At 37.6% G+C, this 72,089-nt stretch overlaps 1 long non-coding RNA gene across 1 annotated transcript; it reads right to left on the reverse strand.

Annotated features, from left to right (window-relative positions):
* Positions 1-19,581: 19,581 nt before the first annotated feature.
* LOC148315562 (uncharacterized) lies at positions 19,582-21,265 on the reverse strand. The gene is made up of 3 exons (XR_015840815.1): positions 20,985-21,265; positions 20,293-20,351; positions 19,582-19,769 (listed from the first exon to the last, which is right to left on the reverse strand). It is a non-coding gene; the product is annotated as an uncharacterized LOC148315562 (long non-coding RNA).
* Between the last annotated feature and the right edge of the window lie 50,824 nt (positions 21,266-72,089).

Consider the following 72,089-nt stretch of genomic DNA (forward strand, 5'->3'; position numbering starts at 1 on the left):
AAAAGTTTGTTTTTTTAGTGCTGTAAATGCATTTTCAGCTCGCGCTGTACACATTTGCTATGTGAGGCATTATCTCATAAGGGAAATACTGGACAATCAAATTAATGACTTTCCAGGCTTCAGGATGCCTTTCTACACTATATAAAGGTGGAAATTTACATTGGAAACGTTTGGTTTAGCTGTTATAAAAGTTTGTTTTTTTAGTGCTGAAAATGCATTTTCAGCTCGCACTGTACACATTTGCTATGTGAGGCATTATCTCATAAGGGAAATACTGGACAATCAAATTAATGACTTCCCAGGCTTCAGGATGCCTTTTTACACTCTATAAATGTGGAAATTTACATTGGAAACGTTTGGTTTAGCTGTTAATGAAGTTTCGTTTTTTTAGTGCTGAAAATTCATTGTCTGCTGGCGCTGTACACTTTTTCTAAGTGTTGCAATATCTCATGAAGGAAATACTGGACAATCAAATTAATGACTTTCCAGGCTTCAGGATGCCTTTCTACACTATATAAAGGTGGAAATTTACATTTGAAACGTTTGGTTTAGCTGTTATAAAAGTTTGGTTTTTTAGTGCTGTAAATGCATTTTCAGCTCGCGCTGTACACATTTGCTATGAGAGGCATTATCTCATAAGGGAAATATTGGACAATCAAATTAATGACTGCCCAGGCTTCAGGATGTCTTTTTACACTATATAAAGGTGGAAATTTACATTGGAAACGTTTGGTTTAGCTGTTATAAAAGTTTGGTTTTTTAGTGCTTAAAATGCATTTTCAGCTCGCACTGTACACATTTGCTATGTGAGGCATTATCTCATAAGGGAAATACTGGACAATCAAATTAATGACTTCCCAGGCTTCAGGATGCCTTTTTACACTCTATAAAGGTGGAAATTTACATTGGAAACGTTTGGTTTAGCTGTTATAAAAGTTTGTTTTTTTCGTGCTGTAAATGCATTTTCAGCTCGCGCTGTACACATTTGCAATGAGAGGCATTATCTCATAAGGGAAATATTGGACAATCAAATTAATGACTGCCCAGGCTTCAGGATGTATTTTTACACTATATAAAGGTGGAAATTTACATTGGAAACGTTTAGTTTAGCTTTTAATGAACTTTCGTTTTTTTAGTGCTGAAAATTCATTGTCTGCTGGCGCTGTACACTTTTTCTAAGTGTTGCAATATCTCATGAAGGAAATACTGGACAATCAAATTAATGACTTTCCAGGCCTCAGGATGTCTTTTTACACTATATAAAGGTGGAAATTTACATTGGAAACGTTTGGTTTAGCTGTTATAAAAGTTTGGTTTTTTAGTGCTGTAAATGCATTTTCAGCTCGCGCTGTACACATTTGCTATGAGAGGCATTATCTCATAAGGGAAATATTGGACAATCAAATTAATGGCTGCCTAGGCTTCAGGATGTCTTTTTACACTATATAAAGGTGGAAATTTACATTGGAAACTTTTAGTTTAGCTGTTAATGAAGTTTCGTTTTTTTAGTGCTGAAAATTCATTGTCTGCTGGCGCTGTACACTTTTTCTAAGTGTTGCAATATCTCATGAAGGAAATACTGGACAATCAAATTAATGACTTTCCAGGCCTCAGGATGTCTTTTTACACTATATAAAGGTGGAAATATACATTGGAAACTTTTAGTTTAGCTGTTAATGAAGTTTCGTTTTTTTAGTGCTGAAAATTCATTGTCTGCTGGCGCTATACACTTTTTCTAAGTGTTGCAATATCTCATGAAGGAAATACTGGACAATCAAATTAATGACTGCCCAGGCTTCAGGATGTCTTTTTACACTATATAAAGGTGGAAATATACATTGGAAACTTTTAGTTTAGCTGTTAATGAAGTTTCGTTTTTTTAGTGCTGAAAATTCATTGTCTGCTGGCGCTGTACACTTTTTCTAAGTGTTGCAATATCTCATGAAGGAAATACTGGACAATCAAATTAATGACTTTCCAGGCTTCAGGATGCCTTTCTACACTATATAAAGGTGGAAATGTACATTGGAAACGTTTGGTTTAGCTGTTATAAAAGTTTGGTTTTTTAGTGCTGTAAATGCATTTTCAGCTCGCGCTGTACACATTTGCTATGAGAGGCATTATCTCATAAGGGAAATATTGGACAATCAAATTAATGACTGCCCAGGCTTCAGGATGTCTTTTTACACTTATAAGGGTGGAAATTTACATTGGAAACGTTTGGTTTAGCTGTTATAAAAGTTTGGTTTTTTAGTGCTGAAAATGCATTTTCAGCTCGCACTGTACACATTTGCTATGTGAGGCATTATCTCATAAGGGAAATACTGGACAATCAAATTAATGACTTTCCAGGCTTCAGGATGCCTTTCTACACTATATGAAGGTGGAAATGTACATTGGAAACGTTTGGTTTAGCTGTTATAAAAGTTTGGTTTTTTAGTGCTGTAAATGCATTTTCAGCTCGCGCTGTACACATTTACTATGAGAGGCATTATCTCATAAGGGAAATATTGGACAATCAAATTAATGACTGCCCAGGCTTCAGGATGTCTTTTTACACTATATAAAGGTGGAAATATACATTGGAAACGTTTAGTTTAGCTGTTAATGAAGTTTCGTTTTTTTAGTGCTGAAAATTCATTGTCTGCTGGCGCTGTACACTTTTTCTAAGTGTTGCAATATCTCATGAAGGAAATACTGGACAATCAAATTAATGACTTTCCAGGCTTCAGGATGCCTTTCTACACTATATAAAGGTAGAAATTTACATTGGAAACGTTTGGTTTAGCTGTTATAAAAGTTTGGTTTTTTAGTGCAGTAAATGCATTTTCAGCTCGCGCTGTACACATTTGCTATGAGAGGCATTATCTCATAAGGGAAATATTGGACAATCAAATTAATGACTGCCCAGGCTTCAGGATGTCTTTTTACACTATATAAAGGTGGAAATTTACATTGGAAACGTTTAGTTTAGCTGTTATTAAAGTTTGTTTTTTTAGTGCTGTAAATGCATTTTCAGCTCGCGCTGTACACATTTGCTATGTGAGGCATTCTCTCATAAGGGAAATACTGGACAATCAAATTAATGACTGCCCAGGCTTCAGGATGTCTTTTTACACTATATAAAGGTGGAAATTTACATTGGAAACGTTTGGTTTAGCTGTTATAAAAGTTTGGTTTTTTAGTGCTGAAAATGCATTTTCAGCTCGCACTGTACACATTTGCTATGTGAGGAATTATCTCATAAGGGAAATACTGGACAATCAAATTAATGACTTCCCAGGCTTCAGGATGCCTTTTTACACTCTATAAATGTGGAAATTTACATTGGAAACGTTTGGTTTAGCTGTTAATGAAGTTTCGTTTTTTTAGTGCTGAAAATTCATTGTCTGCTGGCGCTGTACACTTTTTCTAAGTGTTGCAATATCTCATGAAGGAAATACTGGACAATCAAATTAATGACTTTCCAGGCTTCAGGATGCCTTTCTACACTATATAAAGGTGGAAATTTACATTTGAAACGTTTGGTTTAGCTGTTATAAAAGTTTGGTTTTTTAGTGCTGTAAATGCATTTTCAGCTCGCACTGTACACATTTGCTATGAGAGGCATTATCTCATAAGGGAAATATTGGACAATCAAATTAATGACTGCCCAGGCTTCAGGATGTCTTTTTACACTATATAAAGGTGGAAATTTACATTGGAAACGTTTGGTTTAGCTGTTATAAAAGTTTGGTTTTTTAGTGCTTAAAATGCATTTTCAGCTCGCACTGTACACATTTGCTATGTGAGGCATTATCTCATAAGGGAAATACTGGACAATCAAATTAATGACTTCCCAGGCTTCAGGATGCCTTTTTACACTCTATAAAGGTGGAAATTTACATTGGAAACGTTTGGTTTAGCTGTTATAAAAGTTTGTTTTTTTCGTGCTGTAAATGCATTTTCAGCTCGCGCTGTACACATTTGCAATGAGAGGCATTATCTCATAAGGGAAATATTGGACAATCAAATTAATGACTGCCCAGGCTTCAGGATGTCTTTTTACACTATATAAAGGTGGAAATTTACATTGGAAACGTTTAGTTTAGCTTTTAATGAACTTTCGTTTTTTTAGTGCTGAAAATTCATTGTCTGCTGGCGCTGTACACTTTTTCTAAGTGTTGCAATATCTCATGAAGGAAATACTGGACAATCAAATTAATGACTTTCCAGGCCTCAGGATGTCTTTTTACACTATATAAAGGTGGAAATTTACATTGGAAACGTTTGGTTTAGCTGTTATAAAAGTTTGGTTTTTTAGTGCTGTAAATGCATTTTCAGCTCGCGCTGTACACATTTGCTATGAGAGGCATTATCTCATAAGGGAAATATTGGACAATCAAATTAATGGCTGCCTAGGCTTCAGGATGTCTTTTTACACTATATAAAGGTGGAAATTTACATTGGAAACTTTTAGTTTAGCTGTTAATGAAGTTTCGTTTTTTTAGTGCTGAAAATTCATTGTCTGCTGGCGCTGTACACTTTTTCTAAGTGTTGCAATATCTCATGAAGGAAATACTGGACAATCAAATTAATGACTTTTCAGGCTTCAGGATGCCTTTCTACACTATATAAAGGTGGAAATGTACATTGGAAACGTTTGGTTTAGCTGTTATAAAAGTTTGGTTTTTTAGTGCTGTAAATGCATTTTCAGCTCGCGCTGTACACATTTGCTATGAGAGGCATTATCTCATAAGGGAAATATTGGACAATCAAATTAATGACTGCCCAGGCTTCAGGATGTCTTTTTACACTATATAAGGGTGGAAATTTACATTGGAAACGTTTAGTTTAGCTGTTAATGAAGTTTCGTTTTTTTAGTGCTGAAAATTCATTGTCTGCTGGCGCTGTACACTTTTTCTAAGTGTTGCAATATCTCATGAAGGAAATACTGGACAATCAAATTAATGACTTTCCAGGCTTCAGGATGCCTTTCTACACTATATAAAGGTGGAAATGTACATTGGAAACGTTTGGTTTAGCTGTTATAAAAGTTTGGTTTTTTAGTGCTGTAAATGCATTTTCAGCTCGCGCTGTACACATTTGCTATGAGAGGCATTATCTCATAAGGGAAATATTGGACAATCAAATTAATGACTGCCCAGGCTTCAGGATGTCATTTTACACTATATAAAGGTGGAAATATACATTGGAAACGTTTAGTTTAGCTGTTAATGAAGTTTCGTTTTTTTAGTGCTGAAAATTCATTGTCTGCTGGCGCTGTACACTTTTTCTAAGTGTTGCAATATCTCATGAAGGAAATACTGGACAATCAAATTTATGACTTTCCAGGCTTCAGGATGCCTTTCTACACTATATAAAGGTGGAAATTTACATTGGAAACGTTTGGTTTAGCTGTTATAAAAGTTTGTTTTTTTAGTGCTGTAAATACATTTTCAGCTCGCGCTGTACACATTTGCTATGAGAGGCATTATCTCATAAGGGAAATATTGGACAATCAAATTAATGACTGCCCAGGCTTCAGGATGTCTTTTTACACTATATAAAGGTGGAAATTTACATTGGAAACGTTTGGTTTAGCTGTTATAAAAGTTTGGTTTTTTAGTGCTTAAAATGCATTTTCAGCTCGCACTGTACACATTTGCTATGTGAGGCATTATCTCATAAGGGAAATACTGGACAATCAAATTAATGACTTCCCAGGCTTCAGGATGCCTTTTTACACTCTATAAAGGTGGAAATTTACATTGGAAACGTTTGGTTTAGCTGTTATAAAAGTTTGTTTTTTTCGTGCTGTAAATGCATTTTCAGCTCGCGCTGTACACATTTGCAATGAGAGGCATTATCTCATAAGGGAAATATTGGACAATCAAATTAATGACTGCCCAGGCTTCAGGATGTCTTTTTACACTATATAAAGGTGGAAATTTACATTGGAAACGTTTAGTTTAGCTGTTAATGAAGTTTCGTTTTTTTTAGTGCTGAAAATTCATTGTCTGCTGGCGCTGTACACTTTTTCTAAGTGTTGCAATATCTCATGAAGGAAATACTGGACAATCAAATTAATGACTTTCCAGGCTTCAGGATGCCTTTCTACACTATATAAAGGTGGAAATTTACATTGGAAACGTTTGGTTTAGCTGTTCTAAAAGTTTGGTTTTTTAGTGCTGTAAATGCATTTTCAGCTCGCGCTGTACACATTTGCTATGAGAGGCATTATCTCATAAGGGAAATATTGGACAATCAAATTAATGACTGCCCAGGCTTCAGGATGTCTTTTTACACTATATAAAGGTGGAAATTTACATTGGAAACGTTTGGTTTAGCTGTTATAAAAGTTTGGTTTTTTAGTGCTGTAAATGCATTTTCAGCTCGCGCTGTACACATTTGCTATGTGAGGCATTATCTCATAAGGGAAATACTGGACAATCAAATTAATGACTGCCCAGGCTTCAGGATGTCTTTTTACACTATATAAAGGTGGAAATTTACATTGGAAACGTTTGGTTTAGCTGTTATAAAAGTTTGTTTTTTTAGTGCTGAAAATGCATTTTCAGCTCGCACTGTACACATTTGCTATGTGAGGCATTATCTCATAAGGGAAATACTGGACAATCAAATTAATGACTTCGCAGGCTTCAGGATGCCTTTTTACACTCTATAAATGTGGAAATTTACATTGGAAACGTTTGGTTTAGCTGTTAATGAAGTTTCGTTTTTTTAGTGCTGAAAATTCATTGTCTGCTGGCGCTGTACACTTTTTCTAAGTGTTGCAATATCTCATGAAGGAAATACTGGACAATCAAATTAATGACTTTCCAGGCTTCAGGATGCCTTTCTACACTATATAAAGGTGGAAATTTACATTGGAAACGTTTGGTTTAGCTGTTATAAAAGTTTGGTTTTTTAGTGCTGTAAATGCATTTTCAGCTCGCGCTGTACACATTTGCTATGAGAGGCATTATCTCATAAGGGAAATATTGGACAATCAAATTAATGACTGCCCAGGCTTCAGGATGTCTTTTTACTCTATATAAAGGTGGAAATTTACATTGGAAACGTTTAGTTTAGCTGTTAATGAAGTTTCGTTTTTTTAGTGCTGAAAATTCATTGTCTGCTGGCGCTGTACACTTTTTCTAAGTGTTGCAATATCTCATGAAGGAAATACTGGACAATCAAATCAATGACTTTCCAGGCTTCAGGATGCCTTTCTACACTAGATAAAGGTGGAAATTTACATTGGAAACGTTTGGTTTAGCAGTTATAAAAGTTTGGTTTTTTAGTGCTGTAAATGCATTTTCAGCTCGCACTGTACACATTTGCTATGTGAGGCATTATCTCATAAGGGAAATACTGGACAATCAAATTAATGACTTCCCAGGCTTCAGGATGCCTTTTTACACTCTATAAATGTGGAAATTTACATTGGAAACGTTTGGTTTAGCTGTTAATGAAGTTTCGTTTTTTTAGTGCTGAAAATTCATTGTCTGCTGGCGCTGTACACTTTTTCTAAGTGTTGCAATATCTCATGAAGGAAATACTGGACAATCAAATTAATGACTTTCCAGGCTTCAGGATGCCTTTCTACACTATATAAAGGTGGAAATGTACATTGGAAACGTTTGGTTTAGCTGTTATAAAAGTTTGGTTTTTTAGTGCTGTAAATGCATTTTCAGCTCGCGCTGTACACATTTGCTATGAGAGGCATTATCTCATAAGGGAAATATTGGACAATCAAATTAATGGCTGCCTAGGCTTCAGGATGTCTTTTTACACTATATAAAGGTGGAAATTTACATTGGAAACTTTTAGTTTAGCTGTTAATGAAGTTTCGTTTTTTTAGTGCTGAAAATTCATTGTCTGCTGGCGCTGTACACTTTTTCTAAGTGTTGCAATATCTCATGAAGGAAATACTGGACAATCAAATTAATGACTTTCCAGGCTTCAGGATGCCTTTCTACACTATATAAAGGTGGAAATGTACATTGGAAACGTTTGGTTTAGCTGTTATAAAAGTTTGTTTTTTTAGTGCTGTAAATGCATTTTCAGCTCGCGCTGTACACATTTGCTATGAGAGGCATTATCTCATAAGGGAAATATTGGACAATCAAATTAATGGCTGCCTAGGCTTCAGGATGTCTTTTTACACTATATAAAGGTGGAAATTTACATTGGAAACTTTTAGTTTAGCTGTTAATGAAGTTTCGTTTTTTTAGTGCTGAAAATTCATTGTCTGCTGGCGCTGTACACTTTTTCTAAGTGTTGCAATATCTCATGAAGGAAATACTGGACAATCAAATTAATGACTTTCCAGGCTTCAGGATGCCTTTCTACACTATATAAAGGTGGAAATGTACATTGGAAACGTTTGGTTTAGCTGTTATAAAAGTTTGGTTTTTTAGTGCTGTAAATGCATTTTCAGCTCGCGCTGTACACATTTGCTATGAGAGGCATTATCTCATAAGGGAAATATTGGACAATCAAATTAATGACTGCCCAGGCTTCAGGATGTCTTTTTACACTATATAAAGGTGGAAATATACATTGGAAACGTTTAGTTTAGCTGTTAATGAAGTTTCGTTTTTTTAGTGCTGAAAATTCATTGTCTGCTGGCGCTGTACACTTTTTCTAAGTGTTGCAATATCTCATGAAGGAAATACTGGACAATCAAATTTATGACTTTCCAGGCTTCAGGATGCCTTTCTACACTATATAAAGGTGGAAATTTACATTGGAAACGTTTGGTTTAGCTGTTATAAAAGTTTGTTTTTTTAGTGCTGTAAATACATTTTCAGCTCGCGCTGTACACATTTGCTATGAGAGGCACTATCTCATAAGGGAAATATTGGACAATCAAATTAATGACTGCCCAGGCTTCAGGATGTCTTTTTACACTATATAAAGGTGGAAATTTACATTGGAAACGTTTGGTTTAGCTGTTATAAAAGTTTGGTTTTTTAGTGCTTAAAATGCATTTTCAGCTCGCACTGTACACATTTGCTATGTGAGGCATTATCTCATAAGGGAAATACTGGACAATCAAATTAATGACTTCCCAGGCTTCAGGATGCCTTTTTACACTCTATAAAGGTGGAAATTTACATTGGAAACGTTTGGTTTAGCTGTTATAAAAGTTTGTTTTTTTCGTGCTGTAAATGCATTTTCAGCTCGCGCTGTACACATTTGCAATGAGAGGCATTATCTCATAAGGGAAATATTGGACAATCAAATTAATGACTGCCCAGGCTTCAGGATGTCTTTTTACACTATATAAAGGTGGAAATTTACATTGGAAACGTTTAGTTTAGCTGTTAATGAAGTTTCGTTTTTTTTAGTGCTGAAAATTCATTGTCTGCTGGCGCTGTACACTTTTTCTAAGTGTTGCAATATCTCATGAAGGAAATACTGGACAATCAAATTAATGACTTTCCAGGCTTCAGGATGCCTTTCTACACTATATAAAGGTGGAAATTTACATTGGAAACGTTTGGTTTAGCTGTTATAAAAGTTTGGTTTTTTAGTGCTGTAAATGCATTTTCAGCTCGCGCTGTACACATTTGCTATGAGAGGCATTATCTCATAAGGGAAATATTGGACAATCAAATTAATGACTGCCCAGGCTTCAGGATGTCTTTTTACACTATATAAAGGTGGAAATTTACATTGGAAACGTTTGGTTTAGCTGTTATAAAAGTTTGGTTTTTTAGTGCTGTAAATGCATTTTCAGCTCGCGCTGTACACATTTGCTATGTGAGGCATTATCTCATAAGGGAAATACTGGACAATCAAATTAATGACTGCCCAGGCTTCAGGATGTCTTTTTACACTATATAAAGGTGGAAATTTACATTGGAAACGTTTGGTTTAGCTGTTATAAAAGTTTGTTTTTTTAGTGCTGAAAATGCATTTTCAGCTCGCACTGTACACATTTGCTATGTGAGGCATTATCTCATAAGGGAAATACTGGACAATCAAATTAATGACTTCGCAGGCTTCAGGATGCCTTTTTACACTCTATAAATGTGGAAATTTACATTGGAAACGTTTGGTTTAGCTGTTAATGAAGTTTCGTTTTTTTAGTGCTGAAAATTCATTGTCTGCTGGCGCTGTACACTTTTTCTAAGTGTTGCAATATCTCATGAAGGAAATACTGGACAATCAAATTAATGACTTTCCAGGCTTCAGGATGCCTTTCTACACTATATAAAGGTGGAAATGTACATTGGAAACGTTTGGTTTAGCTGTTATAAAAGTTTGTTTTTTTAGTGCTGTAAATGCATTTTCAGCTCGCGCTGTACACATTTGCTATGAGAGGCATTATCTCATAAGGGAAATATTGGACAATCAAATTAATGACTGCCCAGGCTTCAGGATGTCTTTTTACATTATATAAAGGTGGAAATTTACATTGGAAACGTTTGGTTTAGCTGTTATAAAAGTTTGTTTTTTTTAGTGCTGAAAATGCATTTTCAGCTCGCACTGTACACATTTGCTATGTGAGGCATTATCTCATAAGGGAAATACTGGACAATCAAATTAATGACTGCCCAGGCTTCAGGATGTCTTTTTACACTATATAAAGGTGGAAATTTACATTGGAAACGTTTGGTTTAGCTGTTATAAAAGTTTGGTTTTTTAGTGCTGAAAATGCATTTTCAGCTCGCACTGTACACATTTGCTATGTGAGGCATTATCTCATAAGGGAAATACTGGACAATCAAATTAATGACTTCCCAGGCTTCAGGATGCCTTTTTACACTCTATAAATGTGGAAATTTACATTGGAAACGTTTGGTTTAGCTGTTAATGAAGTTTCGTTTTTTTAGTGCTGAAAATTCATTGTCTGCTGGCGCTGTACACTTTTTCTAAGTGTTGCAATATCTCATGAAGGAAATACTGGACAATCAAATTAATGACTTTCCAGGCTTCATGATGCCTTTCTACACTATATAAAGGTGGGAATTTACATTGGAAACGTTTGGTTTAGCTGTTATAAAAGTTTGGTTTTTTAGTGCTGTAAATGCATTTTCAGCTCGCGCTGTACACATTTGCTATGAGAGGCATTATCTCATAAGGGAAATATTGGACAATCAAATTAATGACTGCCCAGGCTTCAGGATGTCTTTTTACACTATATAAAGGTCGAAATTTACATTGGAAACGTTTAGTTTAGCTGTTATAAAAGTTTGTTTTTTTAGTGCTGTAAATGCATTTTCAGCTCGCGCTGTACACATTTGCTATGTGAGGCATTATCTCATAAGGGAAATACTGGACAATCAAATTAATGACTGCCCAGGCTTCAGGATGTCTTTTTACACTATATAAAGGTGGAAATTTACATTGGAAACGTTTGGTTTAGCTGTTATAAAACTTTGGTTTTTTAGTGCTGAAAATGCATTTTCAGCTCGCACTGTACACATTTGCTATGTGAGGCATTATCTCATAAGGGAAATACTGGACAATCAAATTAATGACTTCCCAGGCTTCAGGATGCCTTTTTACACTCTATAAATGTGGAAATTTACATTGGAAACGTTTGGTTTAGCTGTTAATGAAGTTTCGTTTTTTTAGTGCTGAAAATTCATTGTCTGCTGGCGCTGTACACTTTTTCTAAGTGTTGCAATATCTCATGAAGGAAATACTGGACAATCAAATTAATGACTTTCCAGGCTTCAGGATGCCTTTCTACACTATATAAAGGTGGAAATTTACATTTGAAACGTTTGGTTTAGCTGTTATAAAAGTTTGTTTTTTTAGTGCTGTAAATGCATTTTCAGCTCGCGCTGTACACATTTGCTATGAGAGGCATTATCTCATAAGGGAAATATTGGACAATCAAATTAATGACTGCCCAGGCTTCAGGATGTCTTTTTACACTATATAAAGGTGGAAATTTACATTGGAAACGTTTGGTTTAGCTGTTATAAAAGTTTGGTTTTTTAGTGCTTAAAATGCATTTTCAGCTCGCACTGTACACATTTGCTATGTGAGGCATTATCTCATAAGGGAAATATTGGACAATCAAATTAATGACTGCCCAGGCTTCAGGATGTCTTTTTACACTATATAAAGGTGGAAATTTACATTGGAAACGTTTGGTTTAGCTGTTATAAAAGTTTGGTTTTTTAGTGCTGAAAATGCATTTTCAGCTCGCACTGTACACATTTGCTATGTGAGGCATTATCTCATAAGGGAAATACTGGACAATCAAATTAATGACTTCCCAGGCTTCAGGATGCCTTTTTACACTCTATAAATGTGGAAATTTACATTGGAAACGTTTGGTTTAGCTGTTAATGAAGTTTCGTTTTTTTAGTGCTGAAAATTCATTGTCTGCTGGCGCTGTACACTTTTTCTAAGTGTTGCAATATCTCATGAAGGAAATACTGGACAATCAAATTAATGACTTTCCAGGCTTCAGGATGCCTTTCTACACTATATAAAGGTGGAAATTTACATTGGAAACGTTTGGTTTAGCTGTTAATGAAGTTTCGTTTTTTTTAGTGCTGAAAATTCATTGTCTGCTGGCGCTGTACACTTTTTCTAAGTGTTGCAATATCTCATGAAGGAAATACTGGACAATCAAATTAATGACTTTCCAGGCTTCAGGATGCCTTTCTACACTATATAAAGGTGGAAATTTACATTGGAAACGTTTGGTTTAGCTGTTATAAAAGTTTGGTTTTTTAGTGCTGTAAATGCATTTTCAGCTCGCGCTGTACACATTTGCTATGAGAGGCATTATCTCATAAGGGAAATATTGGACAATCAAATTAATGACTGCCCAGGCTTCAGGATGTCTTTTTACACTATATAAAGGTGGAAATTTACATTGGAAACGTTTGGTTTAGCTGTTATAAAAGTTTGTTTTTTTAGTGCTGTAAATGCATTTTCAGCTCGCGCTGTACACATTTGCTATGAGAGGCATTATCTCATAAGGGAAATATTGGACAATCAAATTAATGGCTGCCCAGGCTTCAGGATGTATTTTTACACTATATAAAGGTGGAAATTTACATTGGAAACGTTTAGTTTAGCTGTTAATGAAGTTTCGTTTTTTTAGTGCTGAAAATTCATTGTCTGCTGGCGCTGTACACTTTTTCTAAGTGTTGCAATATCTCATGAAGGAAATACTGGACAATCAAATTAATGACTTTCCAGGCTTCAGGATGCCTTTCTACACTATATAAAGGTGGAAATTTACATTGGAAACGTTTGGTTTAGCTGTTATAAAAGTTTGGTTTTTTAGTGCTGTAAATGCATTTTCAGCTCGCGCTGTACACATTTGCTATGAGAGGCATTATCTCATAAGGGAAATATTGGACAATCAAATTAATGACTGCCCAGGCTTCAGGATGTCTTTTTACACTATATAAAGGTGGAAATTTACATTGGAAACGATTGGTTTAGCTGTTATAAAAGTTTGTTTTTTTAGTGCTGTAAATGCATTTTCAGCTCGCACTGTACACATTTGCTATGAGAGGCATTATCTCATAAGGGAAATATTGGACAATCAAATTAATGGCTGCCCAGGCTTCAGGATGTCTTTTTACACTATATAAAGGTGGAAATTTACATTGGAAACGTTTACTTTAGCTGTTAATGAAGTTTCGTTTATTTAGTGCTGAAAATTCATTGTCTGCTGGCGCTGTACACTTTTTCAAAGTGTTGCAATATCTCATGAAGGAAATACTGGACAATCAAATTAATGACTTTCCAGGCTTCAGGATGCCTTTCTACACTATATAAAGGTGGACATTTACATTGGAAACGTTTGGTTTAGCTGTTATAAAAGTTTTTTTTTTTAGTGCTGTAAATGCATTTTCAGCTCGCACTGTACACATTTGCTATGTGAGGCATTATCTCATAAGGGAAATACTGGACAATCAAATTAATGACTTCCCAGGCTTCAGGATGCCTTTTTACACTCTATAAATGTGGAAATTTACATTGGAAACGTTTGGTTTAGCTGTTAATGAAGTTTCGTTTTTTTAGTGCTGAAAATTCATTGTCTGCTGGCGCTGTACACTTTTTCTAAGTGTTGCAATATCTCATGAAGGAAATACTGGACAATCAAATTAATGACTTTCCAGGCTTCAGGATGCCTTTCTACACTATATAAAGGTGGAAATTTACATTTGAAACGTTTGGTTTAGCTGTTATAAAAGTTTGTTTTTTTAGTGCTGTAAATGCATTTTCAGCTCGCGCTGTACACATTTGCTATGAGAGGCATTATCTCATAAGGGAAATATTGGACAATCAAATTAATGACTGCCCAGGCTTCAGGATGTCTTTTTACACTATATAAAGGTGGAAATTTACATTGGAAACGTTTGGTTTAGCTGTTATAAAAGTTTGGTTTTTTAGTGCTGTAAATGCATTTTCAGCTCGCGCTGTACACATTTGCTATGTGAGGCATTATCTCATAAGGGAAATACTGGACAATCAAATTAATGACTGCCCAGGCTTCAGGATGTCTTTTTACACTATATAAAGGTGGAAATTTACATTGGAAACGTTTGGTTTAGCTGTTATAAAAGTTTGTTTTTTTAGTGCTGAAAATGCATTTTCAGCTCGCACTGTACACATTTGCTATGTGAGGCATTATCTCATAAGGGAAATACTGGACAATCAAATTAATGACTTCGCAGGCTTCAGGATGCCTTTTTACACTCTATAAATGTGGAAATTTACATTGGAAACGTTTGGTTTAGCTGTTAATGAAGTTTCGTTTTTTTAGTGCTGAAAATTCATTGTCTGCTGGCGCTGTACACTTTTTCTAAGTGTTGCAATATCTCATGAAGGAAATACTGGACAATCAAATTAATGACTTTCCAGGCTTCCGGATGCCTTTCTACACTATATAAAGGTGGAAATTTACATTGGAAACGTTTGGTTTAGCTGTTATAAAAGTTTGGTTTTTTAGTGCTGTAAATGCATTTTCAGCTCGCGCTGTACACATTTGCTATGAGAGGCATTATCTCATAAGGGAAATATTGGACAATCAAATTAATGACTGCCCAGGCTTCAGGATGTCTTTTTACACTATATAAAGGTGGAAATTTACATTGGAAACGTTTGGTTTAGCTGTTATAAAAGTTTGGTTTTTTAGTGCTGTAAATGCATTTTCAGCTCGCGCTGTACACATTTGCTATGAGAGGCATTATCTCATAAGGGAAATATTGGACAATCAAATTAATGACTGCCCAGGCTTCAGGATGTCTTTTTACACTATATAAAGGTGGAAATTTACATTGGAAACGTTTAGTTTAGCTGTTAATGAAGTTTCGTTTTTTTAGTGCTGAAAATTCATTGTCTGCTGGCCTGTACACTTTTTCTAAGTGTTGCAATATCTCATGAAGGAAATACTGGACAATCAAATTAATGACTTTCCAGGCTTCAGGATGCCTTTCTACACTATATAAAGGTAGAAATTTACATTGGAAACGTTTGGTTTAGCTGTTATAAAAGTTTGGTTTTTTAGTGCTGTAAATGCATTTTCAGCTCGCGCTGTACACATTTGCTATGAGAGGCATTATCTCATAAGGGAAATATTGGACAATCAAATTAATGACTGCCCAGGCTTCAGGATGTCTTTTTACACTATATAAAGGTGGAAATTTACATTGGAAACGTTTGGTTTAGCTGTTATAAAAGTTTGGTTTTTTAGTGCTGTAAATGCATTTTCAGCTCGCGCTGTACACATTTGCTATGAGAGGCATTATCTCATAAGGGAAATATTGGACAATCAAATTAATGGCTGCCCAGGCTTCAGGATGTCTTTTTACACTATATAAAGGTGGAAATTTACATTGGAAACGTTTAGTTTAGCTGTTAATGAAGTTTCGGTTTTTTAGTGCTGAAAATTCATTGTCTCCTGGCGCTGTACACTTTTTCTAAGTGTTGCAATATCTCATGAAGGAAATACTGGACAATCAAATTAATGACTTTCCAGGCTTCAGGATGCCTTTCTACACTATATAAAGGTGGAAATTTACATTGGAAACGTTTGGTTTAGCTGTTATAAAAGTTTGGTTTTTTAGTGCTGTAAATGCATTTTCAGCTCGCGCTGTACACATTTGCTATGAGAGGCATTATCTCAAAAGGGAAATATTGGACAATCAAATTAATGACTGCCCAGGCTTCAGGATGTCTTTTTACACTATATAAAGGTGGAATTTACATTGGAAACGTTTGGTTTAGCTGTTATAAAAGTTTGGTTTTTTAGTGCTGAAAATGCATTTTCAGCTCGCACTGTACACATTTGCTATGTGAGGCATTATCTCATGAAGGAAATACTGGACAATCAAATTAATGACTTTCCAGGCTTCAGGATGCCTTTTTACACTATATAAAGGTGGAAATTTACATTGGAAACGTTTGGTTTAGCTGTTATAAAAGTTTGGTTTTTTAGTGCTGTAAATGCATTTTCAGCTCGCGCTGTACACATTTGCAATGAGAGGCATTATCTCATAAAGGAAATATTGGACAATCGAATTAATGACTGCCCAGGCTTCAGGATGTCTTTTTACACTATATAAAGGTGGAAATTTACATTGGAAACGTTTGGTTTAGCTGTTATAAAAGTTTGGTTTTTTAGTGCTGAAAATGCATTTTCAGCTCGCACTGTACACATTTGCTATGTGAGGCATTATCTCATAAGGGAAATACTGGACAATCAAATTAATGACTTCCCAGGCTTTCAGGATGCCTTTTTACACTCTATAAATGTGGAAATTTACATTGGAAACGTTTGGTTTAGCTGTTAATGAAGTTTCGTTTTTTTAGTGCTGAAAATTCATTGTCTGCTGGCGCTGTACACCTTTTCTAAGTGTTGCAATATCTCATGAAGGAAATACTGGACAATCAAATTAATGACTTTCCAGGCTTCAAGATGCCTTTCTACACTATATAAAGGTGGAAATTTACATTGGAAACGTTTGGTTTAGCTGTTATAAAAGTTTGGGTTTTTAGTCCTGTAAATGCATTTTCAGCTCGCGCTGTACACATTTGCTATGAGAGGCATTATCTCATAAGCGAAATATTGGACAATCAAATTAATGACTGCCCAGGCTTCAGGATGTCTTTTTACACTATATAAAGGTGGAAATTTACATTGGAAACGTTTAGTTTAGCTGTTATAAAAGTTTGTTTTTTTAGTGCTGTAAATGCATTTTCAGCTCGCGCTGTACACATTTGCTATGTGAGGCATTATCTCATAAGGGAAATACTGGACAATCAAATTAATGACTGCCCAGGCTTCAGGATGTCTTTTTACACTATATAAAGGTGGGAATTTACATTGGAAACGTTTGGTTTAGCTGTTATAAAAGTTTGGTTTTTTAGTGCTGAAAATGCATTTTCAGCTCGCACTGTACACATTTGCTATGTGAGGCATTATCTCATAAGGGAAATACTGGACAATCAAATTAATGACTTCCCAGGCTTCAGGATGCCTTTTTACACTCTATAAATGTGGAAATTTACATTGGAAACGTTTGGTTTAGCTGTTAATGAAGTTTCGTTTTTTTAGTGCTGAAAATTCATTGTCTGCTGGCGCTGTACACTTTTTCTAAGTGTTGCAATATCTCATGAAGGAAATACTGGACAATCAAATTAATGACTTTCCAGGCTTCAGGATGCCTTTCTACACTATATAAAGGTGGAAATTTACATTGGAAACGTTTGGTTTAGCTGTTATAAAAGTTTGGTTTTTTAGTGCTGTAAATGCATTTTCAGCTCGCGCTGTACACATTTGCTATGAGAGGCATTATCTCATAAGGGAAATATTGGACAATCAAATTAATGACTGCCCAGGCTTCAGGATGTCTTTTTACACTATATAAAGGTGGAAATTTACATTGGAAACGTTTAGTTTAGCTGTTAATGAAGTTTGGTTTTTTTAGTGCTGAAAATTCATTGTCTGCTGGCGCTGTACACTTTTTCTAAGTGTTGCAATATCTCATGAAGGAAATACTGGACAATCAAATTAATGACTTTCCAGGCTTCAGGATGCCTTTCTACACTATATAAAGGTGGAAATGTATGGCAAGCCGTTTGAGCATTTATTCCATATCCTTGATATCACACATTTGTGTATTTCACTAGTGCGGTCTTTTCCAGCACTAGTAATACATTCAGCCACACTAGTGATGCCTTTGTCGTACATGTTGCACAGAAACTCTAACAAGTGACTCATTTTTAGCAACTAGTGAGTCTTTTGTTCAACTAGTGCTGGTAGAAGTCTAACTTGTGACACCTAGATGCGCACTAGTAGTGCCAAATTCCCAGCTAGTCATCTTTTTTATGCTCTAGTGGCCCACTGGACCAAACTAGTAATGTTAAAAGTATTACAAGCTAACAGGTAAGTCACAAAAGCGTCAACATGTTAACTAGTTAAACATGGATTATTCTAACATGTTAACTAGTGACTTATGATCGCATGCACTAGACAACTAGTTGGAAATTAAATACCCACTGGTTAACTAGTGAAAGATAAACATCAACTAGTTCACTAGTGAAAGTCCCTTGAAGTCTTGATATTTAACTAGTGAGTCTAAAAAAAAATTACTTGTAAACTAGTGATGCCTCAAATATCCACTAGTTACACTAGTGAAAGATTTTGACTGAACTAGTTCCACTAGTGAGTTCCAAAATGTTCACTAGTAGCACTAGTGGATGCCAACCTGCTCACTAGTTAACTGGTGAAATTGTCTTTTTGGATTAACTAGTAAACTACTGATGTCCAAATTTTCACTCGTAGAACTAGTGAAACACAAATTGCTCACTAGTTGCACTAGTTACGCTAAATGCTAATGAGGAGGCGGGAAAGTACCATGAGTGTATGCCTCCTATTGGTTCTCTGATAGGAGCTCCACCCAGCAAAAAATTAACCCTGTAAAGCCTGATCCCGAGTGTCCACAGTTTCTTTTACTGCCTATTGCTTGGTATATATGCAGAATAAAACATTTTTTCTCAGGGAATGGCTCTCTGGGGGATGTATATTTATTATTTACATGGACATAAGGGGTAATAGTACTGCTAAAAATTTACTCCTATCCACTTTTAGTATACAAAATAAAAGGAATGCAGTATAATGCAGAAGTCCTGCAATTAATTCTGCCTTCACGAGGCTGTGATTTTTCAGTTGTTGAATCTGTTCAAAGTTGATGCGTATTTGTTAAAGATGCTGTAATCTGTATTGTAAATGCGGATTTGGGAGAACAGCACAATAAAATAATATTACAATACTTGATGACATCACCCCCTGCTCGTCTCTAATGATTGTTTGTTGTGGAAAAACAACGGAAGTAAATAAAATACAAAAACACAATCTTCTTACCGTGTAATATCAAATAAATGAATGTGTGTGCATTTTGAGGTTTCTACAATCTTTATTGAAGCCACTGATTGTGTTTTGTTTTTTAAGACAGAAGATGTGACCGAGCAGGTTCGATGTTGGAGGAAATATTAGTTGTGGTTTCACCACTTAATTTCAGACAATGCATATCCAGAATACAGTGGAAAAACATTTTATTGTAAACATAATAAGTTACATGAAATATATAATGAATTTAACAATGAATAAACGGGATGTTTTTATCAAGATTTCGGGAAGAAGTTGTGTCTCTCCTCCTCCTGGTGTTATTTAGGGAAGCTGATCACCCTTTAGCTTCTATGAACAGCATCGTGCTGCAGAAGATGCGCCGTCAGAAGGGTCCGAATGGAGCTGCTCATCTGCCGTGGGGTCTCCAAGCAGTCAGGACCTATAGTTTGTCCAGTAACATATAGCGCAACCTTATTTATAATACACAGTTATAAAGGAATACAAATACTGCGTGTAATGAAGGCAAGGAAATAATTCAAATATACAAACGCAGCTAGCAAACGATAATGAACGATTATGTTCCAACGTTAATTGAACTCTTGTTCCTACTCTATTAGCTTGTGAGCAATGAACAAACTACACCGTCAAAATGTGAGCGTCAAATGCGCGGAAATCTTCATCTTTTGCGGTTCGCTATAAAACTAGCAGCGGCAAATTTCAGAAAGTCCTGCCGGCATGAAGCTGCTATCGGCGGCAACTGTGAGCGTTGAACTGCCGCCATCCGCCATCAAAACCGGACACAGACATCTCCGAAATCGTTGAAGCAAGTTTTTAAGCAGGGCTTATCTTGATAAATTGACCACACATTTGACGTTTACACCACTACTTTGTCGCCTAAAATAATCGTAAAATCAAATTTGGTATCACATTAAGAGTAATATTTACAAAAAACATTGCAATACCTCTGAAGGTTTTCTCTTCGGCTTAAGTCGCTGGTTGGCACATCATGTATCGTGATTGGCTGTCCGAAAAACAAACGTCATGTCGGATGAATCCTGGGTAATGTAGGATCGTGACAAGGCGTCCGTTGAATAAATATTGAAAAGGCTTGCCGAGGCACGCCATTTGAGTATTTATTCTATGGCCCTGAGCATGCATTTCACACTAGTGCCCCACAGCATTTATGGGCTTACATGTTCACTAGTAAGATACAAAAATGAGCTTACTAGTGAACTAGTGGGCATTTTTATCTTACATGTTCACTAGTAAGATACAAAAATGAGCTTACTAGTGAACTAGTGGGCATTTTTATCTTACATGTTAACTAGTAAGATACAAAAATGAGCTTACTAGTGAACTAGTGGGCATTTTTATCTTACATGTTAACTAGTAAGATACAAAAATGAGCTTACTAGTGAACTAATGGGCATTTTTTAGGTCATGGGGATCAGTAGGAAAGAATGCAATGGTTTTCTATTGGCGGCCCATTTCAAAATAATATAATCTAACCAGTCACTGCTCATGATTTTGGTATACGGTAGTCTGAAATTAGTCACATATGATAACTGTATTTTATATTATGGAATATTTAAAAACTTAATATTTACTACACAGAAAGTATTGTACATGTTTTCTCTTTTATATAACTACATACCTATTTTTACACCAGCCTCTATGTGGAGAGGGAGAGAGAGTAAGATTAATCATAAGTATGAAATGTTTTTATACAATCACTCTTTTCATAACAGGTATTACGGGCTGGGCTCTTAAGGGTTAAAGCGTCAAGCGATCTCATCAAGATATTGACCAATCAAAGTACTTGTCCCGCCTGCTTCATTTGAATGCAGTTCACTAGTGAACATGTTGGTGTATGAGTGATTTTAGAGACAACAATGGTCACATATTTCATTTTACATGTCATCTAGTAAGGTCCAAATGTCCACTAGTGACACTAGTTTAGCTTTTTCCTGGCCTTACTCGTTGACTTGTCAGATTCTCAAATTGCTCAAAAGTTCACAAGTAAGGCATAAAATGTCCACTAGTCACACTGGTTGAGATCTTGCCAACCCTACTAGCTGACTAGTGAGGTTCAAAATGTGAACTAGTTTACAAGTAAATACAAAGATAGCCACTAGTTACACTAGTTGGTCTAATTTTTACCCCACTTGTTAACTTGTGAAACACATGTTTTCATTCTAGTGAACTAGTTGAGTCCACAATGAGTCACTAGTTAACGAGTGACACTGATGTTTATTTGACTAGATAACAAGTAGAAGGAATTTTGTCTCACTTGTCAGACACAGAAAAGAACTTGTGCAAGATTTGACTGAACATGTTTGAATTTTCTCCTACATGTTGGCCTTTTATTTTTACTTGTTAAATGTTTTGCATCATGAGTGAGGCACTGTGCACAACTCGCACAACAAATATCTAACATGTGGGGATTTTTGGAGTACTAGCTAATGTTTTTTGCATACTAGCTGGCATTTATATCATACTAGTTAACCAAAATTGCTTACTAGTTGATATGTGGGCACAACTTGTGAACTTGTATAGTGTTGTAATTGGGAAACAAATCAACTACTCAAATTTGATGATTTCACTAGTTTACTTGTTGTGCGCACATGTCACCTGGTGCGCAATTTTGTCAAACATGCTCAGTCAAAGTCTGTACAAGTTCAGAATTGAGCCTGACAAGTGAGACAAATGTCATCCACTTGTGAACTAGTGATGTGAAAATAATTGCCACTAGTTTGCTAGTGACTCACTTTGAACCCAAATACTTTACTAGTTAGAATACATGTGGTTTACTAGTTAACAAGAGAGGTCAAAATGAGCACAACTAGTGTAACTAGTGGATATCTCAGCATGTACTTGTTCACTAGTTAATATTTTGAGCCTCTCTAGTTAACTTGTAAGGCCAAAATAGATTGCAAGTATTTAAGTAGTTTGGCTTTATGCATTCACTAGTCAACATGTACCCCACAAGAGGCAGCTGCTAGTAAACTAGCTTCAGTTCCCCAGGACCACTTGTCAACTAGTGTAAAACATGCACTAATAAAGTGGGTGGGACAATGACAAAAGCTGAATTCTGATTAGTGCATTTAACTGTAGAGCCAATAGGAATCCTGGATGCACACATCTGCCCCACCTTCTCATTAGTTTTTTGTGTAACTAGTTGACTAGTGAGCAGTTTGGCATCCACTCGTTCAACTAGTAAACATTTTGGACCTCACTAGTTGAACTAGTTCAGTCAAAATTTCTCACTAGTGCAACTAGTGGAAATTTGGAGTATCACTAGTTGACAAGTAACATTTTTTAAAGTTACTAGTTAAATATCAAGGCTTAAAGGGCTTTCACAAGTGAACTAGTAAGTATTTTTGCCGTTACTAGTTAACTAGTGTGTATTTTCGCTCTCACTAGTGAACTAGTGTAGGAAATCATATGTCACTAGTTAACATGTTGGAATAATCCACATTTTACTAGTTACATGTTGCTGAAAATGAGTCACTTGTCAGAGTTTCTGTGCAACTAGTACGACAGAGGGCATCACTAGTGTAGCTGAATGTATAACTAGTGCTGGAAAAGACTGCACTAGTGAAATACACAAATGTGTGATATCAAGGATATGGAATAAATGCTCAAACGGCTTGCCATAGAAATGTACATTGGAAACGTTTGGTTTAGCTGTTATAAAAGTTTGTTTTTTTAGTGCTGTAAATGCATTTTCAGCTCGCGCTGTACACATTTGCTATGAGAGGCATTATCTCATAAGGGAAATATTGGACAATCAAATTAATGACTGCCCAGGCTCCAGGATGTCTTTTTACACTATATAAAGGTGGAAATTTACATTGGAAACGTTTGGTTTAGTTGTTATAAAAGTTTGGTTTTTTTCGTGCTGAAAATGCATTTTCAGCTCGCACTGTACACATTTGCTATGTGAGGCATTATCTCATAAGGGAAATACTGGACAATCAAATTAATGACTGCCCAGGCTTCAGGATGTCTTTTTACACTATATAAAGGTGGAAATTTACATTGGAAACGTTTGGTTTAGCTGTTATAAAAGTTTGGTTTTTTAGTGCTGAAAATGCATTTTCAGCTCGCACTGTACACATTTGCTATGTGAGGCATTATCTCATAAGGGAAATACTGGACAATCAAATTAATGACTTCCCAGGCTTCAGGATGCCTTTTTACACTCTATAAATGTGGAAATTTACATTGGAAACGTTTGGTTTAGCTGTTAATGAAGTTTCGTTTTTTTAGTGCTGAAAATTCATTGTCTGCTGGCGCTGTACACTTTTTCTAAGTGTTGCAATATCTCATGAAGGAAATACTGGACAATCAAATTAATGACTTTCCAGGCTTCAGGATGCCTTTCTACACTATATAAAGGTGGAAATTTACATTGGAAACGTTTGGTTTAGCTGTTATAAAAGTTTGTTTTTTTAGTGCTGTAAATGCATTTTCAGCTCGCGCTGTACACATTTGCTATGAGAGGCATTATCTCATAAGGGAAATATTGGACAATCAAATTAATGGCTGCCCAGGCTTCAGGATGTCTTTTTACACTATATAAAGGTGGAAATTTACATTGGAAACGTTTAGTTTAGCTGTTATAAAAGTTTGTTTTTTTAGTGCTGTAAATGCATTTTCAGCTCGCGCTGTACACATTTGCTATGTGAGGCATTATCTCATAAGGGAAATACTGGACAATCAAATTAATGACTGCCCAGGCTTCAGGATGTCTTTTTACACTATATAAAGGTGGAAATTTACATTGGAAACGTTTGGTTTAGCTGTTATAAAAGTTTGGTTTTTTAGTGCTGTAAATGCATTTTCAGCTCGCGCTGTACACATTTGCTATGAGAGGCATTATCTCATAAGGGAAATATTGGACAATCAAATTAATGGCTGCCCAGGCTTCAGGATGTCTTTTTACACTATATAAAGGTGGAAATTTACATTGGAAACGTTTAGTTTAGCTGTTAATGAAGTTTCGGTTTTTTAGTGCTGAAAATTCATTGTCTCCTGGCGCTGTACACTTTTTCTAAGTGTTGCAATATCTTATGAAGGAAATACTGGACAATCAAATTAATGACTTTCCAGGCTTCAGGATGCCTTTCTACACTATATAAAGGTGAAAATTTACATTGGAAACGTTTGGTTTAGCTGTTATAAAAGTTTGGTTTTTTAGTGCTGTAAATGCATTTTCAGCTCGCGCTGTACACATTTGCTATGAGAGGCATTATCTCATAAGGGAAATATTGGACAATCAAATTAATGACTGCCCAGGCTTCAGGATGTCTTTTTACACTATATAAAGGTGGAATTTACATTGGAAACGTTTGGTTTAGCTGTTATAAAAGTTTGGTTTTTTAGTGCTGAAAATGCATTTTCAGCTCGCACTGTACACATTTGCTATGTGAGGCATTATCTCATGAAGGAAATACTGGACAATCAAATTAATGACTTTCCAGGCTTCAGGATGCCTTTTTACACTATATAAAGGTGAAAATTTACATTGGAAACGTTTGGTTTAGCTGTTATAAAAGTTTGGTTTTTTAGTGCTGTTAATGCATTTTCAGCTCGCGCTGTACACATTTGCTATGAGAGGCATTATCTCATAAAGGAAATATTGGACAATCGAATTAATGACTGCCCAGGCTTCAGGATGTCTTTTTACACTATATATAGGTGGAAATTTACATTGGAAACGTTTGGTTTAGCTGTTATAAAAGTTTGGTTTTTTAGTGCTGAAAATGCATTTTCAGCTCGCACTGTACACATTTGCTATGTGAGGCATTATCTCATAAGGGAAATACTGGACAATCAAATTAATGACTTCCCAGGCTTCAGGATGCCTTTTTACACTCTATAAATGTGGAAATTTACATTGGAAACGTTTGGTTTAGCTGTTAATGAAGTTTCGTTTTTTAGTGCTGAAAATTCATTGTCTGCTGGCGCTGTACACCTTTTCTAAGTGTTGCAATATCTCATGAAGGAAATACTGGACAATCAAATTAATGACTTTCCAGGCTTCAAGATGCCTTTCTACACTATATAAAGGTGGAAATTTACATTGGAAACGTTTGGTTTAGCTGTTATAAAAGTTTGGGTTTTTAGTCCCGTAAATGCATTTTCAGCTCGCGCTGTACACATTTGCTATGAGAGGCATTATCTCATAAGGGAAATATTGGACAATCAAATTAATGACTGCCCAGGCTTCAGGATGTCTTTTTACACTATATAAAGGTGGAAATTTACATTGGAAACGTTTAGTTTAGCTGTTATAAAAGTTTGTTTTTTTAGTGCTGTAAATGCATTTTCAGCTCGCGCTGTACACATTTGCTATGTGAGGCATTATCTCATAAGGGAAATACTGGACAATCAAATTAATGACTGCCCAGGCTTCAGGATGTCTTTTTACACTATATAAAGGTGGAAATTTACATTGGAAACGTTTGGTTTAGCTGTTATAAAAGTTTGGTTTTTTAGTGCTGAAAATGCATTTTCAGCTCGCACTGTACACATTTGCTATGTGAGGCATTATCTCATAAGGGAAATACTGGACAATCAAATTAATGACTTCCCAGGCTTCAGGATGCCTTTTTACACTCTATAAATGTGGAAATTTACATTGGAAACGTTTGGTTTAGCTGTTAATGAAGTTTCGTTTTTTTAGTGCTGAAAATTCATTGTCTGCTGGCGCTGTACACTTTTTCTAAGTGTTGCAATATCTCATGAAGGAAATACTGGACAATCAAATTAATGACTTTCCAGGCTTCAGGATGCCTTTCTACACTATATAAAGGTGGAAATTTACATTGGAAACGTTTGGTTTAGCTGTTATAAAAGTTTGGTTTTTTAGTGCTGTAAATGCATTTTCAGCTCGCGCTGTACACATTTGCTATGAGAGGCATTATCTCATAAGGGAAATATTGGACAATCAAATTAATGACTGCCCAGGCTTCAGGATGTCTTTTTACACTATATAAAGGTGGAAATTTACATTGGAAACGTTTAGTTTAGCTGTTAATGAAGTTTCGTTTTTTTAGTGCTGAAAATTCATTGTCTGCTGGCGCTGTACACTTTTTCTAAGTGTTGCAATATCTCATGAAGGAAATACTGGACAATCAAATTAATGACTTTCCAGGCTTCAGGATGCCTTTCTACACTATATAAAGGTAGAAATTTACATTGGAAACGTTTGGTTTAGCTGTTATAAAAGTTTGGTTTTTTAGTGCTGTAAATGCATTTTCAGCTCGCGCTGTACACATTTGCTATGAGAGGCATTATCTCATAAGGGAAATTTTGGACAATCAAATTAATGACTGCCCAGGCTTCAGGATGTCTTTTTACACTATATAAAGGTGGAAATTTACATTGGAAACGTTTGGTTTCGCTGTTATAAAAGTTTGGTTTTTTAGTGCTGAAAATGCATTTTCAGCTCGCACTGTACACATTTGCTATGTGAGGCATTATCTCATAAGGGAAATACTGGACAATCAAATTAATGACTTCCCAGGCTTCGGGATGCCTTTTTACACTCTATAAATGTGGAAATTTGCATTGGAAACGTTTGGTTTAGCTGTTAATGAAGTTTCGTTTTTTTAGTGCTGAAAATGCATTTTCAGCTCGCACTGTACACATTTGCTATGTGAGGCATTATCTCATAAGGGAAATACTGGACAATCAAATTAATGACTTCCCAGGCTTCAGGATGCCTTTTTACACTATATAAAGGTGGAAATTTACATTGGAAAGTTTGGTTTAGCTGTTATAAAAGTTTGGTTTTTTCGTGCTGTAAATGCATTTTCAGCTCGCGCTGTACACATTTGCCTATGAGAGGCATTATCTCATAAAGGAAATATTGGACAATCGAATTAATGACTGCCCAGGCTTCAGGATGTCTTTTTACACTATATAAAGGTGGAAATTTACATTGGAAACGTTTGGTTTAGCTGTTATAAAAGTTTGGTTTTTTAGTGCTGAAAATGCATTTTCAGCTCGAACTGTACACATTTGCTATGTGAGGCATTATCTCATAAGGGAAATACTGGACAATCAAATTAATGACTTCCCAGGCTTCAGGATGCCTTTTTACACTCTATAAATGTGGAAATTTACATTGGAAACGTTTGGTTTAGCTGTTAATGAAGTTTCGTTTTTTTAGTGCTGAAAATTCATTGTCTGCTGGCGCTGTACACTTTTTCTAAGTGTTGCAATATCTCATGAAGGAAATACTGGACAATCAAATTAATGACTTTCCAGGCTTCAGGGTGCCTTTCTACACTATATAAAGGTGGAAATTTACATTGGAAACGTTTGGTTTAGCTGTTATAAAAGTTTGTTTTTTTAGTGCTGTAAATGCATTTTCAGCTCGCGCTGTACACATTTGCTATGAGAGGCATTATCTCATAAGGGAAATATTGGACAATCAAATAAATGGCTGCCCAGGCTTCAGGATGTCTTTTTACTCTATATAAAGGTGGAAATTTACATTGGAAACGTTTAGTTTAGCTGTTAATGAAGTTTCGTTTTTTTAGTGCTGAAAATTCATTGTCTGCTGGCGCTGTACACTTTTTCTAAGTGTTGCAATATCTCATGAAGGAAATACTGGACAATCAAATCAATGACTTTCCAGGCTTCAGGATGCCTTTCTACACTATATAAAGGTGGAAATTTACATTGGAAACGTTTGGTTTAGCTGTTATAAAAGTTTGGTTTTTTAGTGCTGTAAATGCATTTTCAGCTCGAACTGTACACATTTGCTATGTGAGGCATTATCTCATAAGGGAAATACTGGACAATCAAATTAATGACTTCCCAGGCTTCAGGATGCCTTTTTACACTCTATAAATGTGGAAATTTACATTGGAAACGTTTGGTTTAGCTGTTAATGAAGTTTCGTTTTTTTAGTGCTGAAAATTCATTGTCTGCTGGCGCTGTACACCTTTTCTAAGTGTTGCAATATCTCATGAAGGAAATACTGGACAATCAAATTAATGACTTTCCAGGCTTCAGGATGCCTTTCTACACTATATAAAGGTGGAAATTTACATTGGAAACGTTTGGTTTAGCTGTTAATGAAGTTTCGATTTTTTAGTGCTGAAAATTCATTGTCTGCTGGCGCTGTACACCTTTTCTAAGTGTTGCAATATCTCATGAAGGAAATACTGGACAATCAAATTAAAGATTTTCCAGGCTTCAGGATGCCTTTCTACACTATATAAAGGTGGAAATTTACATTGGAAACGTTTGGTTTAGCTGTTATAAAAGTTTGGGTTTTTAGTGCTGTAAATGCATTTTCAGCTCGCGCTGTACACATTTGCTATGAGAGGCATTATCTCATAAGGGAAATATTGGACAATCAAATTAATGACTGCCCAGGCTTCAGGATGTCTTTTTACACTATATAAAGGTGGAAATTTACATTGGAAACGTTTAGTTTAGCTGTTATAAAAGTTTGTTTTTTTAGTGCTGTAAATGCATTTTCAGCTCGCGCTGTACACATTTGCTATGTGAGGCATTATCTCATAAGGGAAATACTGGACAATCAAATTAATGACTGCCCAGGCTTCAGGATGTCTTTTTACACTATATAAAGGTGGAAATTTACATTGGAAACGTTTGGTTTAGCTGTTATAAAAGTTTGGTTTTTTAGTGCTGAAAATGCATTTTCAGCTCGCACTGTACACATTTGCTATGTGAGGCATTATCTCATAAGGGAAATACTGGACAATCAAATTAATGACTTCCCAGGCTTCAGGATGCCTTTTTACACTCTATAAATGTGGAAATTTACATTGGAAACGTTTGGTTTAGCTGTTAATGAAGTTTCGTTTTTTTAGTGCTGAAAATTCATTGTCTGCTGGCGCTGTACACTTTTTCTAAGTGTTGCAATATCTCATGAAGGAAATACTGGACAATCAAATTAATGACTTTCCAGGCTTCAGGATGCCTTTCTACACTATATAAAGGTGGAAATTTACATTGGAAACGTTTAGTTTAGCTGTTATAAAAGTTTGTTTTTTTAGTGCTGTAAATGCATTTTCAGCTCGCGCTGTACACATTTGCTATGAGAGGCATTATCTCATAAGGGAAATATTGGACAATCAAATAAATGGCTGCCCAGGCTTCAGGATGTCTTTTTACTCTATATAAAGGTGGAAATTTACATTGGAAACGTTTAGTTTAGCTGTTAATGAAGTTTCGTTTTTTTAGTGCTGAAAATTCATTGTCTGCTGGCGCTGTACACTTTTTCTAAGTGTTGCAATATCTCATGAAGGAAATACTGGACAATCAAATCAATGACTTTCCAGGCTTCAGGATGCCTTTCTACACTATATAAAGGTGGAAATTTACATTGGAAACGTTTGGTTTAGCTGTTATAAAAGTTTGGTTTTTTAGTGCTGTAAATGCATTTTCAGCTCGAACTGTACACATTTGCTATGTGAGGCATTATCTCATAAGGGAAATACTGGACAATCAAATTAATGACTTCCCAGGCTTCAGGATGCCTTTTTACACTCTATAAATGTGGTAATTTACATTGGAAACGTTTGGTTTAGCTGTTAATGAAGTTTCGTTTTTTTAGTGCTGAAAATTCATTGTCTGCTGGCGCTGTACACCTTTTCTAAGTGTTGCAATATCTCATGAAGGAAATACTGGACAATCAAATTAATGACTTTCCAGGCTTCAGGATGCCTTTCTACACTATATAAAGGTGGAAATTTACATTGGAAACGTTTGGTTTAGCTGTTAATGAAGTTTCGATTTTTTAGTGCTGAAAATTCATTGTCTGCTGGCGCTGTACACCTTTTCTAAGTGTTGCAATATCTCATGAAGGAAATACTGGACAATCAAATTAATGACTTTCCAGGCTTCAGGATGCCTTTCTACACTATATAAAGGTGGAAATTTACATTGGAAACGTTTGGTTTAGCTGTTATAAAAGTTTGGGTTTTTAGTGCTGTAAATGCATTTTCAGCTCGCGCTGTACACATTTGCTATGAGAGGCATTATCTCATAAGGGAAATGTTGGACAATCAAATTAATGACTGCCCAGGCTTCAGGATGTCTTTTTACACTATATAAAGGTGGAAATTTACATTGGAAACGTTTAGTTTAGCTGTTATAAAAGTTTGTTTTTTTAGTGCTGTAAATGCATTTTCAGCTCGCGCTGTACACATTTGCTATGTGAGGCATTATCTCATAAGGGAAATACTGGACAATCAAATTAATGACTGCCCAGGCTTCAGGATGTCTTTTTACACTATATAAAGGTGGAAATTTACATTGGAAACGTTTGGTTTAGCTGTTATAAAAGTTTGGTTTTTTAGTGCTGAAAATGCATTTTCAGCTCGCACTGTACACATTTGCTATGTGAGGCATTATCTCATAAGGGAAATACTGGACAATCAAATTAATGACTTCCCAGGCTTCAGGATGCCTTTTTACACTCTATAAATGTGGAAATTTACATTGGAAACGTTTGGTTTAGCTGTTAATGAAGTTTCGTTTTTTTAGTGCTGAAAATTCATTGTCTGCTGGCGCTGTACACTTTTTCTAAGTGTTGCAATATCTCATGAAGGAAATACTGGACAATCAAATTAATGACTTTCCAGGCTTCAGGATGCCTTTCTACACTATATAAAGGTGGAAATTTACATTGGAAACGTTTAGTTTAGCTGTTATAAAAGTTTGGTTTTTTAGTGCTGTAAATGCATTTTCAGCTCGCGCTGTACACATTTGCTATGAGAGGCATTATCTCATAAGGGAAATATTGGACAATCAAATTAATGACTGCCCAGGCTTCAGGATGTCTTTTTACACTATATAAAGGTGGAAATTTACATTGGAAACGTTTAGTTTAGCTGTTAATGAAGTTTCGTTTTTTTAGTGCTGGAAATTCATTGTCTGCTGGCGCTGTACACTTTTTCTAAGTGTTGCAATATCTCATGAAGGAAATACTGGACAATCAAATTAATGACTTTCCAGGCTTCAGGATGCCTTTCTACACTATATAAAGGTGGAAATTTACATTGGAAACGTTTGGTTTAGCTGTTATAAAAGTTTGGTTTTTTAGTGCTGTAAATGCATTTTCAGCTCGCGCTGTACACATTTGCTATGAGAGGCATTATCTCATAAGGGAAATATTGGACAATCAAATTAATGACTGCCCAGGCTTCAGGATGTCTTTTTACACTATATAAAGGTGGAAATTTACATTGGAAACGTTTAGTTTAGCTGTTAATGAAGTTTCGGTTTTTTAGTGCTGAAAATTCATTGTCTGCTGGCGCTGTACACTTTTTCTAAGTGTTGCAATATCTCATGAAGGAAATACTGGACAATCAAATTAATCACTTTCCAGGCTTCAGGATGCCTTTCTACACTATATAAAGGTGGAAATTTACATTGGAAACGTTTGGTTTAGCTGTTATAAAAGTTTGGTTTTTTAGTGCTGTAAATGCATTTTCAGCTCGCGCTGTACACATTTGCTATGTGAGGCATTATCTCATAAGGGAAATACTGGACAATCAAATTAATGACTTCCCAGGCTTCAGGATGCCTTTTTACACTCTATCTATAAATGTGGAAATTTACATTGGAAACGTTTGGTTTAGCTGTTAATGAAGTTTCGTTTTTTTAGTGCTGAAAATTCATTGTCTGCTGGCGCTGTACACCTTTTCTAAGTGTTGCAATATCTCATGAAGGAAATACTGGACAATCAAATTAATGACTTTCCAGGCTTCAGGATGCCTTTCTACACTATATAAAGGTGGAAATTTACATTGGAAACGTTTGGTTTAGCTGTTATAAAAGTTTGGGTTTTTAGTGCTGTAAATGCATTTTCAGCTCGCGCTGAACACATTTGCTATGAGAGGCATTATCTCATAAGGGAAATATTGGACAATCAAATTAATGACTGCCCAGGCTTCAGGATGTCTTTTTACACTATATAAAGGTGGAAATTTACATTGGAAACGTTTAGTTTAGCTGTTATAAAAGTTTGTTTTTTTAGTGCTGTAAATGCATTTTCAGCTCGCGCTGTACACATTTGCTATGAGAGGCATTATCTCATAAGGGAAATATTGGACAATCAAATTAATGACTGCCCAGGCTTCAGGATGTCTTTTTACACTATATAAAGGTGGAAATTTACATTGGAAACGTTTAGTTTAGCTGTTATAAAAGTTTGTTTTTTTAGTGCTGAAAATGCATTTTCAGCTCGCACTGTACACATTTGCTATGTGAGGCATTATCTCATAAGGGAAATACTGGACAATCAAATTAATGACTTCCCAGGCTTTAGGATGCCTTTTTACACTCTATAAATGTGGAAATTTACATTGGAAACGTTTGGTTTAGCTGTTAATGAAGTTTCGTTTTTTTAGTGCTGAAAATTCATTGTCTGCTGGCGCTGTACACTTTTTCTAAGTGTTGCAATATCTCATGAAGGAAATACTGGACAATCAAATTAATGACTTTCCAGGCTTCAGGATGCCTTTCTACACTATATAAAGGTGGAAATTTACATTGGAAACGTTTGGTTTAGCTGTTATAAAAGTTTGGTTTTTTAGTGCTGTAAATGCATTTTCAGCTCGCGCTGTACACATTTGCTATGAGAGGCATTATCTCATAAGGGAAATATTGGACAATCAAATTAATGACTGCCCAGGCTTCAGGATGTCTTTTTACACTATATAAAGGTGGAAATTTACATTGGAAACGTTTAGTTTAGCTGTTATAAAAGTTTGTTTTTTTAGTGCTGTAAATGCATTTTCAGCTCGCGCTGTACACATTTGCTATGTGAGGCATTATCTCATAAGGGAAATACTGGACAATCAAATTAATGACTGCCCAGGCTTCAGGATGTCTTTTTACACTATATAAAGGTGGAAATTTACATTGGAAACGTTTGGTTTAGCTGTTATAAAAGTTTGGTTTTTTAGTGCTGAAAATGCATTTTCAGCTCGCACTGTACACATTTGCTATGTGAGGCATTATCTCATAAGGGAAATACTGGACAATCAAATTAATGACTTCCCAGGCTTCAGGATGCCTTTTTACACTCTATAAATGTGGAAATTTACATTGGAAACGTTTGGTTTAGCTGTTAATGAAGTTTCGTTTTTTTAGTGCTGAAAATTCATTGTCTGCTGGCGCTGTACACTTTTTCTAAGTGTTGCAATATCTCATGAAGGAAATACTGGACAATCAAATTAATGACTTTCCAGGCTTCAGGATGCCTTTCTACACTATATAAAGGTGGAAATTTACATTGGAAACGTTTGGTTTAGCTGTTATAAAAGTTTGGTTTTTTAGTGCTGTAAATGCATTTTCAGCTCGCGCTGTACACATTTGCTATGAGAGGCATTATCTCATAAGGGAAATATTGGACAATCAAATTAATGACTGCCCAGGCTTCAGGATGTCTTTTTACACTATATAAAGGTGGAAATTTACATTGGAAACGTTTAGTTTAGCTGTTAATGAAGTTTCGTTTTTTTAGTGCTGGAAATTCATTGTCTGCTGGCGCTGTACACTTTTTCTAAGTGTTGCAATATCTCATGAAGGAAATACTGGACAATCAAATTAATGACTTTCCAGGCTTCAGGATGCCTTTCTACACTATATAAAGGTGGAAATTTACATTGGAAACGTTTGGTTTAGCTGTTATAAAAGTTTGGTTTTTTAGTGCTGTAAATGCATTTTCAGCTCGCGCTGTACACATTTGCTATGAGAGGCATTATCTCATAAGGGAAATATTGGACAATCAAATTAATGACTGCCCAGGCTTCAGGATGTCTTTTTACACTATATAAAGGTGGAAATTTACATTGGAAACGTTTAGTTTAGCTGTTAATGAAGTTTCGGTTTTTTAGTGCTGAAAATTCATTGTCTGCTGGCGCTGTACACTTTTTCTAAGTGTTGCAATATCTCATGAAGGAAATACTGGACAATCAAATTAATCACTTTCCAGGCTTCAGGATGCCTTTCTACACTATATAAAGGTGGAAATTTACATTGGAAACGTTTGGTTTAGCTGTTATAAAAGTTTGGTTTTTTAGTGCTGTAAATGCATTTTCAGCTCGCGCTGTACACATTTGCTATGTGAGGCATTATCTCATAAGGGAAATACTGGACAATCAAATTAATGACTTCCCAGGCTTCAGGATGCCTTTTTACACTCTATAAATGTGGAAATTTACATTGGAAACGTTTGGTTTAGCTGTTATAAAAGTTTGGTTTTTTAGTGCTGTAAATGCATTTTCAGCTCGCGCTGTACACATTTGCTATGAGAGGCATTATCTCATAAGGGAAATATTGGACAATCAAATTAATGGCTGCCCAGGCTTCAGGATGTCTTTTTACTCTATATAAAGGTGGAAATTTACATTGGAAACGTTTAGTTTAGCTGTTAATGAAGTTTCGTTTTTTTAGTGCTGAAAATTCATTGTCTGCTGGCGCTGTACACTTTTTCTAAGTGTTGCAATATCTCATGAAGGAAATACTGGACAATCAAATCAATGACTTTCCAGGCTTCAGGATGCCTTTCTACACTATATAAAGGTGGAAATTTACATTGGAAACGTTTGGTTTAGCTGTTATAAAAGTTTGGTTTTTTAGTGCTGTAAATGCATTTTCAGCTCGAACTGTACACATTTGCTATGTGAGGCATTATCTCATAAGGGAAATACTGGACAATCAAATTAATGACTTCCCAGGCTTCAGGATGCCTTTTTACACTCTATAAATGTGGAAATTTACATTGGAAACGTTTGGTTTAGCTGTTAATGAAGTTTCGTTTTTTTAGTGCTGAAAATTCATTGTCTGCTGGCGCTGTACACCTTTTCTAAGTGTTGCAATATCTCATGAAGGAAATACTGGACAATCAAATTAATGACTTTCCAGGCTTCAGGATGCCTTTCTACACTATATAAAGGTGGAAATTTACATTGGAAACGTTTGGTTTAGCTGTTAATGAAGTTTCGATTTTTTAGTGCTGAAAATTCATTGTCTGCTGGCGCTGTACACCTTTTCTAAGTGTTGCAATATCTCATGAAGGAAATACTGGACAATCAAATTAATGACCTTCCAGGCTTCAGGATGCCTTTCTACACTATATAAAGGTGGAAATTTACATTGGAAACGTTTGGTTTAGCTGTTATAAAAGTTTGGGTTTTTAGTGCTGTAAATGCATTTTCAGCTCGCGCTGTACACATTTGCTATGTGAGGCATTATCTCATAAGGGAAATACTGGACAATCAAATTAATGACTGCCCAGGCTTCAGGATGTCTTTTTACACTATATAAAGGTGGAAATTTACATTGGAAACGTTTGGTTTAGCTGTTATAAAAGTTTGGTTTTTTAGTGCTGAAAATGCATTTTCAGCTCGCACTGTACACATTTGCTATGTGAGGCATTATCTCATAAGGGAAATACTGGACAATCAAATTAATTACTTCCCAGGCTTCAGGATGCCTTTTTACACTCTATAAATGTGGAAATTTACATTGGAAACGTTTGGTTTAGCTGTTAATGAAGTTTCGTTTTTTTAGTGCTGAAAATTCATTGTCTGCTGGCGCTGTACACTTTTTCTAAGTGTTGCAATATCTCATGAAGGAAATACTGGACAATCAAATTAATGACTTTCCAGGCTTCAGGATGCCTTTCTACACTATATAAAGGTGGAAATTTACATTGGAAACGTTTGGTTTAGCTGTTATAAAAGTTTGGTTTTTTAGTGCTGTAAATGCATTTTCAGCTCGCGCTGTACACATTTGCTATGAGAGGCATTATCTCATAAGGGAAATATTGGACAATCAAATTAATGACTGCCCAGGCTTCAGGATGTCTTTTTACACTATATAAAGGTGGAAATTTACATTGGAAACGTTTAGTTTAGCTGTTAATGAAGTTTCGTTTTTTTAGTGCTGGAAATTCATTGTCTGCTGGCGCTGTACACTTTTTCTAAGTGTTGCAATATCTCATGAAGGAAATACTGGACAATCAAATTAATGACTTTCCAGGCTTCAGGATGCCTTTCTACACTATATAAAGGTGGAAATTTACATTGGAAACGTTTGGTTTAGCTGTTATAAAAGTTTGGTTTTTTAGTGCTGAAAATGCATTTTCAGCTCGCACTGTACACATTTGCTATGTGAGGCATTATCTCATAAGGGAAATACTGGACAATCAAATTAATGACTTCCCAGGCTTCAGGATGCATTTTTACACTCTATAAATGTGGAAATTTACATTGGAAACGTTTGGTTTAGCTGTTAATGAAGTTTCGTTTTTTTAGTGCTGAAAATTCATTGTCTGCTGGCGCTGTACACCTTTTCTAAGTGTTGCAATATCTCATGAAGGAAATACTGGACAATCAAATTAATGACTTTCCAGGCTTCAGGATGCCTTTCTACACTATATAAAGGTGGAAATTTACATTGGAAACGTTTGGTTTAGCTGTTATAAAAGTTTGGTTTTTTAGTGCTGTAAATGCATTTTCAGCTCGCGCTGTACACATTTGCTATGAGAGGCATTATCTCATAAGGGAAATATTGGACAATCAAATTAATGACTGCCCAGGCTTCAGGATGTCTTTTTACACTATATAAAGGTGGAAATTTACATTGGAAACGTTTAGTTTAGCTGTTATAAAAGTTTGTTTTTTTAGTGCTGTAAATGCATTTTCAGCTCGCGCTGTACACATTTGCTATGAGAGGCATTATCTCATAAGGGAAATATTGGACAATCAAATTAATGACTGCCCAGGCTTCAGGATGTCTTTTTACACTATATAAAGGTGGAAATTTACATTGGAAACGTTTAGTTTAGCTGTTATAAAAGTTTGTTTTTTTAGTGCTGAAAATGCATTTTCAGCTCGCACTGTACACATTTGCTATGTGAGGCATTATCTCATAAGGGAAATACTGGACAATCAAATTAATGACTTCCCAGGCTTCAGGATGCCTTTTTACACTCTATAAATGTGGAAATTTACATTGGAAACGTTTGGTTTAGCTGTTAATGAAGTTTCGTTTTTTTAGTGCTGAAAATTCATTGTCTGCTGGCGCTGTACACTTTTTCTAAGTGTTGCAATATCTCATGAAGGAAATACTGGACAATCAAATTAATGACTTTCCAGGCTTCAGGATGCCTTTCTACACTATATAAAGGTGGAAATTTACATTGGAAACGTTTGGTTTAGCTGTTATAAAAGTTTGGTTTTTTAGTGCTGTAAATGCATTTTCAGCTCGCGCTGTACACATTTGCTATGAGAGGCATTATCTCATAAGGGAAATATTGGACAATCAAATTAATGACTGCCCAGGCTTCAGGATGTCTTTTTACACCATATAAAGGTGGAAATTTACATTGGAAACGTTTAGTTTAGCTGTTATAAAAGTTTGTTTTTTTAGTGCTGTAAATGCATTTTCAGCTCGCGCTGTACACATTTGCTATGTGAGGCATTATCTCATAAGGGAAATACTGGACAATCAAATTAATGACTGCCCAGGCTTCAGGATGTCTTTTTACATTATATAAAGGTGGAAATTTACATTGGAAACGTTTGGTTTAGCTGTTATAAAAGTTTGGTTTTTTAGTGCTGAAAATGCATTTTCAGCTCGCACTGTACACATTTGCTATGTGAGGCATTATCTCATAAGGGAAATACTGGACAATCAAATTAATGACTTCCCAGGCTTCAGGATGCCTTTTTACACTCTATAAATGTGGAAATTTACATTGGAAACGTTTGGTTTAGCTGTTAATGAAGTTTCGTTTTTTTAGTGCTGAAAATTCATTGTCTGCTGGCGCTGTACACTTTTTCTAAGTGTTGCAATATCTCATGAAGGGAATACTGGACAATCAAATTAATGACTTTCCAGGCTTCAGGATGCCTTTCTACACTATATAAAGGTGGAAATTTACATTGGAAACGTTTGGTTTAGCTGTTATAAAAGTTTGTTTTTTTAGTGCTGTAAATGCATTTTCAGCTCGCGCTGTACACATTTGCTATGAGAGGCATTATGTGGGGGTTCGGGTTAGGGGGCCTGCCAAGCTTTTTCCCTTTTCCCTAGGTTCCGGCTGTTTTCCGCCAGGCACGCCTCCGACCGGAGAGGGCGTCGGCTCCTGCGCACCTGCTGCCCATCATCAGCAATCACCGCGGGGGTTTAAAGCTCAGCGCTGCCAGGAGCCAGACGCCGGATTATTCCGTGACCTACCTCGGTACCCGGTCCACGTCGACGTTCGCCTCGTGCACGTCCGCGCTTTGTGTTATGCAACCCGAGTTAACCATTGTCTTTCCTCGCTCTCCCTCCAGCCGCCCAGCGCCAGCCCGAGCCCGATCCTCCGCCGCCAGCCGCCGAGCCCCGGAGCGTCGATCGCACCTCGTACGCCCGTACGCCGCCTGCCTGCCCTTCTCAGCCTCCGCCGGCTCGCCGCCGCCTTCGCCTCCACGCCGCTCTCCGCGCCCGCGTTCCTCCCGCCACAGCACCGGTGCACACTCAGCGCGCCGTCTCCGCTGCACCTCCGCGAGCGCACATCTCGCCACCCCGGCGAGCACCCCGGCGCTGACTCGCCGCTCCTCCACCTGTCCTCCTGCCCTGCTACCGGAACCCGTTCCTCTCCCCCCGAACCCTTCAATAAATCCTCCTCAACCATCCTCGCTTGCTCTTGGGTCCAGTTTTCCTTTCTCACGGTTCCCTGAACCGTTACAGAATAATCCGGCCCCAATGGACCCAGCGAGCTCGGATTCCCTCCAAGAGGCCCTCTCCCACCAAGGCAGACAGCTGGGAAGACACGAGAGGATGATGCAGGAGTTCATGGACTCCGTCCAGGCTCTCCACCACCAACTCGCGCTCCTTTCGAAGCAGGTCAGCTCTCTTCCCTCTGCTTCCGGCCTCCCGGAGGGCACCTCCCCGGTCCCTTCTCCCCCTCCTCCGCCCGCCGTGTTCTCTTCGAGCGGCAGGGAACCCCATGTCCCCACTCCCGAGCCGTTTTCCGGTGATCTGGGCTCTTGTAGCCAGTTCATATTGAGCACCTCGTTGGTGTTCGATCTCCAACCCCAAAGTTACCCGACCGATCGAGCTCGCATCGCCTACATGGTGAACCTGCTCCGCGGCCGCGCCGCGAAATGGGCCACCGCCTTGTGGGAGGCATCGGCCCCGGCGATGGCCTCCTACTCCCACTTCTGCCAAGAGTTGCGGCGGGTATTCGACCATCCCGTCAAGGGACGCGAGGCCACCCGCCGATTGCTCGCACTCCGGCAGGGTTCCCGCTCCGCCGCCGACTTTTCGGTGGAGTTCCGCATTCTCGCCCACGAGTGCGGGTGGAACGAGCCCGCCCTTCGGGGAGTGTTCCTCAACGGGCTGACGGACCAGCTCAAGGATGAGCTGGCCGTTCGGGATGAGACCGCCTCTCTCGAAGACCTCATTGCCCTGGCTATTAAGGTAGACAACCGGTTGCGGGAGCGGCAGTCCGAGCGGACGCGTAGGTCGCCCCGTCCGGCGGCACGCGCTCCCGCACCTCCCGTCGACTTCCCTCCGCGACTACCGGTTACGCCTCCCGTCGGACAGGAGGAGCCCATGCAGCTGGGGAGAACCCGCCTGGATCCTCAGGAACGCCAGAGGCGCCTCTCGAGCCAGCTATGCCTCTATTGTGGCAACCCCGGTCACTACATCGCCGCTTGCCACGTGAAGCCAAAAGAGGGGGGCTCGCCGCTGATCAGGAGTCCCGCGGCGAGCCATAACGTGTCAGCTACGGGCTCCTCTTCACGCATGTCCATCCCAGCCCGCCTCCTCTGGCAGACCCAATCCCTCTCGGTCGCCGTACTGGTGGACTCCGGAGCGGATGGGAACTTCCTGGACCTGGCTCTGGCTCGCCGGCTGGGTGTCCCCCTGGAGCCTCTCCCTTCCCCACGGCGCGTGGTGGCTCTGGATGGACGCCTCATCTCCCAGGTCTTCCATCAAACGGGACCCCTAACCCTTATTGTTTCCGGTAACCACCGGGAGACCATCCAGCTCCTCCTAATCCACTCGCCACAAGTCCCCCTGGTCCTGGGTTTCCCGTGGCTCCAGCTACACAACCCCGCGATAGACTGGAGGAGATGTGCAATCACCGGGTGGAGCGAGCTTTGCCACTCACAGTGCCTTCTGTCCGCCGACCCCGCTCCCCGCTCGGTTCCTTGCTCCCCGGCTCCACCCGACCTGGCGTCCGTCCCCACGGACTACCATGACCTGGCCCAGGTTTTTTGCAAAGACCTCGCCCGCACCCTTCCTCCCCATCGGCCCTATGACTGCGCCATAGACCTCTTTCCCGGAGCTCCGCTGCCCAGCTCCCGGCTGTACAACATCTCCCGTCCCGAGAAGGAGGCCCTCGAGACCTACATCCGCGACTCCCTGGCGGCCGGTCTGATTCGGCCCTCTTCCTCGCCCCTGGGAGCGGGTTTCTTTTTTGTCAAGAAGAAAGACTCCTCCCTTCGCCCTTGCATTGACTTCAAGGCTCTCAACGGCATCACAGTCAAAAATAAGACCTCTCTGCCCCTCATAGACCCCTCGTTCGAGCCCCTCTGCGAAGCCCAAGTCTTCTCCAAGCTCGATCTCCGGAACGCCTACCATTTGGTCCGCATCCGCGAGGGCGATGAATGGAAGACGGCCTTCAATACCCCCCTTGGACATTTTGAGTATCTCGTCATGCCCTTCGGCCTCACCAACGCCCCCGCCGTTTTTCAAGCTCTCATGACCGACATTCTCCGGGATATGCTCAACCGTTTCGTCTTTATTTACCTGGATGACATCCTCATCTTCTCCCGATCCCTCGAGGACCACCGCCGCCACGTCCGATCAGTCCTCCAGCGCCTGCTGGAGAACCGCCTGTTCGTGAAACCGGAGAAATGCGAGTTCCACGTCCCATCGATCCATTTCCTGGGCTACGTCATCGCCCGGGGTCAACTCCAGCCGGATCCCGCCAAGATCCAGGCGGTGGTGGAGTGGCCTACTCCCACTACTCGCAAGGAACTCCAACGCTTCCTGGGGTTCGCTAATTTCTACCGGCGATTCATCCGCAATTACAGCAAGGTTGCTAGTCCTCTCACGGCCCTCACCTCCACCCTCACCCCCTTTCAGTGGACTCCGGGAGCGGCTCAAGCTTTCGGGCATCTAAAGGAAGCCTTCACCAGCGCTCCGGTCCTCAGACACCCCGATCCCGCACTCCAGTTCGTGGTGGAGGTGGATGCTTCCGACACGGGGGCGGGAGCGGTGCTCTCCCAACGGGACCCCGACACCCAGAAGACTCATCCATGCGCCTTCTTCTCCCGACGCCTGTCCCCCGCCGAGAAGAACTATGACGTCGGCAATCGGGAGTTGCTGGCAGTCGTCTGGGCTCTCCAGGAGTGGCGGCACTGGCTGGAGGGCACCGCCGTCCCCTTCCTCGTCTGGACCGACCACAAAAATCTGGCCTACCTGCAGTCAGCCAAGCGGATGAACCCCCGTCAAGCCCGTTGGCACCTCTTCTTGAGCCGATTCAACTTCACCCTTTCCTTCCGTCCCGGGTCGAACAACGGCAAGGCGGACGCCCTCTCCCGGATGTTCGCTCCGCCTGCCAGTCCAGAGACCACACAGACCATTCTCCCGTCCTCCTGTCTCCTGGGGGCGGCCTCCTGGGAGATCGAGCGCACGGTTCGCGAGGCGCAGAAAACCCAACCCGATCCCCGACCTGACCCCTCGGACCTCCTCTTCGTCCCCGATGCCGCACGCTCCCAGGTCCTCCAGTGGGGGCACTCCTCCTCGCTCACCTGCCACCCTGGCGTCACGCGCACCCTTCGCTTCCTCCAAGCGCACTTCTGGTGGCCCAGTATGACAAGAGACACGCGAGAATTCGTGCTGGCATGCTCGGTTTGCGCCCGCGGAAAGGCCTCACACTCGGCTCCGGCCGGTCTTCTCCACCCTCTGCCTATCCCGAGCCGCCCCTGGTCCCACATCGCTGTGGACTTCGTCACGGGTCTTCCTTCGTCCAAAGGACACACAGTTATCCTCACCATTATCGACCGCTTCTCCAAGAGCGTCCACTTCGTTCCCCTTCCCAAGCTACCCACCGCCTTGGAGACAGCCACACTCCTGACCCAGCACGTTTTCCGGCTCCACGGCCTCCCGCAAGACATCGTCTCCGACCGGGGCCCCCAGTTCTCTTCCCAGGTCTGGAGGGAGTTCTGTAAGGCAGTGGGCGCCACAGCCAGCCTTTCCTCCGGTTACCACCCACAGACCAACGGGCAGACCGAGCGGGCCAATCAACACCTGGAGGCAGCGCTGCGGTGCGTGGTGGCCCGGAACCCCGAGACATGGAGCGAGGCTCTCGCATGGATCGAGTACGCCCACAACTCCCTCTCCTGCGCCTCGACAGGTATGTCGCCGTTCATGGCCTGTCTTGGCTACCAACCTCCCCTTTTTACGGAGCAGGAGCATGCAGTGGCGGTTCCCTCGGTGGAGGAACACATCAGTCGGGCCAAGGCCGTCTGGGCAGAGGTCAAGGCCTCCCTCACCCGCTCGGCGCAACGCAACAAGCGCCTGGCGGACCGTCGTCGAACCCCAGCTCCCGACTACCAGCCCGGTCAGCAGGTCTGGCTCTCGACCCGCGACCTTCCCCTCCAGACCGATTCACGTAAGCTGTCTCCGCGCTACATTGGTCCCTTTCCCATCACCAAGATCATTAACCCCTGTTCTGTCAGACTAAAGCTCCCCGATTCCCTCAAGATCCACCCCACCTTCCACGTTTCTCTCCTCAAGCCGGTCTCTTCCAGCGTCCTAAGCCCTCCGACCATCTCCCCTCCACCCCCCCTGATGATCGACGACCACCCAGCCTTCACGGTCTCCAAAGTGTTGGACGTTAGACGTCGGGGGAGGGGGTTTCAGTTCCTCGTGGACTGGGAGGGGTACGGTCCGGAGGAACGTTCTTGGATCTCCCGCAAGCTCTTCATTGACGACTCCCCGATCCGGGAGTTTTACGCCACACACCCGGACAAACCAGGAAGGACGCCAGGAGGCGTCCGTTGAGGGGGGGGTACTGTGGGGGTTCGGGTTAGGGGGCCTGCCAAGCTTTTTCCCTTTTCCCTAGGTTCCGGCTGTTTTCCGCCAGGCACGCCTCCGACCGGAGAGGGCGTCGGCTCCTGCGCACCTGCTGCCCATCATCAGCAATCACCGCGGGGGTTTAAAGCTCAGCGCTGCCAGGAGCCAGACGCCGGATTATTCCGTGACCTACCTCGGTACCCGGTCCACGTCGACGTTCGCCTCGTGCACGTCCGCGCTTTGTGTTATGCAACCCGAGTTAACCATTGTCTTTCCTCGCTCTCCCTCCAGCCGCCCAGCGCCAGCCCGAGCCCGATCCTCCGCCGCCAGCCGCCGAGCCCCGGAGCGTCGATCGCACCTCGTACGCCCGTACGCCGCCTGCCTGCCCTTCTCAGCCTCCGCTGGCTCGCCGCCGCCTTCGCCTCCACGCCGCTCTCCGCGCCCGCGTTCCTCCCGCCACAGCACCGGTGCACACTCAGCGCGCCGTCTCCGCTGCACCTCCGCGAGCGCACATCTCGCCACCCCGGCGAGCACCCCGGCGCTGACTCGCCGCTCCTCCACCTGTCCTCCTGCCCTGCTACCGGAACCCGTTCCTCTCCCCCCGAACCCTTCAATAAATCCTCCTCAACCATCCTCGCTTGCTCTTGGGTCCAGTTTTCCTTTCTCACGGTTCCCTGAACCGTTACACATTATCTCATAAGGGAAATATTGGACAATCAAATTAATGACTGCCCAGGCTTCAGGATGTCTTTTTACACTATATAAAGGTGGAAATTTACATTGGAAACGTTTAGTTTAGCTGTTAATGAAGTTTCGTTTTTTTAGTGCTGGAAATTCATTGTCTGCTGGCGCTGTACACTTTTTCTAAGTGTTGCAATATCTCATGAAGGAAATACTGGACAATCAAATTAATGACTTTCCAGGCTTCAGGATGCCTTTCTACACTATATAAAGGTGGAAATTTACATTGGAAACGTTTGGTTTAGCTGTTATAAAAGTTTGGTTTTTTAGTGCTGTAAATGCATTTTCAGCTCGCGCTGTACACATTTGCTATGAGAGGCATTATCTCATAAGGGAAATATTGGACAATCAAATTAATGACTGCCCAGGCTTCAGGATGTCTTTTTACACTATATAAAGGTGGAAATTTACATTGGAAACGTTTAGTTTAGCTGTTAATTAAGTTTCGGTTTTTTAGTGCTGAAAATTCATTGTCTGCTGGCGCTGTACACTTTTTCTAAGTGTTGCAATATCTCATGAAGGAAATACTGGACAATCAAATTAATCACTTTCCAGGCTTCAGGATGCCTTTCTACACTATATAAAGGTGGAAATTTACATTGGAAACGTTTGGTTTAGCTGTTATAAAAGTTTGGTTTTTTAGTGCTGTAAATGCATTTTCAGCTCGCGCTGTACACATTTGCTATGTGAGGCATTATCTCATAAGGGAAATACTGGACAATCAAATTAATGACTGCCCAGGCTTCAGGATGTCTTTTTACACTATATAAAGGTGGAAATTTACATTGGAAACGTTTGGTTTAGCTGTTATAAAAGTTTGGTTTTTTTAGTGCTGAAAATTCATTGTCTGCTGGCGCTGTACACTTTTTCTAAGTGTTGCAATATCTCATGAAGGAAATACTGGACAATCAAATTAATGACTTTCCAGGCTCCAGGATGCCTTTCTACACTATATAAAGGTGGAAATTTACATTGGAAACGTTTGGTTTAGCTGTTATAAAAGTTTGGTTTTTTAGTGCTGTAAATGCATTTTCAGCTCGCGCTGTACACATTTGCTATGAGAGGCATTATCTCATAAGGGAAATATTGGACAATCAAATTAATGACTGCCCAGGCTTCAGGATGTCTTTTTACACTATATAAAGGTGGAAATTTACATTGGAAACGTTTAGTTTAGCTGTTAATGAAGTTTCGTTTTTTTAGTGCTGAAAATTCATTGTCTACTGGCGCTGTACACTTTTTCTAAGTGTTGCAATATCTCATGAAGGAAATACTGGACAATCAAATTAATGACTTTCCAGGCTTCAGGATGCCTTTCTACACTATATAAAGGTGGAAATTTACATTGGAAACGTTTAGTTTAGCTGTTAATGAAGTTTCGTTTTTTTAGTGCTGGAAATTCATTGTCTGCTGGCGCTGTACACTTTTTCTAAGTGTTGCAATATCTCATGAAGGAAATACTGGACAATCAAATTAATGACTTTCCAGGCTTCAGGATGCCTTTCTACACTATATAAAGGTGGAAATTTACATTGGAAACGTTTGGTTTAGCTGTTATAAAAGTTTGGTTTTTTAGTGCTGTAAATGCATTTTCAGCTCGCGCTGTACACATTTGCTATGAGAGGCATTATCTCATAAGGGAAATATTGGACAATCAAATTAATGACTGCCCAGGCTTCAGGATGTCTTTTTACACTATATAAAGGTGGAAATTTACATTGGAAACGTTTAGTTTAGCTGTTAATTAAGTTTCGGTTTTTTAGTGCTGAAAATTCATTGTCTGCTGGCGCTGTACACTTTTTCTAAGTGTTGCAATATCTCATGAAGGAAATACTGGACAATCAAATTAATCACTTTCCAGGCTTCAGGATGCCTTTCTACACTATATAAAGGTGGAAATTTACATTGGAAACGTTTGGTTTAGCTGTTATAAAAGTTTGGTTTTTTAGTGCTGTAAATGCATTTTCAGCTCGCGCTGTACACATTTGCTATGTGAGGCATTATCTCATAAGGGAAATACTGGACAATCAAATTAATGACTGCCCAGGCTTCAGGATGTCTTTTTACACTATATAAAGGTGGAAATTTACATTGGAAACGTTTGGTTTAGCTGTTATAAAAGTTTGGTTTTTTTAGTGCTGAAAATTCATTGTCTGCTGGCGCTGTACACTTTTTCTAAGTGTTGCAATATCTCATGAAGGAAATACTGGACAATCAAATTAATGACTTTCCAGGCTCCAGGATGCCTTTCTACACTATATAAAGGTGGAAATTTACATTGGAAACGTTTGGTTTAGCTGTTATAAAAGTTTGGTTTTTTAGTGCTGTAAATGCATTTTCAGCTCGCGCTGTACACATTTGCTATGAGAGGCATTATCTCATAAGGGAAATATTGGACAATCAAATTAATGACTGCCCAGGCTTCAGGATGTCTTTTTACACTATATAAAGGTGGAAATTTACATTGGAAACGTTTAGTTTAGCTGTTAATGAAGTTTCGTTTTTTTAGTGCTGAAAATTCATTGTCTACTGGCGCTGTACACTTTTTCTAAGTGTTGCAATATCTCATGAAGGAAATACTGGACAATCAAATTAATGACTTTCCAGGCTTCAGGATGCCTTTCTACACTATATAAAGGTGGAAATTTACATTGGAAACGTTTGGTTTAGCTGTTATAAAAGTTTGGTTTTTTAGTGCTGTAAATGCATTTTCAGCTCGCGCTGTACACATTTGCTATGAGAGGCATTATCTCATAAGGGAAATATTGGACAATCAAATTAATGACTGCCCAGGCTTCAGAATGTCTTTTTACACTATATAAAGGTGGAAATTTACATTGGAAACGTTTGGTTTAGCTGTTATAAAAGTTTGGTTTTTTAGTGCTGAAAATGCATTTTCAGCTCGCACTGTACACATTTGCTATGTGAGGCATTATCTCATAAGGGAAATACTGGACAATCAAATTAATGACTTCCCAGGCTTCAGGATGCATTTTTACACTCTATAAATGTGGAAATTTACATTGGAAACGTTTGGTTTAGCTGTTAATGAAGTTTCGTTTTTTTAGTGCTGAAAATTCATTGTCTGCTGGCGCTGTACACCTTTTCTAAGTGTTGCAATATCTCATGAAGGAAATACTGGACAATCAAATTAATGACTTTCCAGGCTTCAGGATGCCTTTCTACACTATATAAAGGTGGAAATTTACATTGGAAACGTTTGGTTTAGCTGTTATAAAAGTTTGGGTTTTTAGTGCTGTAAATGCATTTTCAGCTCGCGCTGTACACATTTGCTATGAGAGGCATTATCGCATAAGGGAAATATTGGACAATCAAATTAATGACTGCCCAGGCTTCAGGATGTCTTTTTACACTATATAAAGGTGGAAATTTACATTGGAAACGTTTAGTTTAGCTGTTATAAAAGTTTGTTTTTTTAGTGCTGTAAAATGCATTTTCAGCTCGCGCTGTACACATTTGCTATGAGAGGCATTATCTCATAAGGGAAATATTGGACAATCAAATTAATGACTGCCCAGGCTTCAGGATGTCTTTTTACACTATATAAAGGTGGAAATTTACATTGGAAACGTTTAGTTTAGCTGTTATAAAAGTTTGTTTTTTTAGTGCTGAAAATGCATTTTCAGCTCGCACTGTACACATTTGCTATGTGAGGCATTATCTCATAAGGGAAATACTGGACAATCAAATTAATGACTTCCCAGGCTTCAGGATGCCTTTTTACACTCTATAAATGTGGAAATTTACATTGGAAACGTTTGGTTTAGCTGTTAATGAAGTTTCGTTTTTTTAGTGCTGAAAATTCATTGTCTGCTGGCGCTGTACACTTTTTCTAAGTGTTGCAATATCTCATGAAGGAAATACTGGACAATCAAATTAATGACTTTCCAGGCTTCAGGATGCCTTTCTACACTATATAAAGGTGGAAATTTACATTGGAAACGTTTGGTTTAGCTGTTATAAAAGTTTGGTTTTTTAGTGCTGTAAATGCATTTTCAGCTCGCGCTGTACACATTTGCTATGAGAGGCATTATCTCATAAGGGAAATATTGGACAATCAAATTAATGACTGCCCAGGCTTCAGAATGTCTTTTTACACTATATAAAGGTGGAAATTTACATTGGAAACGTTTAGTTTAGCTGTTAATGAAGTTTCGTTTTTTTAGTGTTGAAAATTCATTGTCTGCTGGCGCTGTACACTTTTTCTAAGTGTTGCAATATCTCATGAAGGAAATACTGGACAATCAAATTAATGACTTTCCAGGCTTCAGGATGCCTTTCTACACTATATAAAGGTAGAAATTTACATTGGAAACGTTTGGTTTAGCTGTTATAAAAGTTTGGTTTTTTAGTGCTGTAAATGCATTTTCAGCTCGCGCTGTACACATTTGCTATGAGAGGCATTATCTCATAAGGGAAATATTGGACAATCAAATTAATGACTGCGCAGGTTTCAGGATGTCTTTTTACACTATATAAAGGTGGAAATTTACATTGGAAACGTTTGGTTTAGGTGTTATAAAAGTTTGGTTTTTTAGTGCTGAAAATGCATTTTCAGCTCGCACTGTACACATTTGCTATGTGAGGCATTATCTCATAAGGGAAATACTGGACAATCAAATTAATGACTTCCCAGGCTTCAGGATGCCTTTTTACACTCTATAAATGTGGAAATTTACATTGGAAACGTTTGGTTTAGCTGTGAATGAAGTTTCGTTTTTTTAGTGCTGAAAATTCATTGTCTGCTGGCGCTGTACACTTTTTCTAAGTGTTGCAATATCTCATGAAGGAAATACTGGACAATCAAATTAATGACTTTCCAGGCTTCAGGATGCCTTTCTACACTATATAAAGGTGGAAATTTACATTGGAAACGTTTGGTTTAGGTGTTATAAAAGTTTGGTTTTTTAGTGCTGAAAATGCATTTTCAGCTCGCACTGTACACATTTGCTATGTGAGGCATTATCTCATAAGGGAAATACTGGACAATCAAATTAATGACTTCCCAGGCTTCAGGATGCCTTTTTACACTCTATAAATGTGGAAATTTACATTGGAAACGTTTGGTTTAGCTGTTAATGAAGTTTCGTTTTTTTAGTGCTGAAAATTCATTGTCTGCTGGCGCTGTACACTTTTTCTAAGTGTTGCAATATCTCATGAAGGAAATACTGGACAATCAAATTAATGACTTTCCAGGCTTCAGGATGCCTTTCTACACTATATAAAGGTGGAAATTTACATTGGAAACGTTTGGTTTAGCTGTTATAAAAGTTTGGTTTTTTTAGTGCTGAAAATTCATTGTCTGCTGGCGCTGTACACTTTTTCTAAGTGTTGCAATATCTCATGAAGGAAATACTGGACAATCAAATTAATGACTTTCCAGGCTCCAGGATGCCTTTCTACACTATATAAAGGTGGAAATTTACATTGGAAACGTTTGGTTTAGCTGTTATAAAAGTTTGGTTTTTTAGTGCTGTAAATGCATTTTCAGCTCGCGCTGTACACATTTGCTATGAGAGGCATTATCTCATAAGGGAAATATTGGACAATCAAATTAATGACTGCCCAGGCTTCAGGATGTCTTTTTACACTATATAAAGGTGGAAATTTACATTGGAAACGTTTAGTTTAGCTGTTAATGAAGTTTCGTTTTTTTAGTGCTGAAAATTCATTGTCTACTGGCGCTGTACACTTTTTCTAAGTGTTGCAATATCTCATGAAGGAAATACTGGACAATCAAATTAATGACTTTCCAGGCTTCAGGATGCCTTTTTACACTATATAAAGGTGGAAATTTACATTGGAAACGTTTGGTTTAGCTGTTATAAAAGTTTGGTTTTTTAGTGCTGAAAATGCATTTTCAGCTCGCACTGTACACATTTGCTATGTGAGGCATTATCTCATAAGGGAAATACTGCACAATCAAATTAATGACTTCCCAGGCTTCAGGATGCATTTTTACACTCTATAAATGTGGAAATTTACATTGGAAACGTTTGGTTTAGCTGTTAATGAAGTTTCGTTTTTTTAGTGCTGAATATTCATTGTCTGCTGGCGCTGGACACCTTTTCTAAGTGTTGCAATATCTCATGAAGGAAATACTGGACAATCAAATTAATGACTTTCCAGGCTTCAGGATGCCTTTCTACACTATATAAAGGTGGAAATTTACATTGGAAACGTTTGGTTTAGCTGTTATAAAAGTTTGGGTTTTTAGTGCTGTAAATGCATTTTCAGCTCGCGCTGTACACATTTGCTATGAGAGGCATTATCTCATAAGGGAAATATTGGACAATCAAATTAATGACTGCCCAGGCTTCAGGATGTCTTTTTACACTATATAAAGGTGGAAATTTACATTGGAAACGTTTAGTTTAGCTGTTATAAAAGTTTGTTTTTTTAGTGCTGTAAATGCATTTTCAGCTCGCGCTGTACACATTTGCTATGAGAGGCATTATCTCATAAGGGAAATATTGGACAATCAAATTAATGACTGCCCAGGCTTCAGGATGTCTTTTTACACTATATAAAGGTGGAAATTTACATTGGAAACGTTTAGTTTAGCTGTTATAAAAGTTTGTTTTTTTAGTGCTGAAAATGCATTTTCAGCTCGCACTGTACACAAATGCTATGTGAGGCATTATCTCAGAAGGGAAATACTGGACAATCAAATTAATGACTTCCCAGGCTTCAGGATGCCTTTTTACACTCTATAAATGTGGAAATTTACATTGGAAACGTTTGGTTTAGCTGTTAATGAAGTTTCGTTTTTTTAGTGCTGAAAATTCATTGTCTGCTGGCGCTGTACACTTTTTCTAAGTGTTGCAATATCTCATGAAGGAAATACTGGACAATCAAATTAATGACTTTCCAGGCTTCAGGATGCCTTTCTACACTATATAAAGGTGGAAATTTACATTGGAAACGTTTGGTTTAGCTGTTATAAAAGTTTGGTTTTTTAGTGCTGTAAATGCATTTTCAGCTCGCGCTGTACACATTTGCTATGAGAGGCATTATCTCATAAGGGAAATATTGGACAATCAAATTAATGACTGCCCAGGCTTCAGGATGTCTTTTTACACTATATAAAGGTGGAAATTTACATTGGAAACGTTTGGTTTAGCTGTTATAAAAGTTTGTTTTTTTAGTGCTGTAAATGCATTTTCAGCTCGCACTGTACACATTTGCTATGAGAGGCATTATCTCATAAGGGAAATATTGGACAATCAAATTAATGACTGCCCAGGCTTCAGGATGTCTTTTTACACTATATAAAGGTGGAAATTTACATTGGAAACGTTTACTTTAGCTGTTAATGAAGTTTCGTTTATTTAGTGCTGAAAATTCATTGTCTGCTGGCGCTGTACACTTTTTCTAAGTGTTGCAATATCTCATGAAGGAAATACTGGACAATCAAATTAATGACTTTCCAGGCTTCAGGATGCCTTTCTACACTATATAAAGGTGGAAATTTACATTGGAAACGTTTGGTTTAGCTGTTATAAAAGTTTGTTTTTTTAGTGCTGTAAATGCATTTTCAGCTCGCACTGTACACATTTGCTATGTGAGGCATTATCTCATAAGGGAAATACTGGACAATCAAATTAATGACTTCCCAGGCTTCAGGATGCCTTTTTACACTCTATAAATGTGGAAATTTACATTGGAAACGTTTGGTTTAGCTGTTAATGAAGTTTCGTTTTTTTAGTGCTGAAAATTCATTGTCTGCTGGCGCTGTACACTTTTTCTAAGTGTTGCAATATCTCATGAAGGAAATACTGGACAATCAAATTAATGACTTTCCAGGCTTCAGGATGCCTTTCTACACTATATAAAGGTGGAAATTTACATTGGAAACGTTTGGTTTAGCTGTTATAAAAGTTTGGTTTTTTAGTGCTGTAAATGCATTTTCAGCTCGCGCTGTACACATTTGCTATGAGAGGCATTATCTCATAAGGGAAATATTGGACAATCAAATTAATGACTGCCCAGGCTTCAGGATGTCTTTTTACACTATATAAAGGTGGAAATTTACATTGGAAACGTTTGGTTTAGCTGTTATAAAAGTTTGTTTTTTTAGTGCTGTAAATGCATTTTCAGCTCGCACTGTACACATTTGCTATGAGAGGCATTATCTCATAAGGGAAATATTGGACAATCAAATTAATGACTGCCCAGGCTTCAGGATGTCTTTTTACACTATATAAAGGTGGAAATTTACATTGGAAACGTTTGGTTTAGCTGTTATAAAAGTTTGTTTTTTTAGTGCTGTAAATGCATTTTCAGCTCGCACTTTACACATTTGCTATGAGAGGCATTATCTCATTGGGGAAATATTGGACAATCAAATTAATGACTGCCCAGGCTTCAGGATGTCTTTTTACACTATATAAAGGTGGAAATTTACATTTGAAACGTTTGGTTTAGCTGTTATAAAAGTTTGGTTTTTTAGTGCTGAAAATGCATTTTCAGCTCGCGCTGTACACATTTGCTATGAGAGGCATTATCTCATAAGGGAAATATTGGACAATCAAATTAATGACTGCCCAGGCTTCAGGATGTCTTTTTACACTATATAAAGGTGGAAATTTACATTGGAAACGTTTGGTTTAGCTGTTATAAAAGTTTGGTTTTTTAGTGCTGTAAATGCATTTTCAGCTCGCGCTGTACACATTTGCTATGAGAGGCATTATCTCATAAGGGAAATATTGGACAATCAAATTAATGACTGCCCAGGCTTCAGGATGTCTTTTTACACTATATAAAGGTGGAAATTTACATTGGAAACGTTTGGTTTAGGTGTTATATAAGTTTGGTTTTTTAGTGCTGAAATTGCATTTTCAGCTCGCACTGTACACATTTGCTATGTGAGGCATTATCTCATAAGGGAAATACTGGACAATCAAATTAATGACTTCCCAGGCTTCAGGATGCCTTTTTACACTCTATAAATGTGGAAATTTACATTGGAAACGTTTGGTTTAGCTGTTAATGAAGTTTCGTTTTTTTAGTGCTGAAAATTCATTGTCTGCTGGCGCTCTACACTTTTTCTAAGTTTTGCAATATCTCATGTAGGAAATACTGGACAATCAAATTAATGACTTTCCAGGCTTCAGGATGCCTTTCTACACTATATAAAGGTGGAAATTTACATTGGAAACGTTTGGTTTAGCTGTTATAAAAGTTTGGTTTTTTAGTGCTGAAAATGCATTTTCAGCTCGCACTGTACACATTTGCTATGTGAGGCATTATCTCATAAGGGAAATACTGGACAATCAAATTAATGACTTCCCAGGCTTCAGGATGCCTTTTTACACTCTATAAATGTGGAAATTTACATTGGAAACGTTTGGTTTAGCTGTTAATGAAGTTTCGTTTTTTTAGTGCTGAAAATTCATTGTCTGCTGGCGCTGTACACTTTTTCTAAGTGTTGCAATATCTCATGAAGGAAATACTGGACAATCAAATTAATGACTTTCCAGGCTTCAGGATGCCTTTCTACACTATATAAAGGTGGAAATTTACATTGGAAACGTTTGGTTTAGCTGTTATAAAAGTTTGGTTTTTTTAGTGCTGAAAATTCATTGTCTGCTGGCGCTGTACACTTTTTCTAAGTGTTGCAATATCTCATGAAGGAAATACTGGACAATCAAATTAATGACTTTCCAGGCTCCAGGATGCCTTTCTACACTATATAAAGGTGGAAATTTACATTGGAAACGTTTGGTTTAGCTGTTATAAAAGTTTGGTTTTTTAGTGCTGTAAATGCATTTTCAGCTCGCGCTGTACACATTTGCTATGAGAGGCATTATCTCATAAGGGAAATATTGGACAATCAAATTAATGACTGCCCAGGCTTCAGGATGTCTTTTTACACTATATAAAGGTGGAAATTTACATTGGAAACGTTTAGTTTAGCTGTTAATGAAGTTTCGTTTTTTTAGTGCTGAAAATTCATTGTCTACTGGCGCTGTACACTTTTTCTAAGTGTTGCAATATCTCATGAAGGAAATACTGGACAATCAAATTAATGACTTTCCAGGCTTCAGGATGCCTTTTTACACTATATAAAGGTGGAAATTTACATTGGAAACGTTTGGTTTAGCTGTTATAAAAGTTTGGTTTTTTAGTGCTGAAAATGCATTTTCAGCTCGCACTGTACACATTTGCTATGTGAGGCATTATCTCATAAGGGAAATACTGCACAATCAAATTAATGACTTCCCAGGCTTCAGGATGCATTTTTACACTCTATAAATGTGGAAATTTACATTGGAAACGTTTGGTTTAGCTGTTAATGAAGTTTCGTTTTTTTAGTGCTGAATATTCATTGTCTGCTGGCGCTGGACACCTTTTCTAAGTGTTGCAATATCTCATGAAGGAAATACTGGACAATCAAATTAATGACTTTCCAGGCTTCAGGATGCCTTTCTACACTATATAAAGGTGGAAATTTACATTGGAAACGTTTGGTTTAGCTGTTATAAAAGTTTGGGTTTTTAGTGCTGTAAATGCATTTTCAGCTCGCGCTGTACACATTTGCTATGAGAGGCATTATCTCATAAGGGAAATATTGGACAATCAAATTAATGACTGCCCAGGCTTCAGGATGTCTTTTTACACTATATAAAGGTGGAAATTTACATTGGAAACGTTTAGTTTAGCTGTTATAAAAGTTTGTTTTTTTAGTGCTGTAAATGCATTTTCAGCTCGCGCTGTACACATTTGCTATGAGAGGCATTATCTCATAAGGGAAATATTGGACAATCAAATTAATGACTGCCCAGGCTTCAGGATGTCTTTTTACACTATATAAAGGTGGAAATTTACATTGGAAACGTTTAGTTTAGCTGTTATAAAAGTTTGTTTTTTTAGTGCTGAAAATGCATTTTCAGCTCGCACTGTACACAAATGCTATGTGAGGCATTATCTCAGAAGGGAAATACTGGACAATCAAATTAATGACTTCCCAGGCTTCAGGATGCCTTTTTACACTCTATAAATGTGGAAATTTACATTGGAAACGTTTGGTTTAGCTGTTAATGAAGTTTCGTTTTTTTAGTGCTGAAAATTCATTGTCTGCTGGCGCTGTACACTTTTTCTAAGTGTTGCAATATCTCATGAAGGAAATACTGGACAATCAAATTAATGACTTTCCAGGCTTCAGGATGCCTTTCTACACTATATAAAGGTGGAAATTTACATTGGAAACGTTTGGTTTAGCTGTTATAAAAGTTTGGTTTTTTAGTGCTGTAAATGCATTTTCAGCTCGCGCGGTACACATTTGCTATGAGAGGCATTATCTCATAAGGGAAATATTGGACAATCAAATTAATGACTGCCCAGGCTTCAGAATGTCTTTTTACACTATATAAAGGTGGAAATTTACATTGGAAACGTTTAGTTTAGCTGTTAATGAAGTTTCGTTTTTTTAGTGCTGAAAATTCATTGTCTGCTGGCGCTGTACACTTTTTCTAAGTGTTGCAATATCTCATGAAGGAAATACTGGACAATCAAATTAATGACTTTCCAGGCTTCAGGATGCCTTTCTACACTATATAAAGGTAGAAATTTACATTGGAAACGTTTGGTTTAGCTGTTATAAAAGTTTGGTTTTTTAGTGCTGTAAATGCATTTTCAGCTCGCGCTGTACACATTTGCTATGAGAGGCATTATCTCATAAGGGAAATATTGGACAATCAAATTAATGACTGCGCAGGCTTCAGGATGTCTTTTTACACTATATAAAGGTGGAAATTTACATTGGAAACGTTTGGTTTAGCTGTTATAAAAGTTTGGTTTTTTAGTGCTGTAAATGCATTTTCAGCTCGCGCTGTACACATTTGCTATGAGAGGCATTATCTCATAAGGGAAATATTGGACAATCAAATTAATGGCTGCCCGGGCTTCAGGATGTCTTTTTACACTATATAAAGGTGGAAATTTACATTGGAAACGTTTAGTTTAGCTGTTAATGAAGTTTCGTTTTTTTAGTGCTGAAAATTCATTGTCTGCTGGCGCTGTACACTTTTTCTAAATGTTGCAATATCTCATGAAGGAAATACTGGACAATCAAATTAATGACTTTCCAGGCTTCAGGATGCCTTTCTACACTATATAAAGGTGGAAATTTACATTGGAAACGTTTGGTTTAGCTGTTATAAAAGTTTGGTTTTTTTAGTGCTGTAAATGCATTTTCAGCTCGCGCTGTACACATTTGCTATGAGAGGCATTATCTCATAAGGGAAATATTGGACAATCAAATTAATGACTGCCCAGGCTTCAGGATGTCTTTTTACACTATATAAAGGTGGAAATTTACATTGGAAACGTTTGGTTTAGGTGTTATATAAGTTTGTTTTTTTAGTGCTGAAAATGCATTTTCAGCTCGCACTGTACACATTTGCTATGTGAGGCATTATCTCATAAGGGAAATACTGGACAATCAAATTAATGACTTCCCAGGCTTCAGGATGCCTTTTTACACTCTATAAATGTGGAAATTTACATTGGAAACGTTTGGTTTAGCTGTTAATGAAGTTTCGTTTTTTTAGTGCTGAAAATTCATTGTCTGCTGGCGCTGTACACTTTTTCTAAGTGTTGCAATATCTCATGAAGGAAATACTGGACAATCAAATTAATGACTTTCCAGGCTTCAGGATGCCTTTCTACACTATATAAAGGTGGAAATTTACATTGGAAACGTTTGGTTTAGCTGTTATAAAAGTTTGGTTTTTTAGTGCTGTAAATGCATTTTCAGCTCGCGCTGTACACATTTGCTATGAGAGGCATTATCTCATAAGGGAAATATTGGACAATCAAATTAATGACTGCCCAGGCTTCAGGATGTCTTTTTACACTATATAAAGGTGGAAATTTACATTGGAAACGTTTGGTTTAGCTGTTATAAAAGTTTGTTTTTTTAGTGCTGTAAATGCATTTTCAGCTCGCACTGTACACATTTGCTATGAGAGGCATTATCTCATAAGGGAAATATTGGACAATCAAATTAATGACTGCCCAGGCTTCAGGATGTCTTTTTACACTATATAAAGGTGGAAATTTACATTGGAAACGTTTACTTTAGCTGTTAATGAAGTTTCGTTTATTTAGTGCTGAAAATTCATTGTCTGCTGGCGCTGTACACTTTTTCTAAGTGTTGCAATATCTCATGAAGGAAATACTGGACAATCAAATTAATGACTTTCCAGGCTTCAGGATGCCTTTCTACACTATATAAAGGTGGAAATTTACATTGGAAACGTTTGGTTTAGCTGTTATAAAAGTTTGTTTTTTTAGTGCTGTAAATGCATTTTCAGCTCGCACTGTACACATTTGCTATGTGAGGCATTATCTCATAAGGGAAATACTGGACAATCAAATTAATGACTTCCCAGGCTTCAGGATGCCTTTTTACACTCTATAAATGTGGAAATTTACATTGGAAACGTTTGGTTTAGCTGTTAATGAAGTTTCGTTTTTTTAGTGCTGAAAATTCATTGTCTGCTGGCGCTGTACACTTTTTCTAAGTGTTGCAATATCTCATGAAGGAAATACTGGACAATCAAATTAATGACTTTCCAGGCTTCAGGATGCCTTTCTACACTATATAAAGGTGGAAATTTACATTGGAAACGTTTGGTTTAGCTGTTATAAAAGTTTGGTTTTTTAGTGCTGTAAATGCATTTTCAGCTCGCGCTGTACACATTTGCTATGAGAGGCATTATCTCATAAGGGAAATATTGGACAATCAAATTAATGACTGCCCAGGCTTCAGGATGTCTTTTTACACTATATAAAGGTGGAAATTTACATTGGAAACGTTTGGTTTAGCTGTTATAAAAGTTTGTTTTTTTAGTGCTGTAAATGCATTTTCAGCTCGCACTGTACACATTTGCTATGAGAGGCATTATCTCATAAGGGAAATATTGGACAATCAAATTAATGACTGCCCAGGCTTCAGGATGTCTTTTTACACTATATAAAGGTGGAAATTTACATTGGAAACGTTTGGTTTAGCTGTTATAAAAGTTTGTTTTTTTAGTGCTGTAAATGCATTTTCAGCTCGCACTTTACACATTTGCTATGAGAGGCATTATCTCATTGGGGAAATATTGGACAATCAAATTAATGACTGCCCAGGCTTCAGGATGTCTTTTTACACTATATAAAGGTGGAAATTTACATTTGAAACGTTTGGTTTAGCTGTTATAAAAGTTTGGTTTTTTAGTGCTGAAAATGCATTTTCAGCTCGCGCTGTACACATTTGCTATGAGAGGCATTATCTCATAAGGGAAATATTGGACAATCAAATTAATGACTGCCCAGGCTTCAGGATGTCTTTTTACACTATATAAAGGTGGAAATTTACATTGGAAACGTTTGGTTTAGCTGTTATAAAAGTTTGGTTTTTTAGTGCTGTAAATGCATTTTCAGCTCGCGCTGTACACATTTGCTATGAGAGGCATTATCTCATAAGGGAAATATTGGACAATCAAATTAATGACTGCCCAGGCTTCAGGATGTCTTTTTACACTATATAAAGGTGGAAATTTACATTGGAAACGTTTGGTTTAGGTGTTATATAAGTTTGGTTTTTTAGTGCTGAAATTGCATTTTCAGCTCGCACTGTACACATTTGCTATGTGAGGCATTATCTCATAAGGGAAATACTGGACAATCAAATTAATGACTTCCCAGGCTTCAGGATGCCTTTTTACACTCTATAAATGTGGAAATTTACATTGGAAACGTTTGGTTTAGCTGTTAATGAAGTTTCGTTTTTTTAGTGCTGAAAATTCATTGTCTGCTGGCGCTCTACACTTTTTCTAAGTTTTGCAATATCTCATGTAGGAAATACTGGACAATCAAATTAATGACTTTCCAGGCTTCAGGATGCCTTTCTACACTATATAAAGGTGGAAATTTACATTGGAAACGTTTGGTTTAGCTGTTATAAAAGTTTGTTTTTTTAGTGCTGTAAATGCATTTTCAGCTCGCGCTGTACACATTTGCTATGTGAGGCATTATCTCATAAGGGAAATACTGGACAATCAAATTAATGACTGCCCAGGCTTCAGGATGTCTTTTTACACTATATAAAGGTGGAAATTTACATTGGAAACGTTTGGTTTAGCTGTTATAAAAGTTTGGTTTTTTTAGTGCTGAAAATTCATTGTCTGCTGGCGCTGTACACTTTTTCTAAGTGTTGCAATATCTCATGAAGGAAATACTGGACAATCAAATTAATGACTTTCCAGGCTCCAGGATGCCTTTCTACACTATATAAAGGTGGAAATTTACATTGGAAACGTTTGGTTTAGCTGTTATAAAAGTTTGGTTTTTTAGTGCTGTAAATGCATTTTCAGCTCGCGCTGTACACATTTGCTATGAGAGGCATTATCTCATAAGGGAAATATTGGACAATCAAATTATTGACTGCCCATGCTTCAGGATGTCTTTTTACACTCTATAAATGTGGAAATTTACATTGGAAACGTTTGGTTTAGCTGTTAATGAAGTTTCGTTTTTTTAGTGCTGAAAATTCATTGTCTGCTGGCGCTGTACACTTTTTCTAAGTGTTGCAATATCTCATGAAGGAAATACTGGACAATCAAATTAATGACTTTCCAGGCTTCAGGATGCCTTTCTACACTATATAAAGGTGGAAATTTACATTGGAAACGTTTGGTTTAGCTGTTATAAAAGTTTGGTTTTTTAGTGCTGTAAATGCATTTTCAGCTCGCGCTGTACACATTTGCTATGAGAGGCATTATCTCATAAGGGAAATATTGGACAATCAAATTAATGACTGCCCAGGCTTCAGGATGTCTTTTTACACTATATAAAGGTGGAAATTTACATTGGAAACGTTTGGTTTAGCTGTTATAAAAGTTTGTTTTTTTAGTGCTGTAAATGCATTTTCAGCTCGCACTGTACACATTTGCTATGAGAGGCATTATCTCATAAGGGAAATATTGGACAATCAAATTAATGACTGCCCAGGCTTCAGGATGTCTTTTTACACTATATAAAGGTGGAAATTTACATTGGAAACGTTTGGTTTAGCTGTTATAAAAGTTTGTTTTTTTAGTGCTGTAAATGCATTTTCAGCTCGCACTGTACACATTTGCTATGAGAGGCATTATCTCATAAGGGAAATATTGGACAATCAAATTAATGACTGCCCAGGCTTCAGGATGTCTTTTTACACTATATAAAGGTGGAAATTTACATTTGAAACGTTTGGTTTAGCTGTTATAAAAGTTTGGTTTTTTAGTGCTGAAAATGCATTTTCAGCTCGCGCTGTACACATTTGCTATGAGAGGCATTATCTCATAAGGGAAATATTGGACAATCAAATTAATGACTGCCCAGGCTTCAGGATGTCTTTTTACACTATATAAAGGTGGAAATTTACATTGGAAACGTTTGGTTTAGCTGTTATAAAAGTTTGTTTTTTTAGTGCTGTAAATGCATTTTCAGCTCGCACTGTACACATTTGCTATGAGAGGCATTATCTCATAAGGGAAATATTGGACAATCAAATTAATGACTGCCCAGGCTTCAGGATGTCTTTTTACACTATATAAAGGTGGAAATTTACATTGGAAACGTTTGGTTTAGGTGTTATATAAGTTTGGTTTTTTAGTGCTGAAAATGCATTTTCAGCTCGCACTGTACACATTTGCTATGTGAGGCATTATCTCATAAGGGAAATACTGGACAATCAAATTAATGACTTCCCAGGCTTCAGGATGCCTTTTTACACTCTATAAATGTGGAAATTTACATTGGAAACGTTTGGTTTAGCTGTTAATGAAGTTTCGTTTTTTTAGTGCTGAAAATTCATTGTCTGCTGGCGCTGTACACTTTTTCTAAGTTTTGCAATATCTCATGTAGGAAATACTGGACAATCAAATTAATGACTTTCCAGGCTTCAGGATGCCTTTCTACACTATATAAAGGTGGAAATTTACATTGGAAACGTTTGGTTTAGCTGTTATAAAAGTTTGTTTTTTTAGTGCTGTAAATGCATTTTCAGCTCGCGCTGTACACATTTGCTATGTGAGGCATTATCTCATAAGGGAAATACTGGACAATCAAATTAATGACTGCCCAGGCTTCAGGATGTCTTTTTACACTATATAAAGGTGGAAATTTACATTGGAAACGTTTGGTTTAGGTGTTATATAAGTTTGGTTTTTTAGTGCTGAAAATGCATTTTCAGCTCGCACTGTACACATTTGCTATGTGAGGCATTATCTCATAAGGGAAATACTGGACAATCAAATTAATGACTTCCCAGGCTTCAGGATGCCTTTTTACACTCTATAAATGTGGAAATTTACATTGGAAACGTTTGGTTTAGCTGTTAATGAAGTTTCGTTTTTTTAGTGCTGAAAATTCATTGTCTGCTGGCGCTGTACACTTTTTCTAAGTGTTGCAATATCTCATGAAGGAAATACTGGACAATCAAATTAATGACTTTCCAGGCTTCAGGATGCCTTTCTACACTATATAAAGGTGGAAATTTACATTGGAAACGTTTGGTTTAGCTGTTATAAAAGTTTGGTTTTTTAGTGCTGTAAATGCATTTTCAGCTCGCGCTGTACACATTTGCTATGAGAGGCATTATCTCATAAGGGAAATATTGGACAATCAAATTAATGACTGCCCAGGCTTCAGGATGTCTTTTTACACTATATAAAGGTGGAAATTTACATTGGAAACGTTTGGTTTAGCTGTTATAAAAGTTTGTTTTTTTAGTGCTGTAAATGCATTTTCAGCTCGCACTGTACACATTTGCTATGAGAGGCATTATCTCATAAGGGAAATATTGGACAATCAAATTAATGACTGCCCAGGCTTCAGGATGTCTTTTTACACTATATAAAGGTGGAAATTTACATTGGAAACGTTTGGTTTAGCTGTTATAAAAGTTTGTTTTTTTAGTGCTGTAAATGCATTTTCAGCTCGCACTGTACACATTTGCTATGAGAGGCATTATCTCATAAGGGAAATATTGGACAATCAAATTAATGACTGCCCAGGCTTCAGGATGTCTTTTTACACTATATAAAGGTGGAAATTTACATTTGAAACGTTTGGTTTAGCTGTTATAAAAGTTTGGTTTTTTAGTGCTGAAAATGCATTTTCAGCTCGCGCTGTACACATTTGCTATGAGAGGCATTATCTCATAAGGGAAATATTGGACAATCAAATTAATGACTGCCCAGGCTTCAGGATGTCTTTTTACACTATATAAAGGTGGAAATTTACATTGGAAACGTTTGGTTTAGCTGTTATAAAAGTTTGTTTTTTTAGTGCTGTAAATGCATTTTCAGCTCGCACTGTACACATTTGCTATGAGAGGCATTATCTCATAAGGGAAATATTGGACAATCAAATTAATGACTGCCCAGGCTTCAGGATGTCTTTTTACACTATATAAAGGTGGAAATTTACATTGGAAACGTTTGGTTTAGGTGTTATATAAGTTTGGTTTTTTAGTGCTGAAAATGCATTTTCAGCTCGCACTGTACACATTTGCTATGTGAGGCATTATCTCATAAGGGAAATACTGGACAATCAAATTAATGACTTCCCAGGCTTCAGGATGCCTTTTTACACTCTATAAATGTGGAAATTTACATTGGAAACGTTTGGTTTAGCTGTTAATGAAGTTTCGTTTTTTTAGTGCTGAAAATTCATTGTCTGCTGGCGCTGTACACTTTTTCTAAGTTTTGCAATATCTCATGTAGGAAATACTGGACAATCAAATTAATGACTTTCCAGGCTTCAGGATGCCTTTCTACACTATATAAAGGTGGAAATTTACATTGGAAACGTTTGGTTTAGCTGTTATAAAAGTTTGTTTTTTTAGTGCTGTAAATGCATTTTCAGCTCGCGCTGTACACATTTGCTATGTGAGGCATTATCTCATAAGGGAAATACTGGACAATCAAATTAATGACTGCCCAGGCTTCAGGATGTCTTTTTACACTATATAAAGGTGGAAATTTACATTGGAAACGTTTGGTTTAGGTGTTATATAAGTTTGGTTTTTTAGTGCTGAAAATGCATTTTCAGCTCGCACTGTACACATTTGCTATGTGAGGCATTATCTCATAAGGGAAATACTGGACAATCAAATTAATGACTTCCCAGGCTTCAGGATGCCTTTTTACACTCTATAAATGTGGAAATTTACATTGGAAACGTTTGGTTTAGCTGTTAATGAAGTTTCGTTTTTTTAGTGCTGAAAATTCATTGTCTGCTGGCGCTGTACACTTTTTCTAAGTGTTGCAATATCTCATGAAGGAAATACTGGACAATCAAATTAATGACTTTCCAGGCTTCAGGATGCCTTTCTACACTATATAAAGGTGGAAATTTACATTGGAAACGTTTGGTTTAGCTGTTATAAAAGTTTGGTTTTTTAGTGCTGTAAATGCATTTTCAGCTCGCGCTGTACACATTTGCTATGAGAGGCATTATCTCATAAGGGAAATATTGGACAATCAAATTAATGACTGCCCAGGCTTCAGGATGTCTTTTTACACTATATAAAGGTGGAAATTTACATTGGAAACGTTTGGTTTAGCTGTTATAAAAGTTTGTTTTTTTAGTGCTGTAAATGCATTTTCAGCTCGCACTGTACACATTTGCTATGAGAGGCATTATCTCATAAGGGAAATATTGGACAATCAAATTAATGACTGCCCAGGCTTCAGGATGTCTTTTTACACTATATAAAGGTGGAAATTTACATTGGAAACGTTTACTTTAGCTGTTAATGAAGTTTCGTTTATTTAGTGCTGAAAATTCATTGTCTGCTGGCGCTGTACACTTTTTCTAAGTGTTGCAATATCTCATGAAGGAAATACTGGACAATCAAATTAATGACTTTCCAGGCTTCAGGATGCCTTTCTACACTATATAAAGATGGAAATTTACATTGGAAACGTTTGGTTTAGCTGTTATAAAAGTTTGTTTTTTTAGTGCTGTAAATGCATTTTCAGCTCGCACTGTACACATTTGCTATGTGAGGCATTATCTCATAAGGGAAATACTGGACAATCAAATTAATGACTTCCCAGGCTTCAGGATGCCTTTTTACACTCTATAAATGTGGAAATTTACATTGGAAACGTTTGGTTTAGCTGTTAATGAAGTTTCGTTTTTTTAGTGCTGAAAATTCATTGTCTGCTGGCGCTGTACACTTTTTCTAAGTGTTGCAATATCTCATGAAGGAAATACTGGACAATCAAATTAATGACTTTCCAGGCTTCAGGATGCCTTTCTACACTATATAAAGGTGGAAATTTACATTGGAAACGTTTGGTTTAGCTGTTATAAAAGTTTGGTTTTTTAGTGCTGTAAATGCATTTTCAGCTCGCGCTGTACACATTTGCTATGAGAGGCATTATCTCATAAGGGAAATATTGGACAATCAAATTAATGACTGCCCAGGCTTCAGGATGTCTTTTTACACTATATAAAGGTGGAAATTTACATTGGAAACGTTTGGTTTAGCTGTTATAAAAGTTTGTTTTTTTAGTGCTGTAAATGCATTTTCAGCTCGCACTGTACACATTTGCTATGAGAGGCATTATCTCATAAGGGAAATATTGGACAATCAAATTAATGACTGCCCAGTCTTCAGGATGTCTTTTTACACTATATAAAGGTGGAAATTTACATTGGAAACGTTTGGTTTAGCTGTTATAAAAGTTTGTTTTTTTAGTGCTGTAAATGCATTTTCAGCTCGCACTTTACACATTTGCTATGAGAGGCATTATCTCATAAGGGAAATATTGGACAATCAAATTAATGACTGCCCAGGCTTCAGGATGTCTTTTTACACTATATAAAGGTGGAAATTTACATTTGAAACGTTTGGTTTAGCTGTTATAAAAGTTTGGTTTTTTAGTGCTGAAAATGCATTTTCAGCTCGCGCTGTACACATTTGCTATGAGAGGCATTATCTCATAAGGGAAATATTGGACAATCAAATTAATGACTGCCCAGGCTTCAGGATGTCTTTTTACACTATATAAAGGTGGAAATTTACATTGGAAACGTTTGGTTTAGCTGTTATAAAAGTTTGGTTTTTTAGTGCTGTAAATGCATTTTCAGCTCGCGCTGTACACATTTGCTATGAGAGGCATTATCTCATAAGGGAAATATTGGACAATCAAATTAATGACTGCCCAGGCTTCAGGATGTCTTTTTACACTATATAAAGGTGGAAATTTACATTGGAAACGTTTGGTTTAGGTGTTATATAAGTTTGGTTTTTTAGTGCTGAAAATGCATTTTCAGCTCGCACTGTACACATTTGCTATGTGAGGCATTATCTCATAAGGGAAATACTGGACAATCAAATTAATGACTTCCCAGGCTTCAGGATGCCTTTTTACACTCTATAAATGTGGAAATTTACATTGGAAACGTTTGGTTTAGCTGTTAATGAAGTTTCGTTTTTTTAGTGCTGAAAATTCATTGTCTGCTGGCGCTGTACACTTTTTCTAAGTTTTGCAATATCTCATGTAGGAAATACTGGACAATCAAATTAATGACTTTCCAGGCTTCAGGATGCCTTTCTACACTATATAAAGGTGGAAATTTACATTGGAAACGTTTGGTTTAGCTGTTATAAAAGTTTGTTTTTTTAGTGCTGTAAATGCATTTTCAGCTCGCGCTGTACACATTTGCTATGTGAGGCATTATCTCATAAGGGAAATACTGGACAATCAAATTAATGACTGCCCAGGCTTCAGGATGTCTTTTTACACTATATAAAGGTGGAAATTTACATTGGAAACGTTTGGTTTAGCTGTTATAAAAGTTTGGTTTTTTTAGTGCTGAAAATTCATTGTCTGCTGGCGCTGTACACTTTTTCTAAGTGTTGCAATATCTCATGAAGGAAATACTGGACAATCAAATTAATGACTTTCCAGGCTCCAGGATGCCTTTCTACACTATATAAAGGTGGAAATTTACATTGGAAACGTTTGGTTTAGCTGTTATAAAAGTTTGGTTTTTTAGTGCTGTAAATGCATTTTCAGCTCGCGCTGTACACATTTGCTATGAGAGGCATTATCTCATAAGGGAAATATTGGACAATCAAATTATTGACTGCCCAGGCTTCAGGATGTCTTTTTACACTATATAAAGGTGGAAATTTACATTGGAAACGTTTAGTTTAGCTGTTAATGAAGTTTCGTTTTTTTAGTGCTGAAAATTCATTGTCTACTGGCGCTGTACACTTTTTCTAAGTGTTGCAATATCTCATGAAGGAAATACTGGACAATCAAATTAATGACTTTCCAGGCTTCAGGATGCCTTTCTACACTATATAAAGGTGGAAATTTACATTGGAAACGTTTGGTTTAGCTGTTATAAAAGTTTGGTTTTTTAGTGCTGTAAATGCATTTTCAGCTCGCGCTGTACACATTTGCTATGAGAGGCATTATCTCATAAGGGAAATATTGGACAATCAAATTAATGACTGCCCAGGCTTCAGGATGTCTTTTTACACTATATAAAGGTGGAAATTTACATTGGAAACGTTTGGTTTAGCTGTTATAAAAGTTTGGTTTTTTAGTGCTGAAAATGCATTTTCAGCTCGCACTGTACACATTTGCTATGTGAGGCATTATCTCATAAGGGAAATACTGGACAATCAAATTAATGACTTCCCAGGCTTCAGGATGCATTTTTACACTCTATAAATGTGGAAATTTACATTGGAAACGTTTGGTTTAGCTGTTATAAAAGTTTGTTTTTTTAGTGCTGTAAATGCATTTTCAGCTCGCGCTGTACACATTTGCTATGTGAGGCATTATCTCATAAGGGAAATACTGGACAATCAAATTAATGACTGCCCAGGCTTCAGGATGTCTTTTTACACTATATAAAGGTGGAAATTTACATTGGAAACGTTTGGTTTAGCTGTTAATGAAGTTTCGTTTTTTTAGTGCTGAAAATTCATTGTCTGCTGGCGCTGTACACTTTTTCTAAGTGTTGCAATATCTCATGAAGGAAATACTGGACAATCAAATTAATGACTTTCCAGGCTTCAGGATGCCTTTCTACACTATATAAAGGTGGAAATTTACATTGGAAACGTTTGGTTTAGCTGTTATAAAAGTTTGGTTTTTTAGTGCTGAAAATGCATTTTCAGCTCGCACTGTACACATTTGCTATGTGAGGCATTATCTCATAAGGGAAATACTGGACAATCAAATTAATGACTTCCCAGGCTTCAGGATGCATTTTTACACTCTATAAATGTGGAAATTTACATTGGAAACGTTTGGTTTAGCTGTTATAAAAGTTTGTTTTTTTAGTGCTGTAAATGCATTTTCAGCTCGCGCTGTACACATTTGCTATGTGAGGCATTATCTCATAAGGGAAATACTGGACAATCAAATTAATGACTGCCCAGGCTTCAGGATGTCTTTTTACACTATATAAAGGTGGAAATTTACATTGGAAACGTTTGGTTTAGCTGTTATAAAAGTTTGTTTTTTTAGTGCTGAAAATGTATTTTCAGCTCGCACTGTACACATTTGCTATGTGAGGCATTATCTCATAAGGGAAATACTGGACAATCAAATTAATGACTTCCCAGGCTTCAGGATGCCTTTTTACACTCTATAAATGTGGAAATTTACATTGGAAACGTTTGGTTTAGCTGTTAATGAAGTTTCGTTTTTTTAGTGCTGAAAATTCATTGTCTGCTGGCGCTGTACACTTTTTCTAAGTGTTGCAATATCTCATGAAGGAAATACTGGACAATCAAATTAATGACTTTCCAGGCTTCAGGATGCCTTTCTACACTATATAAAGGTGGAAATTTACATTGGAAACGTTTGGTTTAGCTGTTATAAAAGTTTGGTTTTTTAGTGCTGTAAATGCATTTTCAGCTCGCGCTGTACACATTTGCTATGAGAGGCATTATCTCATAAGGGAAATATTGGACAATCAAATTAATGACTGCCCAGGCTTCAGGATGTCTTTTTACACTATATAAAGGTGGAAATTTACATTGGAAACGTTTAGTTTAGCTGTTAATGAAGTTTCGTTTTTTTAGTGCTGGAAATTCATTGTCTGCTGGCGCTGTACACTTTTTCTAAGTGTTGCAATATCTCATGAAGGAAATACTGGACAATCAAATTAAAGACTTTCCAGGCTTCAGGATGCCTTTTTACACTATATAAAGGTGGAAATTTACATTGGAAACGTTTGGTTTAGCTGTTATAAAAGTTTGGTTTTTTAGTGCTGTAAATGCATTTTCAGCTCGCGCTGTACACATTTGCTATGAGAGGCATTATCTCATAAGGGAAATATTGGACAATCAAATTAATGACTGCCCAGGCTTCAGGATGTCTTTTTACACTATATAAAGGTGGAAATTTACATTGGAAACATTTAGTTTAGCTGTTAATGAAGTTTCGTTTTTTTAGTGCTGAAAATTCATTGTCTGCTGGCGCTGTACACTTTTTCTAAGTGTTGCAATATCTCATGAAGGAAATACTGGACAATCAAATTAATGACTTTCCAGGCTTCAGGATGCCTTTCTACACTATATAAAGGTGGAAATTTACATTGGAAACGTTTGGTTTAGCTGTTATAAAAGTTTGTTTTTTTAGTGCTGTAAATGCATTTTCAGCTCGCGCTGTACACATTTGCTATGAGAGGCATTATCTCATAAGGGAAATATTGGACAATCAAATTAATGACTGCCCAGGCTTCAGGATGTCTTTTTACACTATATAAAGGTGGAAATTTACATTGGAAACGTTTGGTTTAGCTGTTATAAAAGTTTGGTTTTTTAGTGCTGTAAATGCATTTTCAGCTCGCGCTGTACACATTTGCTATGAGAGGCATTATCTCATAAGGGAAATATTGGACAATCAAATTAATGGCTGCCCGGGCTTCAGGATGTCTTTTTACACTATATAAAGGTGGAAATTTACATTGGAAACGTTTAGTTTAGCTGTTAATGAAGTTTCGTTTTTTTAGTGCTGAAAATTCATTGTCTGCTGGCGCTGTACACTTTTTCTAAATGTTGCAATATCTCATGAAGGAAATACTGGACAATCAAATTAATGACTTTCCAGGCTTCAGGGTGCCTTTCTACACTATATAAAGGTGGAAATTTACATTGGAAACGTTTGGTTTAGCTGTTATAAAAGTTTGGTTTTTTAGTGCTGTAAATGCATTTTCAGCTCGCGCTGTACACATTTGCTATGAGAGGCATTATCTCATAAGGGAAATATTGGACAATCAAATTAATGACTGCCCAGGCTTCAGGATGTCTTTTTACACTATATAAAGGAGGAAATTTACATTGGAAACGTTTGGTTTAGGTGTTATAAAAGTTTGGTTTTTTAGTGCTGAAAATGCATTTTCAGCTCGCGCTGTACACATTTGCAATGAGAGGCATTATCTCATAAGGGAAATACTGGACAATCAAATTAATGACTTCCCAGGCTTCAGGATGCCTTTTTACACTCTATAAATGTGGAAATTTACATTGGAAACGTTTGGTTTAGCTGTTAATGAAGTTTCGTTTTTTTTAGTGCTGAAAATTCATTGTCTGCTGGCGCTGTACACTTTTTCTAAGTGTTGCAATATCTCATGAAGGAAATACTGGACAATCAAATTAATGACTTTCCAGGCTTCAGGATGCCTTTCTACACTATATAAAGGTGGAAATTTACATTGGAAACGTTTGGTTTAGCTGTTATAAAAGTTTGTTTTTTTAGTGCTGTAAATGCATTTTCAGCTCGCACTGTACACATTTGCTATGAGAGGCATTATCTCATAAGGGAAATATTGGACAATCAAATTAATGACTGCCCAGGCTTCAGGATGTCTTTTTACACTATATAAAGGTGGACATTTACATTGGAAACGTTTACTTTAGCTGTTAATGAAGTTTCGTTTATTTAGTGCTGAAAATTCATTGTCTGCTGGCGCTGTACACTTTTTCTAAGTGTTGCAATATCTCATGAAGGAAATACTGGACAATCAAATTAATGACTTTCCAGGCTTCAGGATGCCTTTCTACACTATATAAAGATGGAAATTTACATTGGAAACGTTTGGTTTAGCTGTTATAAAAGTTTGTTTTTTTAGTGCTGTAAATGCATTTTCAGCTCGCACTGTACACATTTGCTATGTGAGGCATTATCTCATAAGGGAAATACTGGACAATCAAATTAATGACTTCCCAGGCTTCAGGATGCCTTTTTACACTCTATAAATGTGGAAATTTACATTGGAAACGTTTGGTTTAGCTGTTAATGAAGTTTCGTTTTTTTTAGTGCTGAAAATTCATTGTCTGCTGGCGCTGTACACTTTTTCTAAGTGTTGCAATATCTCATGAAGGAAATACTGGACAATCAAATTAATGACTTTCCAGGCTTCAGGATGCCTTTCTACACTATATAAAGGTGGAAATTTACATTGGAAACGTTTGGTTTAGCTGTTATAAAAGTTTGGTTTTTTAGTGCTGTAAATGCATTTTCAGCTCGCGCTGTACACATTTGCTATGAGAGGCATTATCTCATAAGGGAAATATTGGACAATCAAATTAATGACTGCCCAGGCTTCAGGATGTCTTTTTACACTATATAAAGGTGGAAATTTACATTGGAAACGTTTGGTTTAGCTGTTATAAAAGTTTGTTTTTTTAGTGCTGTAAATGCATTTTCAGCTCGCACTGTACACATTTGCTATGTGAGGCATTATCTCATAAGGGAAATACTGGACAATCAAATTAATGACTTCCCAGGCTTCAGGATGCCTTTTTACACTCTATAAATGTGGAAATTTACATTGGAAACGTTTGGTTTAGCTGTTAATGAAGTTTCGTTTTTTTAGTGCTGAAAATTCATTGTCTGCTGGCGCTGTACACTTTTTCTAAGTGTTGCAATATCTCATGAAGGAAATACTGGACAATCAAATTAATGACTTTCCAGGCTTCAGGATGCCTTTCTACACTATATAAAGGTGGAAATTTACATTGGAAACGTTTGGTTTAGCTGTTATAAAAGTTTGGTTTTTTAGTGCTGAAAATGCATTTTCAGCTCGCACTGTACACATTTGCTATGTGAGGCATTATCTCATAAGGGAAATACTGGACAATCAAATTAATGACTTCCCAGGCTTCAGGATGCATTTTTACATTCTATAAATGTGGAAATTTACATTGGAAACGTTTGGTTTAGCTGTTATAAAAGTTTGTTTTTTTAGTGCTGTAAATGCATTTTCAGCTCGCGCTGTACACATTTGCTATGTGAGGCATTATCTCATAAGGGAAATACTGGACAATCAAATTAATGACTGCCCAGGCTTCAGGATGTCTTTTTACACTATATAAAGGTGGAAATTTACATTGGAAACGTTTGGTTTAGCTGTTATAAAAGTTTGTTTTTTTAGTGCTGAAAATGCATTTTCAGCTCGCACTGTACACATTTGCTATGTGAGGCATTATCTCATAAGGGAAATACTGGACAATCAAATTAATGACTTCCCAGGCTTCAGGATGCCTTTTTACACTCTATAAATGTGGAAATTTACATTGGAAACGTTTGGTTTAGCTGTTAATGAAGTTTCGTTTTTTTAGTGCTGAAAATTCATTGTCTGCTGGCGCTGTACACTTTTTCTAAGTGTTGCAATATCTCATGAAGGAAATACTGGACAATCAAATTAATGACTTTCCAGGCTTCAGGATGCCTTTCTACACTATATAAAGGTGGAAATTTACATTGGAAACGTTTGGTTTAGCTGTTATAAAAGTTTGGTTTTTTAGTGCTGTAAATGCATTTTCAGCTCGCGCTGTACACATTTGCTATGAGAGGCATTATCTCATAAGGGAAATATTGGACAATCAAAT

This window comes from Idiotropiscis lumnitzeri, unplaced genomic scaffold (genome assembly GCF_059441095.1).
Source record: "Idiotropiscis lumnitzeri isolate Australia: NSW breed Sydney's pygmy pipehorse unplaced genomic scaffold, RoL_Ilum_1.0 HiC_scaffold_99, whole genome shotgun sequence".
NCBI classification, from domain to species: domain Eukaryota; kingdom Metazoa; phylum Chordata; class Actinopteri; order Syngnathiformes; family Syngnathidae; genus Idiotropiscis; species Idiotropiscis lumnitzeri.